The sequence below is a fragment of the Dasypus novemcinctus genome, chromosome 2, assembly GCF_030445035.2.
Source record: "Dasypus novemcinctus isolate mDasNov1 chromosome 2, mDasNov1.1.hap2, whole genome shotgun sequence".
In the NCBI taxonomy this organism is placed as follows: Eukaryota; Metazoa; Chordata; class Mammalia; order Cingulata; family Dasypodidae; genus Dasypus; species Dasypus novemcinctus.
Genome location: NC_080674.1, coordinates 44298599 through 44370687, shown reverse-complemented (window position 1 = coordinate 44370687; position 72089 = coordinate 44298599). Strand labels below are relative to the sequence as shown.

At 39.6% G+C, this 72089-nt stretch overlaps 2 pseudogenes; both read right to left on the bottom strand.

Moving 5' to 3' along the window:
* Positions 1-18454: 18454 nt before the first annotated feature.
* Positions 18455-41533, bottom strand: LOC139439939 (caspase recruitment domain-containing protein 6 pseudogene; annotated as a pseudogene).
* Positions 41534-53201: 11668 nt separating this feature from the next.
* Positions 53202-55934, bottom strand: LOC101433196 (caspase recruitment domain-containing protein 6-like; annotated as a pseudogene).
* Between the last annotated feature and the right edge of the window lie 16155 nt (positions 55935-72089).

Genomic DNA, 72089 nt, shown 5'->3' with positions numbered 1-72089 from the left:
TTGTTCATTCGTTCATATGTTTGAAGAAACGTGAATATAATGTAAGGATACATGTAGCAGTTTGGTATTATTTATGAATTCCAAAAATAGATATTGGATTATGTTTGTAAACTGGTCTGTTCCTCTGTGTGTATAGATTATATTAAATTCAGTGGTTTCACTTTTACTTAATTAAATAATAATTAACGCTTTGATTGGGCCATGTCAGTAGGATGTTGAGTCCCCACCCCCTTGGTCGATGGGGCTCACAGAGAAAACTACACAGCAGAGGAATTAGTTGGAGTTTTGATGCTGGAGCCCCAGGAAGTAAACACACAGGAGAAGAATACAGAGGAATAGAGACAGCTCCATAAACATAGCAGAGGCCCCGGGAAGAGAGAGAGCCTGAGAGTCTACAGCTAACCTGTGGAGAGACCAGAGCAGCTGAGCCAGTACTAGAAATCTGTTGGCTTTTAAAAGGGTATTTATTTGGGGTAAAAGCTTACAATTATAAGGCCCTGCAGAGTCCAACTAAAGGTTCTTCCTCACCAAACTCTGTTGCCATGTATGAAGCAAGATGGCAGGTAACGTCTGCAAGAGTCAGCATTCCTCTTCCCTCTGAAGGTTCCGTGGGTCTAGCTTCTTCTGATCTCAGCTGTAGGCTGGCATAGGACTTGTCTCTCTTCCCAGGGCTCGTTACTTTCTGAGCTCAGCCGCTCAGGTCTCTTCACAAGATCAGCTGTAAACTACCAGGCGAATGGCTCATCTCTCCTCCTGGGACCTCTTCTCTGTCTCTGGAGGTGTCTCTCTTCCTGTGTGTATCTTTTCTGTGTATCTACTTCTGTGTAAGAGTCTGTTTCATCAGCCCACCAGAGGCGTGGAGACTCAATCTTGCATACACTAGTGACATGGACAAATCAAAGCCCTAATCTTGATTTAATCAAGTAAACAGTCTCTTTAAAACAATCTAGGCCTTTTCCATCAAACATTTCACAATCCCACCAAAAAACACCCCTACCCATTTATAAAACCATTTCAGCATTTTGGTTATTGCAAAGGCACGAACACTCTCTCTGGTACCAAATTCTATTAGTCAGCCAAAAGGGGTGCTAATGCAAAGTACCAGAAATCCGTTGACTTTTTAAAAGGTTAATTATTTGGGGTAGATGCTTACAGATTCAAGACCCTAAAGAGTACAACTCAAGGTTTCTTCCTCAGCAAACTGTTGCCACATGTTGAACCAAGATGGCAAGTGACATCTGTGAGGGTTCCATCTTCCTCTTCTTCTTAAAGCTCCATGGGTCCATCTTCTTCTGATCTCAACTGGCATAGGGCTCTTCTCTCTTCCTGAGGCTTGTTTCTTTCTGGGCACAGCTGCTCTGTTCTCTTCACAGGGTCATCTGTAGCCTATCAGGCTCATCTCTCTCCCAGGACCTCTGCTATGTCTAATGAGCTGTCTCTCTTCCACTGTGTTCCTCTTCTCTGTGTATTTACTTCTATGTGAAAGTCTTTTATCAGCCCACCAAGAAGGGCAGGACTCAATGCTGAGTCATGCTTTAATAACATGGTTGAATCTAAGCCCTAATCTTAACATAATTTAATCAGACATCTCAGCCAGATCTAATACAATCAAAGGGTTATCACACCCAGAGGAACAGACCAGGTTACAAACATAAGCTATGTCTCTTTTTGGAATTCATAAATATCATCAAATTGCCACAATGGGTTATCCTTTTTGCCTCAATTTTATTACATAAAATAGGGGTAATGAAACCTTAGTTATAGGGTTAATGAGATTCAAAATATAAAATGCACACTGCAGCATCTTACAAGCCCCATGAATGAATTAAATATTTTCACATATATACATGTACATATATACACTTCTGTATTCACATACATGCATAGACAAACACATATCTGTGTAAGCAAATATGAGCCAAAGAAAATTTTTATAGAACAGTTTATCCAAAGATATTCCTTCATGACACACAATTTGGGTACCAGACTTCCTGAGAACAATCTAATCAACTTATAAATATGCATTCCACAAGGGCCCCATTTAGTAATTTCCAACTATATGGCATTAGATTCTCTTTTTCTTGCCTTTATTTATTTTTTTAATATTACATTAAAAAAAATATGAAGTCCCCATATACCCACCACCCCCCTCATCCCACTCCTCCCCCCATAGCAACAATCTCCTCCATCATCATGAGACATTCATGGCATTTGGTGGGTACATCTCTGAGCACTGCTGCACATCATGGTCAATGGTCCACATCATAGCCCATACTCTCCCACGTTCCACCCAGTGGGCCATGAGAGGTCATACAATGTCCAGTAACTGCCCCTGCAGCATCACCCAGGACAACTCCAAGTCCCGAAAATGCCTCCACATCTCATCTCTTCCTCCCATTCCCCACGCCCAGCAGCCACCATGACCACTTTCTCCACACCAATGCCACATTTTCTTCGATTACTAATAACAATAGTTCATGAATAGAATATCAGTAAGTCCACTCTAATCCATATTCTATTCCTCCATCCTGTGGACCTTGGAATGGTTGTGTCCACTTCACATCTATATCAAGAGGTAGCTTAGATTCCACATGAATGCAGGATGCAATCCTCCTGCTTTCAGTTGTAGGCACTCTTGGCTCCATGGTGTGGTGGTTGACCTTCTTCAACTTCATGTTAGCTGAGTGGGGTAAGTCCAATAAATCAGAGTGTAGGAGCTGAAGTCTGTTGAGGCTCAGGGCCTGGCTATCATATCGTCAGTCCAGAGATTCAGGTCCCCTGGGTATATTTTAAACCCCAGCACCAACTATAGTTCTGGTAAAAGTAACAGGAGAGGCTTGTGAACAAAGATCACATCTGAGTCCAGCTCCATCACAAAGAAACACAACCTCCAAGTAGGGCCAACTGACATGGTACTGAACTCCATCTGCCATGACCATAGAACGTGTGGGTCTCTGTAGCCCTCAGAAGAACCAATACCCGGGGTTGTATCTACTTTATCTGTCTCTGGGACTCTGCTGAGGTGTGCATAAGGGCAACCCTTCTGATAACCTCCTGGCACTTTTTGGAGACTCATGGCCATATAAACTCATTTGTCCTTTCCATTTCCCCCTTGATCCAGGTTAAAAAGCATTTTTAACTCCTGGTATTATATGTTGACTGAGATATTCTGCTGGTCCAAGTTGACCCTTTTATTCAAGGTCAACATTAGATTCTTACAGTTTTGTGAACATAGTCATTGGGGTACCTAGGGATATTTTAAAATTTACATTATCTTTAATGAGACTGTACAGACTTATCAAAGTAGCCATATCTTTTTTTTAGATTGAAATTATATCAATTAACATTGCACTGCAATAGAGATATTACAGTTCCTACTATTTAGAAGCTCTAGTTGATAGTTGCATGCATTATATCTTTGATTAATGGAAAGGTGAAACTACATTATATTAATAAATACTATTATTGTTGCATAAGATCCAATGCAAGGTGAAATGGAGAGGGCACATTATTTGTGAAAAAGTCAAGAAGAACTCTGCAAAACATTTAGCATTAAATGTAGAGACAATAGAGGCTAGTGGCTTCCTCTTCTTTCAGTAAGACGAAAATGGGGAAACATCATAATGGGAAGCAGATTTTCAAAACTTTCTAAGCACAGGAAGTAACCTCTCTTCACGGGGACATTAAGCAACACGCTTGGATTATGTAAAACAGACCCATGGAAATGGATTTTCTTTTTGATATTTAAACTGTGTCTAAAGCAGTCCTTTGCCATAGAATTAGATCCTCTAGCAATTTCATTAATTAATAATTATAAACTACCTTTGTTGCCAGGGAGATTACATGTGTATAAACATATATTATACACATAGACACACACACACACCATGGTAACATTGTTATAGGTAAGTATTAAAAATGTTTTTGAATTTTGGACTATATTTTCAACACTTAGTTTCCTTCAAATTCTTCCTTGAACTGACACATTGATCTATTTATTAACCTAAAAACATATATTGAGTACCTTCCATGTAATTTTATGCTGATTACTGGGCATAAAAAGATTAATATGACAAATCAGGTTGAGGAATTTATATTCTAATGGAATAGCGTGTGATAAGACACCACTGAATCATTTTTTAATTTTCCCTCCTCCTCACTGGCCTCCACACCCAGTCAACAGAGTCTGAGAAGTCTATGTCTGATTTCTGTGCCCTTCCATTCTGTCCTATTGTCATTGTCCCTTCCAGGCCTTCCATGTCTTTTACTCTGCTATATCCTATCTGGTATTTATTTATTTTTATTGAAATATAGTTCACTTAACATGACATTCACCCTTTTAAAATGCACAATACAATGGCTTTTCATATTTTCTCAAGGTTGTGCCGTCATCATCATTATCTGATTTCTGAACATTTTCATCATCCCGCAAAGAAATCCGTTATACATTAGCAGTCGCTTCCCACCCCAGCCCTTACCCCCAGACCTTGGAAAACAGTAATCTACTCTGTCTCTATGGTTTTGCCCATTCTGGACATTTCATATAAATGGAGTCATACTGTGCTTCAATCCTTTTTATGACTTTTTATGGCTAAAAATATTCCACTGTTTGCATATAACACATTTTGTTAACCATTTATCAGTTGGTGGACATTTGGGGTGTTTCTACATATTGGCCATTATGAATAATGCTGCTCTGAATATTGAGTACAAGTTTCTGTGTGGACATATCTCTTTAACTCACTTGGGTATATATCTAGGAGTAGAATTGCTTAGTAATATGGCAAGTCTATGCTTATCATTTTCAGGAAATACCAAACTGTTTTTCCAATGTGGCTGAGCATTTTACATTTCCATTAGCAGTGTATCAAGTTTCCATTTTCTTCATATCTTGCCAACACTTCTTATTGTCTGTCTTTTTGTTATTATTTTTTAATTATTATTCTAGTGGGTGTGATGTGTTATCTCATTGTAGTTTTGATTTGTATTTCTCTAATGACTAATAAGGTTAAACATCTTTTCATGTATTATTGGCCATTTGTATATCTCCTTTGGAGAAAAGTCTATTCAGAATCCTTTTTCATTTTTTAATTGGGCTACTAGTCTTTTCTTTTGAATTGTAAGAATTATTTATGTATTCAGGATCCTAGATCCTATCAGATACATGTTTGGCAAGTGTTTTCTCCCATTCTGATAGCTATCTTTCATTTTCTTGATATTATCTTTTGAAGCGCAAAACATTTTTTTTTATTTTAAATATTCAATTTATCTATTTTTGTTTTTGCTCTAAGTGTCATAGCTAGGAAAATGCCAAAAATGTACACCTATAATTTCTTCTGAACTGTATAGTTTAATGCTACCATTTAGGTCTTTGAGTGATTTTGAGTTAATTTTTGTATATGGTATGAGATAGAAGACAACTTCATTCTTTTGCATTTGGATATCCAGTTGTCCCAGTATTGTTTGTTGAAAAAACTTTGAATTATCATGGCATCCTTGTCAAAAATCAGTTGCCCATACATGAACAGACATCTACACACTGATGTTCATAATAGCATTGCTCACAATTGACAAAAGACAAAAACAACTCGGGTGTCCATCAGTGGACAAATGGATAAATAAATCGTGGTGTATGCACGTGAATGGATATTATTCAGCTGTAAGAAGAAATGAAGCCATGAAGAACATTACAACATGGCTCCACGTGAAGGACATTATGTTGTGTGATGCAAACCAGGCACAAAAGGACAAATATTATATGATTTCACTATTATGAGTTAAATATAATGCACAAGTCCATGGAGTTAATAACTAAAATATAGGCATCAAAAAATAGGAGATGATAGGGAAACGGACTTTGGCCCAGTGGTTAGGGCGTCCGTCCCCCACATGGGAGGCCCGCGGTTCAAACCCCAGGCCTACTTGACCCGTGTGGAGCTGGCCCATGAGCAGTGCTGATGCGCACAAGGAGTGCCCTGCCACGCAGGGGTGTCCCCCGCGAAGGGGAGCCCCACGCACAAGGAGTGCACCCGTAAGGAGAGCCGCCCAGTACGAAAGAAAGTGCAGCCTGCCGAGGAATGGCGCCGCCCACACTTCCTGTGCCGCTGACCACAACAGAAGTGGACATAGAAACAAGATGCAGCAAAAAGACACAGAAAACAGACAACCGGGGGAGGGGAGAGGAATTAAATAAATAAATAAATAAATCTTTAAAAAAAAAATAGGAAATTATAGAATGGAAAGCTGAGGTTTAGTCTGTGCAGAATTGGTAAAATGGGTTGTAAATATTTAAAAATGACTAGACATGGTGAAAGCACATCATAGGGTATGTAATTAGCATCACTAATATATGGGTATGATAGTGGCTGAAAAGGAAATTCTAAGGTCATGTATATCACTATAAGGAAAGCTAAAAAATTAAACATGGGACTACATAGCGCAGTGAACACACTTGTAAAAAATCTGTATGGTTAATAGTGCATATATAATAATGTCTTTCTCTGAAACAGAACAAATGTACATGAAACTTATAAGATATTAATATCAGGGTGATATCTGGGCAAAATATAACCAAATCAAACTATGGACAGTAATGTACAGTAAAAATTAATAATCTATCAGTGGTGAAAAAAAAAGTGTTCTAAGTAACACAAAGTAGACAAAAAGTACTACATATTGTTTGACTACATTTATACAAAATGCAAATACAAATAAATTAGAGAGACAGAAATAGATTAGCAGTTATGTATGACAGAGGAAGGATAGAGAGATTGAGAGGTAGCTACTAATGTATTGGCTTCTTTGTTTGCTTTTGTTATTCATTTTTTGTTTTTTGGAGTAATGAAAATGCTGATATTGATTGAAGTGATGATGCACAACTCTGTGATTATACCAAAGGCTATAAGTTGTACACTTTAGATGGACTGTATGGTTTATGAATACATTTTAATAAAATGATTGTAATTTTTAAAAATCAATTGCTCATAAATGTATGGGTTTATATCTGGACTTTCAATTCTGTTCCATTGATCTATATGTCTAGTCTTATACCAGCACTGCACTCTCTTGACTATTTTAGCTTTTTTAGTAAGTTTTGAAATTGAAAAGTGTGAGTCCTCCAACCTTGTTCTTTTCTCAAGATTGTTTTGGCTATTATGATTCTCTTGCATTTCCAATGAATTATAGGATCATCTTATTAACCTCTGCAAAAAAAAAGGTCAGTTGGGATTTTGATGGAGATTGTATTGAATCTATAGATCAATAAATGTAGCATAGCCATCAACAATATTTTCTTCCAATCCCTTTTTTTCCAAAAGTATTTTGCTGGATATAGAATTCCTCATTGACATATTTTTCCCTTTTAGCACTTTGAATGTGTCACTCACTACCATGTGATCACCATGGTTTCTAATAAGAAATCAGTTGTTATTATTGGCATTCCTTTGTATGTGATGTGTCATTTCTCTCTTCCTGATTTCAAGAATCTCTCTTTGTCGCAATTTTTTGTAGTTAGGTTATTATGTGTCTAATAAGGTATAAGTCTTTCAGTTTATCTTACTTGAAGTTCACTGAGCTTCTTAAATGTATGGATTAATATCTTCCATCAATTTAGGGAAAGTTTCAGTCATTATTCTTTAAATATTCTTTTGACCTCCTTTTCTCTCTTCTCTTTTTCTGAGACTCCCAGTTTCCATTATTTGGTATGCTCTTCGGTCTTCCACAAGTCTTTCAGACTCTATTCATTTTTCTTCATTCTTTTTCCTTTCTCTTTCTCAGACCAGATCATTTCAATTGATCTACCTTCAAGTTCGTTGATTGTATCTTCTGCCTGTTCAAATCTACTTTGAGCATATCTAGTGAACTTTTCATTTCAATTACTATATTTTTCAACTCCAGAATTTCTATTTGGTTATTTTTTTATGACATTTATATCTTTATTTATATTCACTATTTGATAAGGCATTGTTCTCATACTTTCCTTTAGTTCTTTAGACATGGTTTACTTTAGTTCTTAAAGCATAATTAAGTTACATAGAATAACCAATTTAAAGTTCTTATCTATTAAGCCCAACATCTGGGCTTTCTCAGAGATGGTTTCTGTTAATTGCTCTTTTCTTCTGTGCATGGGCATATGTTCTTGTTTCTTTGCATGTTTCCTATTTGCTTTTCAAAACTGGACATATTAATAATATAATATGGCAAATCTGGAAATTAGATTCTCCCCATTCTGCAGGATTTGTTGTTTTGCTGCTCTTTGATATTGCTGTTGTTGTTTGCTTGTTTAGTGACTTTTCTGAACTAAATCTGTAAAGTCTGTGTTCTGTCATGTATGACCACTGAAGTCTCTGCTTAGTTAGCTCATTGTTTGGCTAGTAATGGCACAGAGATGTCCTTATCCACCTAGTACAATAAGTCTCCAAGTCTTTGCCTAGAAGCTCTGGGTGAGTGTTGGGGCAGAGCCTTCAACATTCATTCATGCAGTTGATAACTACCTGAACCTTCATTTCCTGCTAGTACAGAAGCTCAAGCTCATCCAGAATTGAGAGCTTAGGCTTCTCAGATCTTTCCTGTGCATGTGCCCAACCTTAAGTGTGTGCACAATTCTACACAGGCACATGGCCTTCTAAATTCCTAAGAATAAGTCATAGCTTTTAAAACCCCTATGTACATCACATTCCCAAGCTTTTACTTTTGAGCATTTTGGTTAGCATATTGTTTGCCCCAACTCTGATCCACTGCCTCAGGCAGTGAGAAGTTAAATAATTGCCTCTAAATGTTTCCAGCAAATGCTCTCTGGTAAAAGACATCAAAAGATGAGACCAATAACAGGTAAAATAAAGACAACTTTGGAAGAGGGGTCTTCCAAACCACGAAACAGATAAAATAATGATAATTCTCTGGATATGGTCTTTGAAGGAGCAGCAACCCTGTTCTGTCCCCTCCAGTGGCTGCCAGGCTGAAAGTTTTCACTATGATTATGAACTGTTGATTTTCAAGGCCACCAAAGAACTAGAAAGAGAGGGGATGAACTAGTAGGGCAGCTAAAAATTCACAGATCTCACTGTTCTTACTGAGACTGAGATGTTTATCTTGAATAAATGCTCCCCAGATTTCTGCAAGCTTTTGGTTAATTTCCAGAGTTCTGGAAAAGCTGATTTGGACCATTTCTGCTATTGTTCTCACTTTTTTTAGGAGCAGAGAATTTTTGGAGATCCTTTCTAAACCATTTTTGCTGATATAACTTTAACTGGTTTTATGTTGTGAAAAGGAATTTGCGAATCATCATGTAATTCAAAAAAGAAAAATTGTATTATTTAAAATGTATACACTGATTAAGAGAAAAAAGACAAGCCACAGACTGGGAGAAAATGTTTGCAAAAAATGATGAAGGACTTGTATCCAAACTATACAAAGACCTCTTAATACTCAATAATAAGAAAATAACCATCCAATTTAAAAATAGGTAAAATATTTGAACAAATTCCAAACTAAAGAAGATACACACATATGATCAAAAAGCATATGAAGGTAGCAAATGTGGCTCAAATGGTTGAGCACCTGCTTCCCATATGGAAATCCTGGGTTCCATCTCCAGTGCCCCCTAAAAAACAAAAATAAACAAACAACAAGCAAAGTAAATGCAAAAACCAACTCAGGAGAGCCAAAGTGACTCAGTGATTGAGCACCAGCTTCCCATGTATGAGATGTAGGGCTCATTCCCCAGCCCCGGTACCACCAAGAAAAAAAATAAGTTAAAGAATTACAAATTAAAACAAAAATGGCTTACTACTACACACCTACTAGAATGGTTTTTTAAAAAATGACAACTGCAAATCATGGTGAAGATATTGAGCAACAGGAACCTCTCAGTTATTGATGATAGGTATGAAAAACGGTACAACCACTTTGAAAGACAGTTTGGCAGTGTCTTACAAATATAAATGTAGTCTTACCATATGTATTAGTCTTCCAAAAGGGTGCCAATGCAAAGTACCAGAAGTCTGTTGGCTTTTATAATAGGAATTTATTTAGGGTAAAAGTTTACAGTGCCAAGGCCATCAAAAGTCCAACTCAAAGCACCATAAGAGGTGCTTTCTCACCACAGTCCTGGTTGCCACATGTTGAAGCACAATGGCCACCGATATCTGGCTGGTCTCTGCCTTCCCCTCCGGGTTTACCCTTTTCTCTTGAGCTCTGTGGGTCCAGCCTCTTGAGGCTTCATGCTTAAGTGATCCTCTAGTCCTCTTTCTCCTGGCATGGTCTTGTTTCTTTTCCTGCCTCCTATATCAGTCTCAGCTGTTCTGCTTTCTTCCCAGTTTCAGCTGTATGCTGTCAGGTGAATGGCTCATCTTTCCCTGGGGCCTCGGCTATTTGAATCTTCTTCTTTCTGTCACATGACAGGATAAAAAATGACAGCGCTCTCTCTTCCCATGTCTGTCTGTGTGAGTGCCCGTTTATATCAGAACCAGCAAGGGGATGGGGACTCAACCTGAATCACACCTACTGACGTGGTCAAATCAAAGCCCTAAATCTAGATTACCTTAACAGGCAATCTAATCAAAGGACCTTCAACTGAGTTTAATACAATACAAAATAACCCAGAAGAATAGATTAGTTTATAAACATTATCTTTTTCTTTTTAGGATTCATAAAATAATCTCAAACTGCCACAAAGACATGATGGGAACTTAAATCCCTGTTGCTAAGTGAAAGAGGCCAGTCTGAAAAGCCTACATATTGTATTATCCCAACTATATGACATTCTGGAAAAGGCAAAAGTGTTGAAACAGTTGAAAGATAGACAGTTGCTAGGGTTTGGCAATGGGAGGGATGAATAGGTGGAACACAGGAGATTTTTAGGGTGGTGAAACTATTCTGTATAATACCAGAATGGTGGTAATATGACATTCTACATTTGCCAAAACTCAGAGGATGGATCATATGGTTTATAAACATGTTTCAATAAAGTTGATTTAAAAACAAACAATTCATAGAACACCACACAAGAATAAACTCCAATATAAACTACGAACTTCAGTTAACTAACAATGCATCTGTTGGTGCCCCTCCCCAGGCTTGCCCTAATGAAAGCCCTGGACCTGGAACAATTCCTTATTTGGAGGTGAGCACGTGCTTGGCCCAGGTCCTTCTTCCTTATAAGGTGATGTTCCTGTCACAGTGAACAACTTCTTCTTACTGCCTAAGCGTGTGCATCATATGGCACCTGGCCAACCCCACTAGTATATCTGTTCCCAGATGAGGGAGAACTGGGTCTCTCACTTTATCAAGGGGGGCATGCACAAACATTGCCCTCATACTGTCTGGGGGACCCACCAGCTGTGGGAGACCAGTGTCCACTACTGAACCTGAACCAGGTTTGTCTCATCTCTATGTGAGGAAAAGCATTGTTCCAAACCATGTCTTTGTGTCTTGTGTCTTCCTTGATGATGACGATACCATGACGATACCTTGGAGCGGGCAATGCTCCCACTGACCAGCATTTCTTTGCTGGCCTCCTCCCCTAGTGGTAGCCCAGCCCTCCCTCAACAGTATCAGTACCAGTTCAGCAGTTAGAATGTTCTGCACTAATGCAAGCTTTTAACAATAGGGGAAATTGTGTACAGATTAGAGGAGATAATTGGGTACTCTCCGTACCCAATCTGCTCAATTTTTCTGTAAACCTAAAACCCCTCTTAAAAATGAAGAGTACTAATTTTTAAAACAATATACATTGAAAAATCCAAAGAAAAAGGAAAAAAAAAGAAAAAGAAAACAAAGAACAAAAACAAAAGAAAAAATAAAACAAAAAATAATAATAGAAATATATGTGTATTTACGAGAAGTTTCTCTATGACTCTGTCTCAAACCACCTCTTCTTCCTATCTCTCATTTGTAACCATTTGTAAAAGTAACCATTTATGTTACTTTTGGGGTATCTTTCTGGTAATTTCTCTCATGCAAATATAAGAAAATACAAATATATATTCTATATTTCCCTTTTCTTGCACCGAATTTCAAGATATATATATATATGTAAAATTGTGTGTGTGTGTATGTGTGTGTGTGTGTGTAGGGGAAGAGAGAGAGAGAGAGAGAAAATGTGTTGGAGGCATGAGACGAGAGAAATGTGGAATACTGTAGTTATCCACCAGTCTTACAAGGGAATAATTCTTGGATTATTTCAGTATAAAGTACACTTGTCAGTTCTTCCCATTCCACCCCCCTCTTATCCATAGAATATACACATATATGCCTGTTGTGTGAATATACACATACATGCCTGTTGTGTCTATACACATATAATTCGCTTGTCAAAATCACAACCTTAATGAAATTCAATCCACCTATTCTATGCTGGTATGCTATGATTGGTTTCACTTTAGATTCATAACTCAAGTGGGCCCTTAAGTGGTAATCACACTACTTTGCCTAGTCCACTCAGTCTTTCCCTATAGTCTTCTAAACTTCCTCCAACAACCTCTCTCTTAGGTAATAACCTTCTTCTCTACTTCCCTGAGAAAACTGAACCGAGAGAGAGAACTTCCCACATACTCTCACTGAACCAGTGCCCTCAGCCTTCCCTCCTGTACAGTAGATTGCCTTATTATGCTCCTAACTCAGTAGCTAGAAATTCTACTTCAGGTTTCTCTACTTGAGTCCTTGGAGGGAAGGACGACAACTTTGGATTCATAATGAGTCTCTTCAATCTCCAGAATCCCTTGACTGCCTGTCAGACAAAACTGGTTTAGAATACTCTCAAGCAGACATTCTTGATAGGGAAGGAGCTTCTGCCCCAGCCCCCACCCCCAAACCTAAGGCTGCTGTTTTGGGGGTACTGGAATAGACATGAAGATGGAAAAGCTTACTCTACCAAGATATTCAGTGACGGGAACAGAACTGCTCCTCAGCCCCGTGAGACTTAGTAGTAGCTCTACTGGGCTTAAGCATTGTTTGTCTTACTTGTCTGTCCCTTATGACATTGCTCTCTCATTGATTTCTGTTTAATAGGAACCATCCTTCATTGGTTCCTATTTAATATTGAAAATTGAGGTACTAGGTAAAGGGATTTAATGGGGGAAAACTTGAGCGTAACGATTTCATGCTTCACCTTTCTCCTCATACCTCCAGCATCTGCTGTCACACCTTCATCCTTAACCATTGACTTTCTTATTTCATTGATAAAATGGAATCCATTGCAAGAGGACATCCACACACTCCCATCATCCATCCACCCGTCTACCAGAGTCTGTGCCCAACTAGTCCACCTTTCCTTTTGCTACTATAGATGAATTTCATGTGCTTCTCCATTTGTCCACCAGCTCCCATCTTGTCCACTCACAATTACATCCTGAAAAGCCATTCTTCATTCTCTTTCTTAACTCTTTAAGAGTCAGAACTCCACTTAGGAACAATCCTGTGCCCAGGGAGAATTCATCTCCACTATCTTTGCTATCCAGCATTGCATTTGGGGATTTTTTTAACCCTTGTTCTAGCAGAGATAGTTAGGTGTTTTCCCAAACAAGTGGTAATAATATCTAACAATGCTCTAGTTTGGATGCATAGTAGGTGCTCAGAGCATTTTACAGAATGAATGTTATTGGTAGATACCACCAAATCCCAGGGCTGCAACTCCAGTCAGTTTCTAACTTTCTCAAGAAAATCTTGGCCTACTGTTTGATCCATTAGTGATGAATGCCCCTGGTAAAGTACTATAAAGTATATTGATTAGGCTCATTTCAAGAAAGAAAGTATATTATACTTTATAATCCAATAGGTTTCCCACATCTTATGCTGAGGGAATATTTTTTCAGTCTCATATCATCTAAGTGCTCTGCTGAGTGATTGCCTATGTGACCTTCTGGTACAAAAATTTTAAATTGACCCTCTGTTTATCCTAAGTCCCTTTGGCAAGAATATAAAAATATGATACTGGCCATAATTGAATCGGGTTCCTAAAGTATTTTATATTCAAGATGAGAGCAGCCTTCAAAAATGTATATATGGAAAGACTGCCACTGATGAATTAAGCTCCCAGGTAGTGAAAGGAACTATTGAGTGATTCTTCTAGAATAGATATACTATATTAAACCATATTTCTCATAATTTAGTGGCACTGCAATAGTGCATTGCAAATATTTTTCCAAGTGCCCTAGTCACTGTCTTCGACTCTCTTTTTACTTCTCTTTCAATCAAAACATGCCAATTTTCATGCACTTTTTCAGGGCAAATTTTTAAGATATCCCTCCATCCAAATAATCCTCTCTCTCTCTCATGAAGCCTGAAATTATAGCTTTTAACCATTTATTCTTTGTTTCAAACAATCTTTCTCCAGGTTGAGTAACTGAAGACTACTGAGCATATGGAGGAAAGAGAGAAGAAGGGAAGTAAAAGATACAAGAATGAAATTAAACAGCATGTTAGCCTTTCTATCCCATTTGAGGCAGGGCCAGGTAAGCTATGCCACCTCTCCTGGCTCTCCACACTCCAACTATGGCCTTGCTTTATCCTTCACCCCACTCTGCTGCCATGACTGAACAGGTCTTCAAATATACAGAGGGCTTCTTGGCTGTGGCATCACCACTTTCATCTCCAAGGCTGTCGTGGACAATCAAGTGGGTTAAACTGATGTGGCAGGTGCACCATGATATAATAGTAAGCAAGTTGCTGGTGACTAACAGTGAAGAGGCATAGTGGATTGTATAATCTGTATTCCTAAGGAGAAGGGGGCTTCTCCTTCTGGAAGGGCAATGTGTCAAGTGTCAACAGATATTTCCCAGCTCAAACCCTTCACTTTGCCTTTAAGGATAAGAATGAGCATGTGTTCTTAGGAGGTGTGAACAAGCACATACAGGTCCAGAAGTAGTTAGCTGGCAAACGGTGTCTGGTGGAGCAGCTGCAGCTACTTCTCTCTCCTTTGCCTACCCATTACATTTTCCAAGAACCCATTGGGCAGCTATAGTGAGCTCCAATTTCAGAGTTGAGCAAGAAAAAGATTTACCACTAGATGGCAGTAAGACACAAGCTATCTACTGGGGCTGTGGGTCTGACAGGGTTGTATGCAAGGGACAGACTTTCGCAGGCCACCATAGAGGGAGCAGGGGAAGGGAAAATTCCTCAACTCTTTGGGGAGAGGAGAAAAGAAGGAAGAGTAGGTAGGCTTTTGTGTCCAAGTGAACCAGAGTCAGCACAGCAGGGAGTCTCTTAGCCAAGAAGGTCGCAGAGGCTGAAGCAAGATGGGGCATTATAGGTGTAGGATCTTATCTAATCAACCAAGAATAAATTCTGGACAAAGCTGGGTGATGGTTCATGGGGTATGAAAAGCAGGTTAACTCCAAAAATGTTTTAAAGTTGCTTACATGGGCTATTTTTAAATAAGTGGATGTGTAGGAATTTGAATTTGATGCTGACAGATTTTTCTAATGAGCGCAGGCTGTTGTGAAGAGGTGAACAACACACAAGGCCACCATGTAGAGTCCATCTTTGGCTCATTTATATAACAGCAGCCAGCACTGGGAAATCTAGCAAATAAATAGAATTTAGGGGACTGGGAGACTACTTTGTGAAAATCAGCCAATTCAGCGATTTTGGAGTCTGAGGGCATTATTGTCAATAGAGTACCTTACTTTGGAGTGTAAGATATAGCAAATGATAAGTTCTTAGGTGAGATCTCTCAGAGATCTTGACCAGGTCTTGACCAGGGCAGTCCCCTAGTCCCTTAATTGTGAGAACCACTGGATGATGTTGCAACATGAGCACAAAGGAGCTGACATCATGTCCACAGCTGTGGACTGAATCGTGTCTTCCACAAAGACTCCGTCCTGTGGATGTGAACCCATTCGTAAAAAGGATCTTTGAAGATCTTATTAGGATTAGGCCAAACTGAATCAGGATGGGCCTTACTTCAATATGACTGGAGTCCCTAGAAACAGGAAATTTGGAGGTAGTCAGTAGAAGGAGAAGATGGGAAGAGACAGATGGCCTTGTGGCTGGGCAGGGATTGAGGTGTGAAATGCTAGCGAGCCGAGCCAGAACGCTACAGACCTCAGAGTAAACCTGGCCATCTAACACCTTGATTTTGGACTTCTAGCCTCCAAAACCGTGACAATATATAAATTCCTATTATTTTAGCTGACCAGTCTGTGGTATTTGGTACAGTAGCCTTGGCAAATTAAGACAACTGGAATCCTCAACTGCTGGAGGAAGATTTTCAAAGAAGCAGGTGGCAGAGCGTTTCTCCAGGAACACATGGTCCACAATTCTCAAAGTCTGTGTGGTCTCCTTGTGCTTTTCCTGTATGGTGAATTAAAGAAAGTTATCTAAGTGGAGTCTAACTGGAAATGGGAGCCAAGGAAATCACATAGCATGCTCACCCTACTTACCATCATGTACAACTGGTGTTTGAGAAATGCCTGGTGTGTTTCTATCCAGACCAGTCAAGTTTGTACAATTCAAGGGAAAGCTCTAGAAAAAGGGACTCCTTTGATTGTATCCAACCATCGGTCCAGATGCATTCATGTATTGATAATTTAGGGTTGAACAAGGAAAGAATGATGTTTATTTTGGGGCCAGGGATGAGGCAGCTCAACCAAACAGATTTTGAAAATACCTAGTAGAATCCCAAATTGTGTTCAGTATTTATTTTAACAAATCACATTCCTAAGCCCTAAATACATAGCCAAATATTGGCAATGATGTCCATTGTTGGGCATGCTGCTGTAAAAAAAAAAAGAATCATAGAATAGACTTTAAAAACGAAAAGACCTATTGAAAGGGAAAACAAGAGTTATGAGAAAAAGACTGCCTTCCTAACTATTTGGCTCATGGTTGGCCATGAATGACAACTCATCCTTCTCATCTCCCTTGCCCCATACAAATGAGAAAAAAACGTGAAAATGTCTGTATTAGTTTCCTGTGGCTTCTGCAACAAACTAATACAGAAATTTATTCTCTGTCAGTATCACAGCCTAAAGTAAATATCGGCAGAGCCGTGCTCCCTCAGGAGGCTCTAGAAGGGAATCCGTTCCTTACCTCTTTCAGCCTTTCGTAGCTGCAAGCCTCATAACTCCAACCACTGCCTCTGGGACAGTGCTGTCTTCTTTTTTGTCTGTTAAATTCCCTCTTGCCTCTCTCTTGTAAGGAGTCTTATGATTACATTTACCCCACCCACACCTGGGTAGACTCCCCATCTCAAGACTCAACTTCATCACAACTAAAAAGAACTTTTTCCACGTAAGTTACACTTCAAGGTTTCAGGTATTAGAACTGAAACCTTTGAGTGCCATAGTCAGCCCACTGCAGTGTCTAATCAAATGTCTGACACAGCCAGAACTAAATGCTACCTTCCTTTTCTTTTCCATTTAAGCCTCACCTCCCATATCCCCCTAGTTATCATGGAATATATTAAAACCTATTATAGGGAACCAAAATAGCAAACAGCAAGGCTATTTGGAACATAGAAGGAGGAATTGTAATAGTAGTAAAGCCATACAGAGATGACTTGAAATAATGACTGTTAAACCCTGAGTTTCTATTTAATAACTAGGTAAGAGACTGGTTTTTGTCCTCTTATATATCCCCTTCTTAGATAGGAATAAAACCCCTACGTTAAGCTAGGCCCATGATAACCTGGCATATGGACCATAGGTTATAACTCCCTTATAGTTAGGTGTGGCCTTATGGTTAAGTTCTGGCCAAGGGAATATCAGGAAAGTAATGTGTGCAACAACCCGGAAGTGACCGTAACTAGAGAGACGTGCTCTTTTTCTTTCCTTTTCTCCTTCATGCTGGCAAAAAGGTTGAGATGATATCCACTGTTGGAGGCGCCATCTTGGACCATGAGGCAGAAGCCATGTATTGAGAAGAAAATAAAAGAAGCCTGATTGATTACGCCCTGGACTGCACATTTTTTCTTAGAGAAGAAACTTTTATCTAATTTAAGGCAAAAGTGTTTTTGGGGGGTTTAGGGGTCACTCAAAGACAAACCTTATCTTAGCTAAAACATGTAGCTAAGCATGATGACGAGTAGGCAATCAATATATTTTTGGTCTCTTGCTTTAAAAAAAAAAAGGTCCACAAGCGATGGGCCTCAGAATCACGTTGGATGTTAAACATTCAGCTTTCTCAGTCCTGTGCCAGACCCGTGGTGGACCCCTGGGCCACATTAGGACTTATGGGCCCTTGGCACTTTTGCTTTCATGGACCCTTTAATTAACAAGCTGATTCCTTTTCTTTGATGTTTGATGCCAGCTTTTAAACCCCTCCGTGCCTCTTCCTCTTCTCCCCTACATCTGGGCAAGCTGACAAGGAGGCCCGGGGGCTCCCCACGTTGACACGGGAACACTCACCCTGGCCTCTCCTCTAACTCAATAAGCGCGCAAGCCTGTCTCTCCCTGCTCTCCCAAGGCATTTTCAGGCCAGCCCGGAAAGCCTGCCCTGCTCTGCCAAGGCGGCCTCTTCATGTAAATAGAACTTTTTCACACTCTCTTGGTATGTCCGTGGCATCATCAGTCTGGCCATCCAAACCACCTCTGGCGTGGGGCCCGTTCTGTTGCTGCAGGGCGGTTACAACAGGCCCTTCCTCCATTAATACATATACAAACATATATGCATTCAAAGTCATATTCACGACTGTTGGTATAAAGATGAATATAACCCATTTTTTTTCTTCTGACAAAAAAATTGAAACATTTTCATGGGCTTTTAAAAGTATTGTGGGCCCTGGGCACCCTGTCTTCTGTGCCTAAATGATACGTCAGCCCTGGCAGGGGCGCCTGGTATCTACACTTAAGGGAGTGCCCAGCAGGTTTCATAAACTCTACAACTTGAGAAGTTCTATTCTAAAGCATAGAAATTACACAGAAGAGTAGGTCAATACTTGGTCAATAGATGTCACAGTCAAAAGCAAGAAAAAAAGAACAGTAAAATCTTATGTTTTCTCAACCCAGGTGCCATAGTACACCCACTATGAGCAAGGCTGTCTTCTAGGCCTGTAGAATATTGCAATGAGCAAAATGAAGTTCCTGTCCTCAGGGACTTTTCTGCTGCGTGGTAGTGTGAAAACATGATTATTTACTTAAAACTTTTCGGCAGAAGGGTTAACTGGAAAGGAAGCTTGTCAATGTCACCCTGAAATCAACCTCACTTACTCCCTCTCAGTATAACAATAACAATAATAATGACAATAACAACAATTAAACTCAAAATATTTTGAGTACTTACTGTGTGCCAGGCAGCGTGCTAGACATTCTTTATTCATGGCAAGGCATTCTAACATAAGCAATTGCACCAAGATTTTTTTTTCCTTTTGACCCATTTGGGTATAGTAGAGCACTGCACAGGAAATCAGAATATAGAAACACAAAATCTGATCTGAACATTTGCTAGATGTATGATCTTTAGTAAATCACTTAACTTCCCTTACCTCAGTTTCATTAAATAGGAATATTGTCCTTACACTGTCTTTCCAGAATGGTGGTGAGGATCAGCTGACTTAATACACGTTGAGCAACTAGAACCGTACTTGGCACAGTCATCATTATTACAACTATTTAATATTTTATTATTAAATGATGAACTTAAGTGTATTAGGGTTCTCCAAAGAAACAAAACTGACAGATTTTATATGTGTGTGTGTTTGTATAAATATTAAGAGATTTATTACAGGAACTGGCTCATGCAACTGTGAGGGCTTGCACGTCAGAATTCCGTATGGCAGGCCACAAGTTGGAAACTCAATGAAAATGAAATTGAGTTCCCCAGGAGAAGGTGCAAGTTGGAAACTCCTGGGAAGGTGAAATTGAATTCCCCAGGAGAAGCTGAATGGCTGAAGCAGAGATAGAAATTCTTTCTGACAGCTGAAATCCTTAGTGCTTGCTTTGAGGCCTCCAGCTGATTGGATGAGAAGACCTTCATTGCTGAAGGCACGCTCCCTTGTCCATAATAGACATAATCAGCTGTAGAAGCAATCGATTGACTAATGATTTAAAGTCATCTGTAAAATACCCTCACAGTAACAATCAGGCCAGTGCTTCCTTGACCAACCAACTGGACACCATACCCTAGACAATTTGACACATGAAGTTAACCATCACAGTATGTAAGAAGACATTGTTTAACCTTATAGTATAGATTTCAAAGAGCAGGAAGTTTTTCTTTATGTTACTTTAAATTTTCCTTGAGTAGAAGCCATGCATATTATTTATATCAAATTATTTTTCTTATTCTATCACAGATTAGATTATGGAGCTTAGATTATATTTTATTGCCTAAGTGTTTCATTCTTCCAGCAGCAGAAATCCATAAATATCTACTAGTAAAAATGTGAAACAGGTACTTATGATGCATAATATCTTCCAGTTCTAGGTCAAAAAAATCTAAAATATATTTTTAAATGTTTATAATATCAGATGATATTAACAGCAGATTTAGAATTACATCGTTCCTTTTTTAACCAACTGGATAGAATTACATTGTATGGATATAGCACTGTAATTTACTTAAACTTCCTGGGGTTTTCTAGTCTTTTATAAACAATGTAAGATAGTATATCCATTGGATGGATGTGTATATATATTTGCATATATTAGCAAAAAAAACAGGTAATATAAATTCATCAAGTAAATTTGCTGAGTCAAAGGGTACATAAATTTTGCTTTTATTTTTTATAGATGAAGTCAAATTGCCTTCCCAAACGATTGTAGTAATTTACATTCTCACCAGCAGTGGAAATGCTTGCTTACCCAGCATCTCTATTAACATTAATCTTAAAGACTATAACTGGAAGAGACTGAAGTTAATGGCAAAAAAAATGGTTACTGAATTGCCTGTAAATTTTAACTATGTTTTTCTCATCCTCTACCAAAAAAAAAATTAATAATATAACTGACCTGTATTTAGAGGTCACACTTGGTATGTATTGAGTTATAAAAGAACTTCATCAATTAAAAAAATATTTTTATTAGCTTCTAAAAGGAGGCATTATTTAAGCTCTAAAGAAGACAATATACACAAAGTGTAATACATTAAGTCCAGATTAGAAAGGGATGGACAGGCCTGGTTTTAAATACCTCGTTTGTCGTTGATGTGTAATCATTCAAAAGATCCAGAAGATGGCAGTATGGTGATAGTTTTCCTAAGTTTAAGACCTGAAATTTGGAGTTGGAAAACCTGAAAATATTTAGTCTGCTCTCATTTTTAAAATTTTCTATGTTCTTAAAATGATACGCAAAGCACTAAAGAAAGAAGGGGGGACCTCCTCTCACTCTAGGAGAGTGGAGCTGTGACTGAGTAGAAAGCACACTGAACTGGCAATTAGAGGACGTGCTTCAAATTTAGCCCCTTGGGCAACTAAGTCTCTGCCCTCTCCTAGGGGAAACCATCCCGTGATGTCCACTCCACAAGACCATTGTGGAGATTAATGCCATAAATAGATGGATGTTTGCAGCACACTAAGACCACTAAGGATATAGCCACTATTATTTGATGCAACTCTGTAGGGAGCTACTCAAAGACTTGGAATGAAATTCTTAATTTACCAAAAATAAGTAAAAATTTTTACACCTATTGCACAAAAGGCCTGGGCTATGTCCTAGAGGGGGTTATAAAGACAGCTAGGTGGATGCCATCCTCTCAAGAAGTGGGGAAATAATTACCTAAACAGATAACCAACAGTGCAAGGTCCTGAAGAAAAAAGAGATCCTTGCCAGGTATGTCCTGAGAAGTCTTCATTTAAAATAGAAGGAACCCGTTGGGTGCCCGCCTACCATACGGGAGGTTCCGGGCTCAGGTCCCAGTGCCTCCTAAAAGAAGAGCAAACACCACCTCCCACCACCACAAGCAGATGCCATAAGCCAGCAGATGCCATGGCCCACCGCGAGGAGATGTGGCCCAGGCAGCTGGGCTCTCCCCTCTCACGTGGGAGGTCCCAGGTTCAGTTCCCGTGCCTCCTGGATAAGACAAACAAACAATGAGCAACAGACCAGAGAACCATATGGGCAAGGGGAGATAAATATAGAAAAATAAATAAATCTTAAAATAAATATATATATAAGGAATGAGTCTGATATATAGAGGGGAGAGAAAAGGGCATTCCAGTCAGTCATAAAAGTGTCAAAGCTCTAGGTATGTTTGGAAAGGGTCAATGAACAATTTGGCTTAGCTGAAAATAAGATAAACTGGAGCTGCAATGTGCAAGGCAGAGATTGGCGATAAAAATTACTGACTATATGCCAGTGCTTCTCAAACTAATGTGTATATGGGTCACCTGAGGATTTAGTTCAAATACAGATTTCTATTTAGCAGTTGCTAAGTAGCTCCCTGGGGTTCTGGACTTCTAAAAGGCTATGCCCAGGAGATGTTGATGCCTCTGGACTGGGACCACACTTCCAGTAACAAGGCTATAAATGGAAAGATCCTAAATGTTTTGAAGAAGACATAAAAAATCTGAAGCTGAGAGCAATTGATTCGGGTTGTATTGAAATAAGGAGTATGGAGTTCAAACCAGAGGTAAATGTTTGCATGTTCGGATGCTATGTATCACCAAACATCTTATTATTAAGGTTACTGCTAATAAAAGTATTATTAGGGAGAGGATGTGGTTCAAGCAGTTTAGCGCCTGCTTCCCATATGGAGGTCCTGGGTTGGATTCCCAGTACATCCTAACAAACAACAAACAAACAAACAAAAAACCAACTCAGAGTTGCCGATGTGGCTCAGTGGTTGAGCGCTGGCTTCCTGCTTACGAGGTTCTGGGTTGAATCCCCAGCCCCAGTACCTGAAAAATAAAATAAATAAATAGAAGACAAGGAGGGAATCATGTGCCCAAATCTGCTTGCAATCTTTAAGAAAAAGCCCTATTAGTGACAAAATTACACATCTCTATCCTATTCAGTATCTCTACCAAGGATGCCTTCCTGTCTGCCTTTGATCCCATAGATTTCCTTAAACTTTCATTTTTAAAAACTTCTTTAACTTTGCTAGAGTCCAATGTTACTTCTATTGACCACCTCATCTCACCTCTGCCCTTTTATTTCCTAAAGAATTTCTTCTTCAACTTCCTTACTCCACACTTTCTCTCTTGGCAAATCCATCCTCTTTCTGGAACAATGCTATATTTCAGATCTTCTCCAAAGCACCTCCACATGGATGACCCAGAGCACCCCAAACTCCATATGCTGAAAAGCTATTCAATATTCCACAATAGTCAATATTCCACAACTAGCAGCAGTTTGATGCCTTGCTGAAAATGTGGGAACTCTCAAAGCAACCCATCCTTGCCAATGTTAGGAATCTAGGAAAACACCCAGTCATGGCTGTGTAATAAAAATAAACAGACTCACTGAATTGCCAGAGCCCTCTGTTTTCTCATCCTACTGTTGAGTCCCTCCCAATTCATTCTGCTATGTCTTCAGGAGCTTAATTCCATATATATACATATATAGGTATAGATATATATTTGTGTGTATGTATATATGTATACATTTAGTGTTTCCTCCTTTTAACTGAAGTTTGAATTTCCTCTTAATACATCAACTTCCCTTACAGCCCTTCTTGGGCTGCTCTTCTCCTATCCCACCACATACCACAAAACCAGAAGAAGGACTCAGAATTCTCTTGACCTCACACTTTACAACCATTACTTCTCCACTTTATATAAAACCTCTTCTTTTCAATAACATGAGACTTCCCATGCTTTACCTTCTTTGCAACTGTTATCCATTATCCTCAAAATTATCTTCCCACTTGTACTAAAGACTTTGATACTTACTCCTGTGATCATTCTGAATGGCCATCAAATTCCATAGCTTCATTATTCTTGAGTCTTTTCTACTCCAATTAGCTCCACTCAAAATTCACTTCAGCAGGCTCTACAATAGGTCAAAATCTCAAGAGTCAAATCCTCAAATCACTTGACCTCCCCTTTCCCTTTCAACTGGTCTTTCTTTCTTACTCATAGATCCATGCTTATCTGACCCACACAGTCAATGCCCTAAGCCTCTTAAACTTCAATAACACCTGCCATACAACTTCCAATCAGAGTCAAATGGCCCTTTTAGATCCTACACTCCAGCATCTGTGTGAACATTTCAAGATATAATCACACACCCAGCAGGCTGATGTCACTATAAACCCATAATTTCTACTCTCAGTTAGAGGCTTGGCATCACATTCAAAACTCTTATTTCCTTCCCCTATATCCCCAGGCATTTACTTCAAGTCTGTGTCTCTCTCCTTAGATATCCTAATCAACCTTGAGAGGGGAGTTAGGAGTGAGTGCTTTGGAATCCAAGTATACTGAATCTTCTTAGCTGTTCAACCTTGGTAATGTAATTTAGCCTTTTATTTAATCATTCCAAATGAGATTTATTGAGCACCTTCTGGGTCAAGCATTGTTCTAGATACTGGGAGAATAGTGGTGAGCAAGACAAAGCTGCAGATCCACCGACTGCATGGCTCTTACATTCTAATCTGCAATGGTGAAAGAGAAAAAGTCTAAGAAAATAAACAAACAAGAAGAAAGTGCTTTGCAGAGAATTAGAAGAAGGTGAAATATGGAGTGATGGGTTGATGCCTTGGACTGAGGGGCCAGGGAAGGCCTTTTTGAAATATGGCAATAGTCAATTGTACCAAGACACGGGTAGGGGAAACATTCCAGATGGGGAAAAAGGGGACAACAGAACTTCATTTTAGGAAAGGACAAAGGCCATGTGGCCAGATTCTATGGCCAAGTGGATAAGTGGAATGAAATGAGGTAGGAGAAATAATCAGCCCAGGTCATGTAGTACTTAGCAAGTTAAGTTAAAGAGCTGGCTTTTATTCTAAGAGCAATGAGTTGCCACTGGATTATTTTAACTGGCGAAGTTATAGGGTATGATCTAAAAGTTTTTAAATATCATTCTGACTTGAACACAATCATTCTTAACATCACTTGTGCCTCCTGATATGATACAATAGGAAGAATATAGAACCATCTATGAAGTATTATTGCCAAAAGAATTGAACCTGAATCTAATTAAGCCTCAAGATCCACCTAGCAGTTTATAGGAAATGAAGGGGTTCAAAAAATATGCTTAACAAGACTACTGGGATTTATCAGCTAAATAAAGAATTTGAAATAGTCTATATTTTTTCAGCAAACAAATGGCATGGATAAAAATATAAGTGCTGCTATAGTCTTACAAGAAAATAATGTATTAGGCATATCAAGCAGGTACTATGTGTTTGGATCTGACTTAAATAAACCAACTGCAAGAAACATTTTGAGACAAATGGGGACATATAAACACATTTAATGGTAATAATTAAATTATTAAACAATATTGAGAAATAATTGCTCATGTTTAGGTGTGATTATGGCATTCTGGTTATGCTTTTAAAGCCCTTATCTATTAATAATATATATATACTGAAATATATTAAAATGACATGATATCTTGGATTTGGCTTAAAATACTGAAAAAAAAAAAAGAAAATGTGAGTAGGTAAGAGAGATAAAACAAGATTGATAAAGTATTGATAACTTTTGGAGCTTCTGTGATGGGACTAACAGGGCTCATTACACTATTCTATCTTGTGTAGATTTTTAACTTCTATGAATGTAGACACATACCTCACTCTGGCTAAAATGAAGAGAATAGGTGGTAGAGAGGTGAAATAGAGTCAGGGAAGCCAGTTAGGAGACCTTTGAGTGGCTCACATAGGAAAGGGTGCTGATTTGCTTTGGTCTTGTGGTAATGGAGATGCTGGAGAAGTGGGTGGACTCAAAATACTATGCAGATCAAGTGACAAGATTGGGTGATTTGGGGAGAAGAGAGAAGAAGCACTACAGGATAGCTCCTGAGTTTGGGGCATTATGATTATCAGGTGGCAGTGCAATTTACTGAGATGGAAAGAAGAGAGTGGTGCAGGTTTGGGAAGAGATGGTGAAATTTAGAGTTCTCTTTTGTTCATATTAATTCTGAAATGACTATTAGGCACTGTTTAAGTCTGCTAAAAACTACCAAAAGCAATATACTTGTGGCAGTTTGAGACTATTTAAGAATCCCAAAAAGAGAAAGATTATGTTTGTAAACTGGTCTGTTTCTCTAGGTGTGATACCCTTTAACTATATTAAATTCAAAAGTTTTTAAGTTTACTTGATAAAATCAATTTAGGATTTTTGATTCAGCCAGGTGAGTAGAGCATGGCTCAAGGTGAGTCCCTGCCCTCTTGATGGGCTGATATAAATGGACACTCACTCAAGAAGAGAGAGACAGAGCTCTGTCATGTTTGAACCTGGGGCTCTGGAGAGAGCTGAGCCACTCACATGATAGTTTGCAGCTGAGCAGCCGAGAAAGACTGGAAAGAAATGAATCCTATGCCCAAGACTGATATAGGAAGCCCTGGGAGACAAGCCCTATGCCAGCCTTCACCTGATTTCAGAAGAAGCTGAGCCCACAGAGCCTTAAGAGGAAAAAGAAAGGAGAGACCAGGCAGAGATGACCCCTCATCTTGTTTCAACACATGCCATCTGACTTTGGTGAGAAAGTACCTCTTATGGTACCTTGAATTGGACTTTCCATGGCCTTGGGACTATAAGTTTTTACCCCAAATAGATACCCTTTATAAAAGCCAGCAGATTTCTGGTACTTGGCATCTGCATTCCTTTGGCTGACTAATACAATACTAGAAATGGGTTGACTTTTACAAAGGGGATTTTATTAGGTTGCAAGCTTACAGTTCTGGGACAAGAAAGTGTCCATATGAAGGCATCATCAGGCAGTACTTTCTTTCAAAGACAAGCACATGGAGACATCTGCTGGTCTCTCCCTTCTCTTCCAGGATTTGTTGCTTCAACATCTGGCTTCTTCTCTCCCCCATTCCCGTGACATCAGCTCCTTGCTCTCATGGAATTCTCTCTCTGCTACTGTGGCTTTTTTCTCTCAGCTTCTGTATTTTTCTCTCCATATTCATCCAATTTATAAAGGTCTCCAGTAAGAGGATTAAGACCCACCCTAAGCCAGGCCTTATTGAAGTAATCTAATGAAAATGCCCTTAACCAAAGTGACCTAATCAAAAGGTCCCATGTACAATAGGTTCGCCCCCACAGGAATGGGTTAGCTTTAAGAACATGATATTTTGGGGTCCACTCAGCTTCAAACTGTCACAGGTACCTTTAAAAAAATAGCAGATAAACAATTGGCTGGAGTTCCCAGCAGGTCAGAAAGAGAGGTAGATTTGGCCAGAGTCATGTGATAACATGGGACTGAGAGATGTCACTGAAGAAATGAAGAAATAGTGAAGGAACCTCAAGAAAGACATTTAGAGACTGAGCAAAGGAGAAGATAGCAGAACAGCAATGTCCCCATCTGTAGAAAAGCGTTGTGATGGGGCTATTGAAAGGACTATATATGTTTCATATTTACAGGTCTGTTTGGCACATTTTAATTGTTCAATAGCCATTATTCATCTTTTCCCCATTCACTTTCAGCAGATGACTTCTCCTCCTACTTCCCTGAGAAAAGCAGAAAATAAAATAACATGAGTTAGAAAATGGAAAACTGAAGGTTAACTTGTGAAGAATTGGTAAAAAAGGATGTGTATTAATCTTTGGAAATGAATAGAAAAGGTGAAAGCACAGCATAATGTTTGTAACAACTAGTACTATTATGTGGGTATGACAGTGGTTTAAAGGGAAAGTCTAAGATCATGTATACTAATAAAAGCAAAGCTAAAAAAATGTAACATGGGAATGTTTAGCATATTAATACCACATGTGAAGTATGAATATGGGTAAAATTGCATATATAAGACCATTTTTCTTTGAAATTGTACTAATATACGTTAATAGTACAAGATGTTAGTATCAGACCAAAAAAATATGCTAAGTGAAAGAAACCAGATACAAAGTACTATATATTGTATGATTCCATTTATATAAAATGTAAATACAAGTCAATTTATAAAGATGAAATTAGATTAGTGGTCATGTAAGACTGGGAAAGAATAGAAGGATTAAAAGATGACTCCTAAGAGGTGTGGAGTTTTCTTTTTGGAATAATAAAATTATTCTAAAATGTTTTGTGGTGATGAATGCACAACTATGCGATTATACCAAATACCATTGATTGTACACTTGGGATGAATCATATGCTCTATTAACATGTATCAATAAAATTGATCTGTTTTTAAAAAAATGCTATTAGGAGGCAACTGCATCAACTTCCTGCTCCCCACTCTCTACCCTGCTTATAAGTCTATCATCGATTTCCTCCTCCATCGTGGGTCAGAAGAAGACAAATTCCCCTTCCTCTTCAATGTTCACCTTGAGTCTATATTCCCATGACTTCCCAGACATGGCCCTACCAATTATGACATTCTGTCTTATACTTTTGGTTTTCCACCCCGACCCCTGCACTTTTTTGCTTCTTTCTTTCTCTAAGCCTATTAACATGAGTTCATGCTATCTTTTTTTTAAGTCTTCTTTATTGCTTACAATGATTATTCTCTAAAAAGTACCTCTCAAACTTTAGTCTGTCTATGAAATAACAAAATGTCTTATTAAATTGCAGATTCTCATTGAGTAGGTAAAGGGGGTTGCAGGGCTGAGATTCTCCTGAGAGCTGATGCTGATGCTCCCGGTCCTCAGAACCCACTTTTACTTTGAATAGGAAATCCCTGGAGCAGGGGTTCTCAACCTTGACTGCGTACTGGAGTCAGCTCCAGCGCTTTAAGGATAGCTGATGTCTGGGTGCCATCCCAGAGACTCTGAGGTGTTCGTTATCGGCTGTGGGTGGGGCATCCTGGTTTGTTTGTTTTGTTGTTGTTTTTTTTCCACAGCATATCTCTCTATTTTTTTTTAAAATGTTACAATCAAAATATATAAGAGGTCCCATATGCTCCCCCACCCCACTCCTCCCACATCAACAACCTCTTTCATCACCGTGGCACATTCATTGCATTTGGCGAAAACATTTTGGAGCACTGCTGCACCACATGGATAATGGTTTACATTGTAGTTTACACTCTCCCCCCAGTCTACCCAGCGGGCCATAGCAGGACATACAGTGTCTATCATCTGTCCCTGCAGTACCACCTAGGACAATTCCAAGCCCTGAAAATGCCTCCACATCATATCTCTTCTTCCCTCTCCCTACCCTCAGCAGCTACCGTGGCTACTTTATCCACATCAGTGCTACAATTTCTTCCATTACTAATCACAATGGTTCCATAGAAGAATATCAGTAAGTCCACTCTAATCCATATTCTATTCCTCTAGCCCGTGGACCCTGGGATGGTTATGTCCACTCCACCTCTATATTGAGAAGGGGCTTAGATTCCACATGGATGATGGATGCAGTTCTCCTGCTTGCAGTTGTAGGCACTCTTGGCTCCCTGGTGTGGTGATTGACCTTCTTCACCCCCGTTAGCTGGGTGGAGTAAATCCAATAAACCAGAGGGTAGGAGTTGCAAGTCTGTTGAGGCTCAAGGCCTGGCTGTCACATGGACAGTCCAGAGATTCAGGTCTCCTGAGTATACACCAACCCCAGCAACAACCACAGGTCCAGTGGTGACAAAGTGACAAAAGAGGCATGTGTAGAAAGGTCACTTCTGAGTCCAACTGCATCACATTCAAGAACACAAACTCCAGAGTAGGGCCAACTAACCTGGCACTGAAATCCAGAGCCATCTGCCATGACCGTAGAAACTGTGGGTCTCTATAGCCCTCAGGAGAACCAGTACCTGGGGTTGTAACTACTTTGGCTGTCTCTGGTACCCTGCTGAGCTGTGCATAAGCATTACCCCATTATATGGAATGTGAATAAAATCATTAAAGAAAAAAAACTCAATTGTACAAGTTAAATTAGAATCATGGGGCTAATATTTAGATTCTGTAGTAAGTCAAATTTTCTTAAAATGTTACAACTTTTTAAAATATGAACTACACAATGAACATCCCTAAAAATAATATAAAATAATTAATTTTATTGGTTTTTAGTTCATTTTATACACATATATGTAAAGGTCCAATGAGAGAATTTTATCACCCAAGCAAATTGGGGTTACTATCGCAAGCAAGTTGATTTAACTACCCCAAATACATAGACTTATCGCTAAGCAAGCTGACACTGGACCAGAATTTTTTTTTTACTTGGGTGCCTCTGGAGCAGCAAATCTCTAAAGCAATTTTTCTTGCAACACAGAGAGGATCTGAGTCCCATTTTTTGGTCACTGTGCAATTACAGACTCCAAATCCATTCTCCTCCAACTGGGATTGTTTCACAGCCCCCAGTCCCTGGATTCCAGTTACATATTACTTAATTCCTTAAGGCTAGATCTAATTAGTGTATTTACTGATTGATTCTAGTCTTAATTCTTTACATATTTTTCCTCTCAATTAGGAACACAACTCTTATAGACATATGTGCGTATCTTTTTGTGGCAGTAGTCTTTTCCATCACTGCAACTCTTCTGGTTACTATGTGATAAGAATGACCTGGGTAAAGGATATATTTTATAGGTCCCTGGAGTAAGCACTTTAATGCTTCCCTACACTCTTGGGCCCTGCTCTTGAGTTGTACACCTTGGCCTGTGAAGGTCTGGTCTTGGATGGCTTAAATTGAGAGGATCTGGACTGAATGAGCCCAGATTGAGAGGGCTTAGAGTGATTGGGTTTGGAATGGGAGGATTTAGGTTGGGAGGGTTTGGGCTAAATGGTTTTATTAGAGTGGGTTTAGGTTGAGATGGCACAGGTTGGCAGGGTTTAGGCTGGGGATGCTTGACCTAACATGGATTGGGTAGAGTGGGTAATATTTTGCTGTTAGTCAGGGGACAGTGTCCTATTTGGAAAGCTGGATTGAAAGTCTCAGCCTGTGTTTTCAGCTGAGCTCCTTGTCGAGAGGCAGGTCTTAAGGGCTTTCCTATGACCGTTGTTTGATGATAGGGAACTTTTGTATGGGATGTTGTTCTGGTAAATTTTCCAGTTGCTTCAGCTGGCTGTGTTCCCAGGCCATAGGTTTTTCTAGGCTGTTACTTCCCAACTGTTCCAGCTGGCCATGAGCCCAGGAATTGGAAGTGACCTACCTGGGAGACCAGTAACCCAGACCTTTCAGGAACTCCCATTGTTTGTGATCTCTCAGGCCAAGCCCATAAATGCTGAAAAATAATTCTTGGTGGTCTTGCAAGTATTCCATTTCTGTGATGTGCCTGAGCAGATATTGAAAATTTCATGACTCTTTCAACTAAAAATCTCCGGGGTTGGGAATATTGAAAACCAAAATTTTTATGTCCACCATGGGCCTTTGTAATCTGAAAGTCCAAAGGGTGGAACTACTTAGACCTCTGCTAGTAGTTTGACCAAAAATGGGATCCCATAAACCAAGGGGTATGTGGGGATACCTGGTTAAAGTTATCTCCAATTCTGGTCAGTAAATGCCAGAAGTTTTGTGCATAAGACATGAATATTGGGGTGGGGTAGAAATTCTGAAGATTCTCACTGATCCCTCATCTAATCCTAGCCTCTCCTAAAGATATCTGAGCTGGAGGAGAGGGTAAGATGGCAGCAGAGTAAAGAGCTTCAAGAGTCGGCTGGTTCTACAGGGCAGTTAGTAATCATACAGTGCTATCTAAAGCACCTGTTTGGGGGACCCAGGAGATCAGAAGATCATCCTGAAACATCCTTGAAAGAATGGAAGTAGGAGACTGCCCATATGCAGGGAAGATTTGTGAGTGCTTCACTCCACACTTCAGAGGCAATTGTCCAACCTCCACTGGTGGTGCAAGCCTCTTAGGAGCTGTTCCATGGCTGGAGTTGGAAGCTACATTTCCCAAAATAATGGGAGGGGAGGAAAATATGGTCAGGCACTGATAAGCCACTGATTAGTAAATTCAGCTGACTAAAGAATAATCCTAAGAACAGCTGAAATTTGAACCTGTCCAAGTCAGAAAGAGGCCAGTAGCTACCATTTTAACTCTGCCCCATGCTTGAGGGGAAGCATGGCTGATTGAAACTCACAGTGATGATAGGGACTGGCTTCTTTCCACCCAGATTGGACTGCAGGCCTAGCTGAGGCCCAGCCCCACCTCTGGCAGGGAAGAAGTTGGCAGGACCCAAACTAGCTTCTCTGGGCAATTGCAGGTGCTCTCAATCTATTCAGACTGGATAGTCAGACGCCTAGGGCGCCTTTTTATCCCCACACCACAATTGAATAGGAGGGGAGCTGTGTTTCCTCAGCCTGTCTAGGCATCTGTAGGTGCTTTGGGCTAACACAGACTGTATGGTCAGACACGTGGGGCTCTATCCCTTCCCGAAAGGATAGGATGGAGTTAGTGTTTCCTCAGCCTCCCTGGGCAACTGTAGGCACTTTTGGCCTGCACAAACTGAACTGTTGGACACCCATGGCTCCACCCTCAACACCAACAGGACAAGAGAGAGACAGTGCTTCCCCAGCCTCTCTGGGTAACTAAAGGTATTTCAGCCTCCATGGACTGATTTGTTGGGCACCTTCTATTCCACAGGATAGGAGGCAACTAATGATTCCCAGCCTCTCTGGGTAACTGCTGGTGTTTTTGACCTGCATGAACTGGTTTGTTGAGCACCTGGAACTCCACCCACCTCATAGGATAGGAGGGAGCTAGTGTTTCCCCAGCCTCTCTGGGCAACTTCAGATGCTTTCGGTCTGTACAGACTGGATACTCAGACACCTTTAGCTCCATCCCTACTCCCCAATAGGATAGGAGGGGTTCTGTAGGGGTTCTGTCTTTCCTCAGCTTCCCTGGGCAACTGTAGATGCTTTTAGCCCAAACAAATTAGATTGTTGGCAAACTGGAGGGTCCATCCCCACCCCTGGCAGGGAAAGAGAAGGGCCAGAGATACATTAATATACTTGGTCAGTTTTGACTTGCATGGCATAATTTGCTGCCCACACCTGCAGCTCCATCCCTGCCCAGGCAGGAGAGGAAGGGGTGTAAAGCTTCATCAGGCTCTCTGAGCAACTACAGATGGCCCTGCCGTGCACAGCTTGGATTACACACACAGCTGCAGCTCTTTCCCTACCCCTGGCAGAGGAGATGTGTAGAAGAAACTTCACTGGTTTGTGGAGCAACATGGGTAGATTCAGCCTTCACAGTTTACGGTGCCAAATACTTTGGCTCCCACTACACAGCCAGCATGGGAGAAAGGGCAAGCAAATCCTAACCTAAAGAGAGAAACTGTGCCCAGAACAAATACATTTAGTAAGCCAGATGCCAAGACACCACAAAAATTTAGTCCATATCAAGAATCAGGAAGATATGTCCCAGACAAAGGAACAAGACAAGCCTCCAGAAGACATAAAGGAGTTGAGACAACTAATATCAACTAATAGATGTTTAAACAAATCTCCTTAATAAATTCAATGAAATGGAAAAAAAGATTAAGGATATTAAGAAGACACTGGGTGAGCACCAAGAAGAATTAAAGCATACACAGAAAAATAGCAGATCTTATGGGAATGCAAGGTACAATAAATGTAATTAAAAATACAATGGAAGCATAACACAACAGATTTGTGCCGCCTCTAGCTGAGGCTCCAACAGTAGCTAAGCAAGATGGCTGTGGATGCTAGAAAGATTGCTAGCCAGCTGCTCCAACTGCCACAGGCTCAGGAAGGATCCATGACGATGAATGTGAAGTTGGAGGAGGACCACCCCAGGAATCAGGTTCTCAGTTTTCCAGAGAACGAATCCCCTGCCTGGGAAATCTTCAGGTAGCAGTTCAGACACTTCTGCTACCAGGATTCCCTGAAGCCCTGCCTGGCCCTGAACCATCCTCAGAAACTCTGCCATTAGTGGCTCAGGCCAGAGACCCACACCAAGGAGCAGATCCTGGAGCTTCTGGTGATGGATCAGCTCCTGGCCATCCTTCCAGGGCACCTCCTGGGTGTGGGAGCATCTCTAGAAAGTGGGGAGGAGATGCTGACCATGCTGGAGGATCTGAAAAGGAAGATGCTGCTTGTCTCCAGGTCATAGCCTGTATTCTTGAACAGAAAGTCCTTTTGCAGACAGTGACAACTCACACATCAAATAAAGAATCTTCTCACACCTGGGTTCAGCTCCCAGAAACTCAGTTCAAGGGAAAAGGACCTGAACCCCAATCTTCAGAAGAAAGAGATGATGATATGAGACCTGAAAACACAATGTCACACACAAAGCAGGAACTCTGTGAAGAATTGGAACTATCTAAGGAGGAGTGCAATGAACATCATAAGACTAAGTCTCAGAGTGCCTAGTACAGTGAACACTGAGCTTAATGGCAGTTTGGAATGCAGGATTGAGATGCCACAATTGAAACAATATATAAATGTGATGAGTATGAGAAAACCTTCCCTGGATAAGGGGCCTTCAGCTGTATTGGAGGATTCCACTGGGGAGAAGCCATACCCATGTTCAGAATGTGAGAAGGCCATCATCAGAAGAGCAGAAATTACACAGGGGCTTCACAGCAAGGAAAAGTCCTATCAGTGTGAAGACTGTGGCAAAGGCTTCAGTAAGAAGACAGGCCTCTTCCAACATCTCAGAATCCATACTGGAGAAAAGCCCCATCAGTGCAGTAAATGTGGCAGATGTTTCCATTGGAGATCAGTTCTGATAAAGCCTCCACACTAAGAAGTAGCCTTTTGAATGTTTGGATTGTGGAAAAGCCTTCTGCGTAATTCTGACCTCACTGAACACATATGCTTCCACAAGAAAGAGAAACTTTATGAGTGTAATGAATGTGGGAAAGTCTTCAGATGCATTCAAACCTCATCGAGCATCAGCAAATTCACAGTGAAGAAAGACCCTATCAATGTAATGTGTGTGGAAAAGCCTTCATTCAGCATGCAGAACTTAATCAACACCAGAAAATCCACACTGGAGAGAAACCTTTTGAATGTCTCATATGTGGACATGCCTTTAGCAGGAGCTCAGAACTCATAATATATTAGAGTCTACTCAGGGGGAAAACCTTGTGAATGTGCCAAGTGTGGAAAAACCTTTAGTGTGAGCTCAACCCTGATCACACATCAGAGAAGTCACACTGGAGAGAATCCCTATAAATGTGACAAATGTGGTGAAACCTTCGGTCAATGTTCAGGCCTTTATAAACACAAGTTAGGAGGGAAGCATGGAAAGGCTCCTGAGTCAAGAAAATATAAGTGTGATGAATGTGGGAAAACTTTCACCAGGTCAACTGGCCTGAGGAACTACACAAGAATCCACACTGGGGATAAGACCTACCAATTTCCTGAGTGTGGGAAGACTTTCACAAGGGGAGAGCATCTTGTTGAGCATCAGGGGTTTCACAAATAAAGTGAAATCCTATCAGTGAAAAGAATGTGGCAAAGCCTTTAGTCAGAAGACAGGTCTTAGTCACCATCTCAGAATCCACAAAGGAGAGAAAACTTTTGAGTGTTATGAATATGGGTGAGCATTCAGCAGAAGAAGTCAGATCTCAATAAACATAAGAGCATCCACTCCGAGGAAAAACCCTGTACATGTGAAGAGTGTGTGAAGGCCTACGGGCAGGGAGAAATGCTGATCCAACATCAGAGAAGTCACATTGTCCTAAGCCCTGGGAGTGGAGTGGGTGGGAAGAAGCTTGTGGTGGAAGCTCAGGTATGATTAGGGTTACAGGTACAAGTCTTTTTCCACAGGACCAGATCCTTTGCCAGGAGGCCATAACAGATGATCAGGCTATGCACGTAGCCTAAGGAAGCACTGTGAAAGTTCATTGCTGGCCTTCTCACAGGAAGGTAAATGCAGGCTGGCTTGACTTGTCTAAGGAGATTTTTTTTAAAGCTTTGGCAAGATCTAAAACAAAGTGATAGTGACATAACTGGGTACTAACTTCTTGTAATAAACCAGCCATATTTGGGACTGCTACATTCAGCGTGGTGTTACTTTAATGTATGATAATCTACTGTTATGCACCACCCCTGGCAGCCTCCAATGGCCTTTAACCTTTAACTTAGGCCTAGGTCACACAGGCACCTATGTGCTGAGGACTTAGGGCCCCCTCACACCTACAAAACTCATTCTATAATGCCAATATCACCCTAAAACCAAAGCCAGATAAAAATATTATGAAAAAAGAAAATTACAAACCCATTTCCCTAATGAATGTGGATGCAAAAATCCTCAACAAAATACTTGCTAATTCAATCCAACAGCACATTAAAAGAATTATTCATCAAGATCAAGTGGGTTTTATACCAGGTATGCAAGGATGGTTCAACACAACAAAACCCATCAGCACAAAATACCACATTAATAAATCAAAGAAGAAAAATCACATGATCATGTCCATTGATGCAGAAAGGCATTTGACAAAATACAGTAGCCTTTCTTGATAAAAATACTACAAAGATAGTAATTGAAGGGCATTTTCTCAACATAATAAATGTCATATATGAAAAGCCCAGAGCTAACATTGTACTTAGTGCTGAAAGCCTGAAAACTTTCTGTTTGTGATCAGGAACAAGACAAGGATGCCCACTGACACCACTATTGTTCAATATACTGCTAGAAGTTCTAGGTAGAGCAATCAAGCAAGGAAAAGAAATAAAAGGCATCCAAATTGCAAAGGAAGAAGTTAAACTTTCATTATAGGCAGATGATATGATCCTATACCTAGAAACTCCCAAAACATCTGCAACAAAGTTGCTAGAGCTAATAAATTGTTTCAGCAGAATGGCACGATACAAGATTAATGTGCAAAAATCAATAGTGTTTCTATACACTTTTTTTTTCAAGATTTATTATTTTTATTTATTTCTCTCCCCTCCCCCCCCCCCCCACCCCAGTTGTCTGTTCTCTGTGTCCATTTGCTGTGTGTTCTTCTGTGTCCGCTTCTATTCTTGTCAGCAGCCCCGGGAATCTGTGTCTCTTTTTGTTGTGTCATCTTGCTGCGTTAGCTCTCCATGTGTGCAGTGCCACTTCTGGGCAGGCTGAACTTTCTTTCATGCTGGTCGCCTCTCCTTACAGAGCGCACTGCTAGCGCATGGGGCTCCCCTACGTGGGGGACACCCCTGTATGGCAGGGCACTCCTTGGGCACATCAGCACTGTGTGTGGGCCAGCTCCACATGGGTCAAGGAGGCCCTGGGTTTGAACTGTGGACCTCCCATGTGGTAGGCAGATGCTATAACCATTGAGCCAAGTCCACTTCCCTCTATACACTTATAATGCACAATCTGAGAAGGAAGTCAGGGGAAAAAATCCATTTACAATAATGACTAAAATAATCAAATATTTAGGAATAAACCTAACCAAGGCCATAAAACACTGTATTCAGAAAACTATAATGCATTGCTAAATGAAATTTTAAAAGACCTATATAAATGGAAGGACATTCCATGAACACTAAATATCAGTAAGATGTCAATCCTACCCAAATAGATATACAGATTCAATACAATCCTGATAAAAATTCCACCAGCATTTTTAAAAGAATTGGAGGGCACAATTATCATATTTATTTGGAAGGATAAGTGGTTTGAATAGTCAGAAACATCTTAAAATGGAAGAACAAAGTTGGACTTAAAATCATATTACCTAGGTACAGTGGTAAAAACAGCATGGTACTGGCATAAAGATAGACACATAGACCAAGGGAACCAAATTTATGGTTCAGAAACAGAACCTCACAACTATGGTCCTCACAACTATAGTCAAATGATTTCTGACAAGGCTGTGAAGTCACCCAGCTGGAGCAGAAGAGTCTATTCAGTAAATGGTGCTGGGAGAACTGGATATCCATATCCAAAAGAAGGAAAGAAAGAAGACTCCTATCTCATACCTTACACAAAAATTAACTCAGAATGCATGAAAGACCTAAATATAAAAGCCAGAACTATAAAGCTTCTAGATGAAAATGTAAGGAAACATCTTCAAGACCTGGTGGTAGGTGGTTGATTCTCAAACCTTACTCAGAAAGCACAAGCAATGAAAGAAAATATGGATAAATGGGACCTCCTCAAATTTAAACACCTTTGTGATTCAAAGGACTTCATCAAGGTAGCCCACTCAAAGGGGGAAATTATTTGGAAATCGCATATCCAAACAGGGTTTGATTTCCATTCTATATAAAGAGATCATACAAAACAATAATAAAAGATCAAGCAAGCCAATTTAAAAATGGTCAATGAATGCACAATATTGTGATTATACTAATAGTCATTGATTACATCCTTTGAATAGAGCATATTGTATGTGAATATATCTCAGTAAGATTGTTTAATAAATTGTGCAAAAATAGCCAGAAATAGTAGCCAAGTACACCAAGGGAAACAGAGAGAGATTGAGAGCTGAAAACTTTTCTTGTTTGTCTGTTTATTGTTTATTATTATTGAAATAATGAATATGTTCTTTAATGATTGAAGGGATGAATACACAACTATACGATTATAGCAGTTATCATTGGTAGTACACTTTGGATGAAATGTACGTTTTATTAATATGTAGCAATAAAATTAATTTGTTTAAATTTAAAAAATGGTCAAAAGACTTAAAATGGCATTTCCCAAAAGAGGAAATACAAATGGCCAAAAAGCACAAGAAAAAATGTTCATTATTACTAGCTATTAGGGAAATGCAAATCAAAATGACAATAAAATATCACCTCACAGCATGAAAAAAAAAAAACAGAAGATAGTAAGGGTTAGAGAGGATGTGGAGAAATAGGAACAGTTTTCACTGTTGGTGGGACTACAGAAGGGTGCAGCTTCTGTGGAAGACAGTTTGGTGGTTCCTCAGGAAGTTTAATATAGAACTGCCACATGATCCAGCAATTCCTCTACTAGGTATTCCTAGTATCCTTCAGTATCCTAAAGAACTGAGAACAGTGATGTGAATAGACATTCACACATCAATGTTCATAATGGCATTATTAACAATTGCCAGAAGATGGAAACAACCATAAGTGTCTATTGACTGATGAATGGATAAATAAAATGTGGTGTATGTATGATGGAATACTATGCTGCTGTAAGAAGAAATGAAATTGGGATGCATATGATAATGGATGAATCTTGAAGACATTATGCTAAATGAAATAAGCCAGACACTAAAGAACAAAAGCATAGTCTCACTAATATGAACTAAATATGAAGAATAAATGCATGGAGTTAAAATCTAAAGAATAAGTTATTAGTATGTAAGAGGAGAGCTGAGAAGGGGGACTGAGGTTTTAATTAACTTGACTGTAAAAATGTGGAAATAGAGTTGATGATAATATCTTATATAACTTTGTACTACTCACCTTATAGTGAGTAGATTTAATGCTACTGATTTAAAAATGGAATTGTGGCTGGAAAGGGTACTATAGGGATGTAAATATCAATTGAATAATCTAGGGATTGAATAATTTAGTGAACACAGAGGTGGATGAGAATTGTGGTTAATACAAATGGCAGGCGGAAACAGATGTGGCTCAAGCAGTTGGGCTCCCATTTACCATTTGGAGGTACAAGGTTCAATTCCCGGGCCTCCTGGTGAAGGCAAGCTGGCCCACATAGTGAGCTGGCCCACACAGAGTGCTGGCCCATGCGGGAGTGACCCCCACGCAGGAGTGCTACCCAACACACAGAGCTGGCACAGCAAGATGATGCAACAAGAGACACAGAGGAGAGACAATAAGAGATGTAGCAGAAAAGGGAACTGAGGTGGCACAAGAGAATGATCACCTCTCTCCCACTCCGGAAGGTCCCAGGATCAGTTTCTGGAGCTGCCTAATGAGAATACAACAGACACAGAAGAACATGCATTGAATGGACACAGAGAGAAGACAATGGGGATGGGGGGTGGGGGAGAAAATAAATAATCTTTTTTAAAAAATTCAAATGCAGGGATGTGCTTCTGTAAACTAGAACAGATGTACATCACTATTGCAGGGTGGTGGGAATGTGGAGAAGCATGGGAAAAATACAATTAATGTAACCTACGGACTAGAGTCAACAGGAAAACTGTAATATTCTTACATCAATGCCAAAGATGTACTGTGTTAATAATAGGGGGGTATGGAAAAAATATACCAAAGATACATTATCGACATAGTAAGTGGTAATAGTCCGATGATATTATTTCATAATTTGTAACAAATGTTCCACAACAATGTAGTGTCTTGGTGGAGGTGTGTTATATAGGCATTCCACACATGTGCACAAGTGTTTTGTAAGTTCACTTCACAATTATACTATATTAAATAAATAATTAATTAATTAATTTGAAAAAAAAACAAAAGAAACAAACATCTGAACTGGGATATTGGAAGGGTTTTTGGCTGACTCTGTCTTTGTTGTCCCTCACATTTAGTTATTCCAGCCATGTTTTCACTAGGGGGAAGCTGAATACCTTCAGCATTCTCATAGTCTTCACTCACCTGGATTCCCAATTCCCTGGCCAGGAAAGCCATGTTCTCCACAGACACACACTTGAGTGAAGAGCTCATCACTTCCTGAAGGGCTGCTTGAAGTCCTTCCATGTTCTTCCCTCTATCTCCAGCTTCCTCCACCTCCAAAAACAGTAGCTGCGGTGGCTTCAGTTTCATTATCTTCTGGAAAATCTGAACCTCCTCACTCCCCCTGGCCTGAGTACTGAGGACAAAGTAGCATCTTTCAATGGTAGTTTCTCCTAAAAACATTAGCAGGTTCCATTCCTTCTTCCCTGGTAGTCAGTGAAAAAAACACGGCTGAGGAAATTTCCAACCAAAAGCCAAACTGTGTCCAGAAGCTTTCTAAATTTCCTCGAAGGTTGGCAACTGCAACAGGTTTTTGAAAAAAAAAACTGGGGTTTTCCTTTAGATGATCGCTATCAGAAAAACACCAAGTTATCTCAACCAGGCCATCGGAGATTTGCCGGGGAAGAACCAAATGGACGAATCCTGATGGAGAAAGATTTTGCGTGGTTTCAGCGGGGCAGGGCAGAGCAGTGTGTTGAGAATTCTGGATTTGGAGAAGCTACAGCATCCTAGATGCACAAAAGTGATGACAGGCATCTTCATGAGAATCAGAAAGTTTTCTGTATCCCTTGCAGAGTCTCCTGAGGACTGTGTGGGCTGCTTCTTCACAATGTCCTTCAAGGCCCCCGGAGGTATTAAGATGCTTTTGTTATTTTCTGAATCTGTCAGGAGCAGGGGAAGAGCAAATTGGCATCGATACATGTTTGGCATGACTTCACGTTGCAAAGAGCTGTCTGAACACAGCATGGATGCACACAGGACATCAAGGGGATTAATGGTCTCTATGTCTTCAAGTTCCAAATTCTCTATTCCAGTCAGCAATTCCCCTTTGCTAGCCTCAGCCAGAATCCTGTGCCTGAGGATCGACTCTCTAACTGGGACATTCAGTGTTTGAACTTTCATCAGGAATTCCAGGTTAAGTCTCCTGAAGTCTCAGGTGTCCACTTAAAGCCATGGTCTAAGGTAAATTGATTAACAAACTCTGGCAGAAGCTTTCTGCTCCTATCCATGTTCAAATGTGACAGGACATCTTCAAACACCTTTTTCTTTTCCCTGTAGGAAAAAAACTGCTCAGTAAATGCCATGTTCCAAGTCTAAGCTCTCACCACTGACTTTTAAAATTAGGTAAGGAAATGACATTCTCACAAAAGTCTGCTTTCACCACCCTGCCATTTGCATTTCCCTTCTAAGAGATATGTCAATAAGGTATGTTTGATTCTCATCCTTTTTCTAAACAATTTTCAACATTTGCATGCACACTGTATTACTCAGGGTTCTCTAGGGAACAGAATCAACAAGAGATATCTGTCAATAGTAAGAAATTTTATCAGAGTGTCTCACATGACCATGGGGATGCATAAGGACAAGTTCCACAGGCAGGCTGCAACCAGGGCTCCAATGAAAGTCCAGTGAAGGTTCTTGATGAGTTCTGAGAGATGTTGCCTGTCCAAAGACGAGCTGAGAAATTCTCACTCAATGCTGGAATCACTTCCCCTTTTAAGGCATTCAACTGATTGGATAAAGCATCACTCATTGCTGATGGCAATCTCCCTGATTGATGTAATTGTAATCAGCTACCTATGATTTACCACTGCAGTAAAGTCACTGGTGACTAAAGTCCATAAATGCCCTTGTATTACAGCTAGTCCAGTGCTTGCTTGACCAAACAACTGGGCCCATTACCTGGCCGAGTTTACACAATAGCCTAACCATCACACACATATAGAAATAGTTTTAATGGATACTTTTTTTTACATAAGTGATAATGTTCTAAACAAATGATTTTTCAAACACATTTCACTTAGTAGTATTTCTAGCAAATTCCTCCCAGTCACTGTGTATAGGTAGAAAGGTAGACAGATCTACCTAATGTATTTTAGCCACTACATTGTATTCCATGGTTTGGATGGACCATGATTTATTTAACCATTCTCTATTGATGATCCTTTAAAGTTTTTAGAGTATTCCTTTTTTTTTTTTTTTTGCTAGTGTTTGGACATAGCAATGAAAAACCTTTCCAATGTTTTTTTGTACACATGTGTGAGAAATTCTCTAGGTTTATACTGACTGCTTTTTAAAATTTATCTCTTTTTAAAGTTTGGAAAAACTGGAAGATTTGATTTTCATGAAAGTTGTCTCAGAATTTACAGACTGCCCCTAAGTTCTCCTGTTCTATACCCATTTTCCAAAATATCTCCTAGTCACTTCTTGGAAATACAGAGGTAGTTCTTAGCACAGAATGAAGATGAGAGTGAATTTTCTCTTCCTGACTGATGCCACACTAGCATGAATGGCTTGGATCCCCATCTAAAGGTAGCCTAGAAGAAATTATAAAAATGAGGGACTACGTGTGCAGCTGGCCCATGCGCAGTGCTGATGCGTGCAAGGAGTGCCATGCCACACAGGGGTGTCCCCCACGTAGGGGAGCCCCATGTGCAAGGAGTGCACCCCATAAGGAGAGTCGCCCAGCATGAAAGAAAGTGCAGCCTGCCCAGGAATGGTGCCGCACTCACGGAGAGATGACACAACAAGATGACGCAGCAAAAAGAAACACAGATTTCTGTACTGCTGACAACAACAGAAGCAGACAAAGAAGAACACACAGCAAATAGACACAGAGAACAGACAACTGGGGTGCGGGGGGAAGGGGAGAGAAATAAAATAAATAAAACTTTTTTTTAAAAAATGAAAAATATTTTTAAATCTTTTTTGACGTTTTTCCTTTCATCAATGTAATATCTGTTTTTCTGTAAGTACAGTGATATTTTCTTCAATTTCTTCCCCAGTGTCTTATTTTTTTTTCATTTTGTCTTCAAAGAAGTTTTAGGTCACAGTAAAGTCACATACAGAATATAGGAGTAACACATATACACAACTTCCTCCCCGTTTTCCCCCTTCCCATATTAATAACTGTTTTTTATGTGGATGGTACATTTGTTACAACTGATGTACAGATATTGAAACATAGCCACTAACCATGATCAATGTTTTACATTATGGTTTACCTTTTAGATCATACACTCTTATAAATTTTGGATGAAATTTAACATGACATGTATCCATCATTGCAAGACCATGCAGCCCCCTAAAACCCTTTCTTCAGTCTGTTCTGTTCTTCCCTCCCCCTCCCTTCAGGCCCCATGGCAACCACCAGGCTTACTCCTAGAAGGACAAGATTCATAGTTACTTGCAACAACACTGATGGCTTGACACATTGGTCTGTCCTCCCCTGTTAAGAACTGCCCATGCTCTCAAGAGACACCAACCCCACTGTTTGAGAACATATTGGGCCTCCCCAGGATGAGAGTCCAAATCCTTCCTGCTCATTTTGTAGGTCTCCACCCACTGATACAACATGCTATGACAAAATGATCACTCGCGCATTTTCTAGAAGACTGCTCCAGGTATGCCCTGTGCTGAATATCCCCTGCATCCAACACCCTAAACCAGTGATCTCTCCTTGTCATATTGCCAAAAGAGTTTTCCCAACATAGAAGTTTTGACCACAAACCCGCCAATCCCCAGTGTTCAACTGCTCCTTCCCCCAAGTTCCATGAACCTTCTGACCCATGCTCCCGCTGCTACCCTCTGTCAAACTTACACGATGCAACCCAATAGTATCCCTATACCCCTGTCATATCCCTTCACTGCACATATACTGACTTCCACCTTATCATAGATTTCGCCCATATGGGTATTGGTTCACAACTTTCTTCTCACTTTCTGTTTCTTGTAAACCTGTTTTCCAGACACTAGCTCTCTGAATCTGCTCAATTTGTAAATTCCTAAAACTGAGGTCATGCCCTTCATTACCTGGCTTGCTTCACTCAACATTGGGTCCTCAAGATTCATCCATGTTATCTCAATGTGTTAGAACTGTATTCCCTCTTATAGTTGAGTAATATTACATTGTATGTATATACAACATTTTGTTTAGCCTTTCATATGTTGAAGAGCATTTGGGTTAATTCCAACTTTGGGCTACAGTGAAAAATGCCACTATGAACATTGGTGTGCGTGTATCTGTTAGTGTCCTTGCTTTCAGTTCTTCTGGGTGTATACTCAGCAGTGGGATTCCTGGAACATACGGCAGATTTACAGTTAGTTTTTTGAGGAACTGCCAAACAAACTGTCCTCCACAAGAGCTGGACCATTCTACATTCCCACCAGCAGTGGATGATGGTTCCCATTCCTCCATATCCTCTACAACACTTGTGGTAGTAAGTTTTTATAATGGCTGCCAGAGAATGTGACAGAGCTCCCCAGGATGGGAATTCTTATTGCAGTTTTGGTTTGCATTTCCCTAATAGCTAGTGACGTTGAGCATCTTTTCATATGCTTTTTAGCCATTTGTTTTTCTTCTTTGGAGAAGTGTCTGTTCAAATTACTTGCCTATTTTTTAAGTGGGTTGTTTTTCTTTTTATTTCGGAGACACAGGATTTCTATATAAACTGGAAATTAGGCTCCTATCAGATATATGGTTACCAAATATTTTCTTCCATCAGTAGGCTATCTTTTCACTTTCTTTATAAACTCCTTTCAGGTACAAAAGGTTTTAATTTATTCCATTTATCCATTTGTTTCTTTGGCTGCTTATGCTTTGTGTGTAAAGTTCATGAAAGTATTTCCTATTACAAGGTCCTTTAGATGCTTCCCTACATTATATTCCAAGGTCTTTATTGTCCTGGCTCTTACATTTAGATCTTTGATCCATCTTGAGTTGATTTTTGTATAACATGTGAGATGGTGCTCCTCTCTCATTCCTTTGAATATGGATATCCAGTTCTCTGAGCACCATTTGTTGAGGACACCATTCTCTCCCAGTTAGGTGGGCTTGGTGGCCTTCTCAAATATCAGTTGACTGTATACATGAGGACCTATATCGGAACTCTCAATTTGGTTCAATTGGTCAGTATGTCTATCCTTGTGCCAATACCATGCTGTTAAAATTTTGTGTTTTTGTTTTGTTTTGTTTTTTGTTTTTTCCAAATTATATTTTATTTTATTTTATTTTTTAAATTTCTCTCCCCTTTCTTCCCCACACTGGTTGTCTGTTCTCTGTATCTATTGGCTGTGTGTTCTTTGTCCACTCCTGTTGTTGTCAGTGGCATGGGAATCTGTGTTTCTTTTTGTTGCATCATCTTGTTGTGTCAGCTCTCCATGTGTGCAGCACCATTCTTGGGCAGGCTGCACTTTCTTTTGTGCTGGGCAGCTCTCCTTACGGGGTGCACTCCTTGTGCGTGGGGGTCCCCTACGTGGGGGACATCCCTGCATGGCACGGCACTCCTTGCACGCATCAGCACTGAGCATGGGTCAGCTCCACATGGGTCAAGGAGGCCCGGGGTTTGAATCGTGGACCTCCCATGTGGTAGACAGATGCCCTAACCACTGGGTCAAGTCTGCTTCCCTACCATGCTGTTTTGACCACTGTAGTTTTGTAGTATGTTTTAAAGTCAAGTAGTGTGATTCCACCTATTTCATTTTTCTTTTTCAATATGTCTTTGGCCATTTGAGGCCTCCTGCCCTTCCAAATAAATTTCATACTTACTTTTTCCAATTCAGTAAAAAAATGCTGTGTTGATTTTTTGGGGATTGCCTTAAGTCTGTAAATCAGTTTGAGTAGGATATACATAAACAGGGAATATTCTTCCATTTATTTAAGTCTTCTTCGATTTCCTTTAGCAGTGTTGTGTAGTTTTCTGTGCATAAGTCATTTACATCTTTAGTTAAATTTATTCCTAAGTATTTTATTCTTTTAGTTGCCATTGTAAATGGGATTTTTTCTTGATTTCCTCCTCCAATTGCTCATTATAAGTGTCCAGAAATGCTACTGATTTTTATGCATTATCTTATAACCTGTGACTTTACTGAACTCATTTGTAAGCTCTAGAAGCTTTTTTTGTAGATTTCTCAGGGATTTCTATGTATAGGATCATGTCATCTGCAAAGAGTGAAATTTTGACTTCTTCCTTTCCAATTTGGTTGCCTTTTGCAACTTTTTCTTGCCTAAGACTTGAGCAAGTACTGCTAACACAATGTTAAATAGTAGTGGTGATAGTGGGCATCCTTATCTTGTTCCCAATCCTAGAGGGAAGCTTTTAGGATTTCACAGTTGTATCTGATATTAGCTGTGAGTTTTTCATATATATCCTTTATCATCTTGAGGAAATTTCTTTCTATTCCTATCCTTTGCAGTGTTTTTATCAGGAAAGTGTGCTGTATTTTGTTGAGTGCTTTTTCTGCATCTATAGAGATGATCATGTGGTTTTTTCCTTTCTTTTTTTTTTTTTTTAAGATTTATTTTTATTTATTTAATTCCCTTCCCCTCCCCCGGTTGTCTGTTTTCTGTGTCTTTTTGCTGCGTCTTGTTTCTCTGTCCGCTTCTGTTGTCGTCAGCGGCACGGGAAGTGTGGGCGGTGCCATTCCTCCGCAGGCTGCTCCCTCCTTCGCGCTGGGTGGCTCTCCTTACGGGTGCACTCCTTGCGTGTGGGGCTCCCCTACGCGGGGGACACCCCTGTGTGGCACAGCACTCCTTGCGCGCATCAGCACTGCGCATGGGCCAGCTCCACACGGGTCAAGGAGGCCCGGGGCTTGAACCGTGGGCCTCCCATGTGGTAGACGGACGCCCTAACCACTGGGCCAAAGTCCGTTTCCTGGTTTTTTCCTTTCGATCTCTTTATGTGGTGTATTACACTGATTGATTTTCTTATGTTGAGCCATCCTTGCATACCAGTGATGAAACCCACTTGGTCATGGTGTATAATTCATTTGATGTGTTGTTGAATATGATTAGCAAGTATTTTATTGAACATTTTAGCATCTTGAATCATTAGAGAGATTGGTCTGTCATTTTCCTTTCTTGTGGTGTCTTTTTTTTACTTTGGTAGTAGGGTGATGTTGGCATCAGAGAATAGGCAATGTTTCTTCTACCTCTGTTTTTGGAAGAATTTAAGCAGGATTGGCATTAGTTCTTTCCATAATGTTTTGTAGAATTCACCTGCAAAGTCATCTGGTCTTGGACTCTCCTTAGTTGGGTGTTTTTTGATGGCTAAATCAATCTTGTTACTTATGACTGGTCTGTTCTGTTCATCAATTTCTTCTTTCATCAATGTAGGCTGTTTGTGTGTTTCTAGGAATTTGTCCCTTTTCTCTAAATTATCCTTCTTGTTGGCATATAATTTTTCAAAGTTTTCTCTAATAATACTCTTTATTTCTGTGGGGTCAGTGGTGGTATACTCTTCCTCATTTCTTATTTTATGCTTGCATCTTCTCTCTTTTTTTCTTTGTTATTCTAGGTAAGGGTTTGTCAATTTTATTCATCTTCTTCAAGAACCAGTATCTGAATTTGTTCATTTTTTCTAGCACTTTTTTATTTTCTATTTCATTTAATTCTACTCTGATCTTTGTAATTTCCTTATTTCTGCTTCTTTTGGGATTTGTTGTTCTTTTTCTAACTCCACTAGGTATGCAATTAGGTCTTCCTTTTAGCTCTTTCTTCATTTTTGATATATGCGTTTATGGCTATGATTTCCCTCTCAGAACAGCTTTTGATGCATCCCATAGGTGTTGATATGTTGTGCTGTCATTTTCATTCATTTCAATGTACGTAGTCACTGATTTCTTTTGTTAAGTTCCTCCTTGACCTACTGTTTGTCTAAGAGTATGTTGCTTAACTTCCATATCTTTGTGCCTAATCTGGTTTTCTGGCCCTTATTGGTTTCCAACTTCATTTCATGTAGTAAGAGAAATTACTTTATATAATTTTGATCTTTCTGAATTCATGGAGAGCTGTTCTGTGGTCTAGTGTAGTCTATCTTGGAGAATGATCCGTGTGCACTTGAGAAGACAGTATATCCTGCTGTATTTGGGTGTAGTATTCTGAACATGTCTATTAGGCCAGATTCTCTAATATATTATCCAAAGTCTTTGTTACTTTATTGATTCTCTGTCAAGATGTTCTGTCTAATGGCAATAATGGTATATTAAAGTCCCCCACTATAATTTTAGAGGCACATATTAATACACTTAGTTTTTCCAGTGTTTGCCTCATGTATTTTGAGGCACCCTGATTAGGTGTTTAAATGTTTATGAATGATCTTTCTTCTTGAAAGATTACCCCTTTTACTAAAATATACTGTCCATCTTTGTCTCTTAAAATAGTTTTGCATTTAAAGTCTATTTTGTCCAATATTAGTATAACTACTCCTGCTCTTTTTTGTTCTTGTTTGCTTGTAAAATTGTTTTCCAGCCATTCACTTTCAGCCCCTTGAATCTCTGGATCTAATGTGGGTTTATTGTAGTCAGCATATAGATGGGTCATATTCTTATTCATTCTGCCAATCTTCATCTCTTGATTGGAGAGTTTAACCATTAACATTCAGTGTTATTACTGTGAAGTAGCAACTCACATTAGCCATATTTTCTTTGGGTTTATATATGTCATATGCTGCTTTTATTTCTCTTTTTTTTTCTGACTCTCACCTACATCTCTCTCTTTCCTGGTTGCCCCTGTCAACCAGCAGCCCTCCTTTTAGTATTTCTTGAAAGGCAGATTTCTTATTGACATACTCTTACTTTCTGTTTGTGAATATTTTGAATTCTCCATTATTTTTGATTGTCAGATTTGCTGGATCGAGAATTCTTGGCTGGAAGGTTTTTGTTTGTTTGTTTCAGCAGGTAAACTCTGTCATACCACTACCTTCTTGCCTCCTTGCTTTCGGTATTTAATCCTATTGAGCTTCCGTTGTATGTGATGGTTCTATTTTCTCTTGCTGCTTTTAGTATTCTCTCTTTGTTTTGAGCATTGGACAATTTGACAAGTATGTCTTATAGTAGGACTGTTGGAATTTATACTGTTTGGGGTGCACTGCAGTTCCTGGACACGTACCTCTCTCTCCCTCAATAGGATTGGGGAGTTTTCAGCTATTATTTCCTCCAACACTCCTTCTGTCCCCTTTTCCTTCTCTTCTCCCTCTGGGATGCCTTTAATGCTTATGGTTGTGCATTTTGTGTTGTCGTTCAGATCCCTAAATTACTGCTGGGTTTTTTCTATCTTTTTGTCTATCTGTTCTACTATCTGTTTGATTTCAGATGTACTTTCTTCCACATTGCTAACTTTTTCTTCTGCCTGTTTAAATCTGCTTCCAGTGTATTTTTGATTTCTTGGATTGTGTTTTTCATCACCTTCATATCCATTATCTTTTTATGTATGTTTACAATTTCTTCAGTATGTTCTCCCAGTGGCTTCCTAATATCCTTAATATCCCTTCACTTCATTAAATTGGTTCATGATATTTGTTAGAACAGCTTCCATGTTCTGCATTTCCTCTTGATTTTTAGTTTGTTCATGGGACTGTGCCATGCCTTCCTGTTTCTTAGTATGGTTTATACTTTTCTGTTGATGTTTAGGCATCTCTTTATCTTGATGAGTTTACTCAGTTGATTAGTTTCTCTCTCTACTCTAGGGTTTTATTTAGTTGCTGTTTTTGTGTTGTGGTAAGTTTCTTAGACACTTTGTTCCTCTTATTCTATTTCTTTGCTCTTTTCTATGTTCCCTTGAAAGAAAAATGTTAGGACCAAAGAAAGGGAAAGAGGAAGAAGAGAAAAGGGATAGTAGTAATAATAATAGTAAAAGGTAGAAAAGGAACTGTATAAGACCTGGGGAAATGAATAATTAACTCATGTAAGAAGTACATAGGAGTGAGAATAAGAAAGTGGGGTACAAGCAATGAAATGAAAAGCCGAATAAGAAAAATTATCTAGAATTAGTTAAAAGGCCAGAATGACAGGAAGAGAGAGAAAGAGAAAAGACAATAAGGAAAAAAAGTTTAAAAAGAAAGAAAACAGAGAATAGAGGGGATAGAAATAAAAATAAAAATTGAAGACTACACAAAGGAAGGTGAAGTATAAGAACAAAAACAAAGCAGAAGATAGGAAGATGAAGGAAAGAGAAGAAACAGTAGTGGTAGACAAAACTGGTATACAAAAAAAGGGGTAAACAAAGTAAGGGGGAAATTCAGCAAACAAGCAATAAGACAGGCGCAGCACGGCGTGAGCGGGGCCTTCCGGGCTGGCTGTGGAGGTCGCCAGAGCCTTCGCCCTATGCAGAGCCGGCGGGACTCTGGGTTCCCCCATGGCTGGAGTGGGGTTCCGAGTCTCCGTAAGTGCCTACCGCTTCAACCGTCCCGGTGTGGCCGGGTTGCTCTGCTGTGATTCATCACCTTCTAAAGATGCATCCTGACTTACCTCCGCACTTGCACACTGAAGAATGCAACATCTTGATTAACTTGCTAAAGGAATGGCACAAAAATGCAGCTCCGGGAAACCATCCTGGGACGTTCCAGAGAGGGAGAGAGGTGATCATTCTCTTGCTCCACCTCAGTTCCCTAGTTCACTGCATCTCATATTGTCTCTTTGTATCTCTTTTTTGTTGCCTCATCTTGCTGTGTCAGCTCTCCATGTGGGTGGCTCCATTCCTGGGGGGTCTGCCCTGCTGTGCAGGGCTGCACTCTTCTGCGGGGGCCACTCCCGGAGTGGGGGGCACCCCTGTGCAGGATGACACGCCTTGCATGAGGCAGCACTCCACGTGGGCCAGCTTGCCACATGGGCCAGGAGGCCCTGGGTATGGCACCCTGGACCTCCTGTATGGTAGGCAGAAACTCTGTCCATCAAGCCATATCCACTTCCCCATATTTATTTCTAAGGTCATTAAAATTAAGGCAAGGGCCAGAGTTTTTCAATCCTTCCTTTTTTTTTTTTAACAAATTAATTTTATTGATTGATACATAGTGATAAAGCATACAATTCATCCAAAGTGTACCATTGGTGGTGTTTGGTAGAATCACATAATTGTGCATTCATCACTTCAATCATCAGAGCATTTTCATTATTTCTATAATAATAATAAAAACTAGGCAAACAAGAAAATTCTTCACCTCTCAATCTATCTCTGTTTCCCCTGCTGTACATAGCTGCTATTTCTGGCTATTTTTGCACAATTATCTATTTATTTATTAAGCAGATTCTCAATCCTTCCTTTTAAGTAATCTTTGTTATACGTTTATATTTGCATATTCCCTTTTGGTCCATGACTATTTTAAAATTGGAATCAAACATTTTCCCCCTTTATGAAAAGGATTTCTTACAAAAAAGCAGCAACTCACTGGAACTACAGTTCGACTTTTAAAAAATTTAACTTTAGGGAGCAGATGTGGTTCAAGTGATAGAGCTTCTGCCTACATAAGGGAGGACCTGGGTTCAATCCCTGGGGCCCCCTGCTGAAAAAGAAAAAGAGAAAGCGTGCCCGTGCGGCAAGCCAGTGCCCGTGCGAGTGCCCTCATTGAGGGCCCACATGGTGAGCCAGTGCCCTGCGCCAGTGGGTCACACAACAGGATGATGAAGCATCAAAAGAGAAACAACGTTAGAGTCAAGGTGAAGCACAGCAGAGACCAGGAACTGAGGTGGCACAATTGACAGGGAAGCTCTCTCCCCATTGGAGATGTCCAGGGCCGAATCCCAGTGAATCCTAGAGGAGAGCAAATGAGAAGACAACACAGACAGCAAAAACAGCAGGGCAGGAGGAGGGAAGAGGGGGAAATAAATAAATACATCTTTTTTAAAAAATATTTTAACTTTATTGAAGTATAATTTATATACAATAAATGGACCTATTTTAAGTATACAATTTGATGAGTTTTGATGAATGTAAACACTCACATAGCCACCATCACAGTCAAAATATAAAACATTTCCCTTACATGCGAAAGTTCTCTTGTGCTTATTTGTAGTCATCCCTAACTCCCACCCTGACTGTTTAAGCACTGAACTACTTTTTGTCATTTTAGGTTAGTTTTGTCTGTTGTAGAATTTTTTTTTTTTTTTTTAGCCAGAATGTTTATTGCACAACTAATCAGTGAAATCCTCAAGATGAACTGGATGCTGCAAAAGCTGCCCTCTTGGATTTAGGTGTAGTTCCTTCATGGAATCCATGCCTAAATCTGCAGTATGCAATTCTTAGGTGCCTCATTTGACCTGTACTAGTGGTATTTCGTCTTTTAGCTTTGGCACTCCAGTTATACCTTCTCTTGAGCTCGGCAGGGTAGCCACATTTGCCACAGGTTGACTTCTGAAGGTGGCAGGCCTTAGAGCCACAGCAGCGGCACAAGGTGTGTGTCTTATTGTGATGTTTTCCAAACGATGACATTCTCTTCTTCATCTCGTTTCTGTGACCAGGACCGAAGAGGAATTTATTATAAATGGAATCTACAGTGTAAACTCTTGCACAGTGTAGTTTTTTAAATTTGAGTCATATTCCATTGTATGCATATAACAATTTTGTGTGTGTGGTGTTTTTTCTTTTTTCTTTTTTGCCTACTGATCACTATTTAGATTGTATGCAGTTTTGATTGAATAAAGCTGTTATGAGCATTCAAAAAAAAAGAAAGAAAGAAGACAGCAGCACCTAATTTTTAAAAAATGGCAGGGGGTGGACAGAAAGGAAAAAAAGAAAAAGAAAAAAAAAAACCTTTAAGCAAGCAATCAAACAAATTCTTAGGAAAAAACAGCCTTCCCTCTTAAACCCGTGAGGAGCGTCTCAGGCTGCTGGTGTTCATCAATCAATTACCCTGCAGCCTGCCCTTTGCAGGTATTGAATCAGGTTTTAGTGAGTAACCTCAGTTAAAAATTTTTTTAAAGGAAACTTTTTAAAGAAAAATAGAGATCCAAGAGAAGCTAATCCAAAAATAACGTCTACCTGTTCTCTGTCCTAAAGTATCAGCGGTGTTTGATAACCCACTGGATCACTACTCTAAGGAGAGCCACGAATCCAACCAGGGACCTCACATATTCAAAGCAGAGACTCCTCCATTGAGCTAAACTTTCTCCTCGTGTTTATTAGCTAGAAAGCTATCTACTCACTTTCCCTAGGGCAGGTTGGGTAGATTGCTGCTGATTAGGAGTCTGTCTGTCCCTGCCCCCTTTCTATTCTTATTGCTTTCTCTCCCAGGGCAGCAGAATTCAATAGCCTGTGTGATCAGATACCCCCTCGCCTTTCCAGGTCAGGTTGGGTTCCCTTCTGAAATTCAAATGGGACCCTGGTATTAGATCTCACTGCAGAGAAATGACTCTCAACCCTCTTCCAGACCTCCCCCTCCTCCCAGGGACACTAAATAGTCCCTTGGAAGGTTATTAAGCACTTCCTACTGCCCACCTCTCTTTGGGAGATGGAATTTTGAGTTTTCAAGACTAGACTAGTCAATTACCCTCTTCCAACCCAAAGGAATTTTGAGTTTTCAACACTGGACTAGTCAATTACCCTCTTCCAGCCCAAGTTCCTCTCTTCCAGCTTGGCTGGGTAAATCAGGCTGCCTGAGCAGATTCACCTCTTCCCAGTAAGCTCCCTAAAGTTCAAAGAGGGTGCAGGTAACCAAACCCACAGAAAGGAAACTCTCCTCCTCCCTTCACCAGAATCCTTTTACTTCCGGAGAACACCGCCTCCTGCTGGGTGACTGGTTGGAGTCAGTGGGTTCACAGTAGCTTTTTGTCTTGGGGGGTGGGGCTTAGCTACCTGCCATTTCCTGCCACCAGGGCCAGAAACTCACAGTTTTCCTTTGGGCTTTTTATCTCTTTGTCCAGGTCCCTCCAGATCGGTGCCCTAAAACCTCCTGCTCTTTGAGTTCCCAAAACAGCTCACTCAAGCAGGATCTTGCCCCCCATCTCAGCTGTTTCATCTGAGAGAGGTGGTGAGTGCCCAGTTAAACTGATGCCATCTTGCTGGATCTCCAGAATGTGATTTTTGGTGTGATGTATTCCTTCTCATTCTTCTCCCTTGAGGTCTGGGCAGTCTCCCTATCTCTAGTTTTCTTGTCCCTGAAAGATTCAGAGCTTTCCCAATCCAATTGTCTTTTCTCTCTGAAAGACACTGTGGTCTCAGGATTCTCAGGTTGTTTATTTTCAGAGAAAAAAAGCATCTTCTGAATTCTTGCCTCTACCCATAGATGGAGGGAATTCTACATTCTCAAGTTTTTAAAAAATCTGAAAAGAAAAAAAAGGTTCTACTTTTTAGTTTCATTTGTTTTGTTTTTCAAATTAACAAAGGAATAGTATAATAACTTAAGTTTCAGAGACCTCAAAATATCATCCCTCTTCTTCATTTCATTAGAAATATCCACCATCTCCTAAATAACATGAATGACAACCAATCAACTGTCAAAACTTTCTTTCTCCCACTGAGGAAATTCAGATTCCTCCCTTGACTCCCTCTCCAAACCCCACTATTCCAGAAGGAGCTCAAAGTTTGAGTCTTTCATAGCAACCTCAAAGAACAAAGGAGTGAACCTGAAAGTTTAGCCCTATGAACAGGGTTTACCGGTTGAATTTACTGTGATTCACAACCAGCGCAATTTCCTAGCACCATTGTTAATAGATTCTAATCAGGAAATAAATTGCTCTAATTTTCAAATATAGAATCCTAGAAATACTAAAACTGATTTTTCTAAGCCTACATTAGGAAGCATCAACATTGTTGACATTCACCTTCCTATCCCAGCCCCTTTCTCTCTAACATCCTCTCTTAAAATAATCCTGAATATTTGTTTAGATTCCTAGAAAAGGAGCTACAAAGGACTCTAGTGGTAACCTACAGAAGTGACAAAAATTAGTTAAAAAAAACTTTCCCTTTCCCTGAATTAGTTGATATATCACCAGCCATTCATTTCATCCTCAAAATTTTTTTTAAAAAGTGAATATTTAACCATTGAATCGCAGAATTATCAGAAATTCAGGGTTCTGCTGGCATGCCTACCAAAGAGAAAATGAAATTACTAATCCACCATCTATGTGCATTTTCAAACTGGCTGTTCTAAGTGAAAGATGCAACAGGTGGTCTTGGAGCTGTCAAGGTCTGTGAACTCACTTCCTTGGTAAAGAAACCCGGAATACTGTCATCACTAAGACTTTCCTTTCCATCCTTTCCAGGATGCCACTGTTTGTATAGCACATATTTATGATAGCACTAAAACACTGCAAGTTTAGGGTATATTATGAACAGCAAATTATCAACCCACTAAACCAGATATATTGCTCCCTGATTTTAAGTTTGGGCACTTTTCGCCTCTATCATATTTCACTGGAAATTTATCTTAGGGATAAACAAAAATTTAAGGAAATAATTTTCTTTTTTCAGAAAATCTGTCCCTTTGCTTTACCCTAAAAAATGTAAAAATCCAACTTCCCATGCTTTAAAGCTCCAAATATTAGCTGAGCATGGAAAAATACTGAAAAAAAGAAACACTTCAGAAAATGCTGACAGCTCACCTCTCCCTTTTCTTGTACCAAAATTAACAGTTTTCTACTTTTCTTCAGGGGTTTTGCAACATTCTCCAGGGTCTCATATTCTTCCTCAGAAATCACCCTTTGAGAGATTAAAATTTCTAAGATAGAATCAGGATCTTACTCAAGGATTTCAAGCAACTTGTTTTGTTCCCCTTTTATGATATTGGAGGAACGGTGTCAGTGGATGTTGTTGCGGTTTTCGCTAGACCAGGAAATGGATTGAGAAATCTTTCTCTTACATGCTGGTGGGAAAAAAGCAAGAAGTACTTCTACTTGGCAAATATTCAAGATGTCAGTAATACCCAGTGGAGAAGCAGCCCTGAGCACTTTCTGCCTCAGCTCCCTAGGGATTGGCTGTTCCTTTGATCATAACTCACAGGTCACCTCCTCCAGGAAGATCTGGAACTTCAGGATGCTCTAGGTATTGTGGGCATTACACCCTGATGATAAGAATGTAAACTGATTAACCCTTTTTTTGGAGGACAATCTGGAATCATCCAGTAATAAATGAATAAACTGATATGTAAAATTTCAAATCTTTCACTCTGTAAATAACACTTCTAGGAAATAATTCTAAGGAAATAACCAGAAAAATGCCCAAAGATGTAGGTGCAAGAAGGTACATGGTGACGTTGTTTATAATAGCAGAAAACTGAAAGCAACCAAAATGTCTATCACCTGGGGATTGGTAGAAATGTCCATCACCTGGGGATTGGTAGAAAAAAAAATTATTATACCTCAATAGTGAAACAGCAAAAAGTTGTTAAAAAGGATGACATTGATTTATGTGTGTTGATGAGGAACTAAAACGATGATATACAGCTATGGAAAAAAAGCTGTAGATCTCATTTTTGTTTTAAAAATTAATATTTGTATAGTGTATGCATATAATATGTACATGTAAATGTACATTTTATTTAAAAGAAAAAAGTCAGGAAAAAGCCTAGACTTATTATCTCTGAGGATATGATTAAAAGGAGATTTGCATTTTCCATTTAAACATTACTATTTAATACTTCACATGTTTTTCATTATTTTTTGTTTGTTTTCTTTATCCTTTCTCCAATTCTGTTAAAAATAATACTTGCAGAGGGTAAATAAGCAACCTACTCAATGGGAGAAAATATTCTGAAATCACACACCCAACAGGGGTCTCATATCCATGATATAGAACTCAACAGTAAAAAGACAAATGACCTGATTTAAAAATGGGCAAAAATGTAGCTCAGTGGTTGAGCACCTGCTTCCCAAAATGAGATACTGGGTTCAATCCCCAGTATCTCCTACAAAAAAAGGGAAGGGGGGTGAAAGACCTAAATAGACATTTTTCTAAGCAGAAATACAAATGGTGAAGAAGCCCATGAAAAAAATGATCCACATCACTGACTTTTAGGGAAATGCAAATTAAAAATACAATGAGATATCATTTCAAACCTACCTGAATGGCCAATACTAATAAAACAGAAAATTGAAAGTATCAAAGAGGATGTGGGGAGATAGGAAAACTAATTGACTGTTGATGGGGATGTAGAATGGTACAGCCACTGTAGAAGTTTGTTTGGAGATTCCTAAGAATATAGATCTACCATGTAACCCAGCAATACTGCTACTAATGTATATCAAGAAGAACTGAGAGCAGTGACATGAACAGATATCTGAACACCAATGCTCATCGCAACATTATTCACAAAAAACAAAAGAATCAAACAACCCAGATGTTCATCAACTGATGAATGGGGTAAACAAACTGTGGTATATACACATGAAGGAATGCTATTCAGCTGCAAGAAGAAATGAAGTTGTGAAGCATATGATACCATGGATGAAACTGGAGGACATTACGTTGAGTGAAGCAAGCCAGACAAAAAAGGACATATATTGTATGACTTTGCTGATATAAACTAAATATAATGAGCAATCTCATGGAGTTAATGGTTAGAATATAAGTCACTAGAGAATAGAATGTGGTTAGAGAATGCAAAGCCAATGTTTAATCTGTGCAGAATTCGTAAAAATTTGTTTGGAAATGAATAGAAATGGTGAAAGCGCATCATAGGATTTATATTACTAGCATTAACATACAGGTATGATAGTGGCTTGTTTTTTGTTGTGTTTTTTTCTTTCTTTTTTTTTGGAGTAATGAAAATGCTCCAGTATTGATTAAAGTGATGAATGCAAACTGTGATTACATCAAATACCATGATTATGTGCTTTAGGTAAATTATATGGTTTATAAAAAAATTTTTTTTAATTACGGCGAGTTTGGGGAAAAATAAACCAAATATAAGATATGGATTATAGTGAGTTGTAATACTTTGATGATGCTCCTTCATAATTTGCTACAAATATTTCACAACAATGCAAGTTATTGGAAGTAGAATGATATAAGGAAGTGCTGTATAATGTTATGCATATTTGTCTTGAAGGTTCACAACTTTTACTATACACTTATTGTTTATATCTGTTCATGTATGAATGATATACTTCAATAATTTTTAATGAAAAGTAGAAAATACTTGTCCAGAGAATACTGAGCCCAGTAAAAACGAGCTGGTGCAGAAGGACAAACTGGCTAAGCAGGTTGAGCAATATGATGACCGTGCAGCCTGCATCAAGTACATAATTGAGCAAGGAGTTGAAATATCCAATGAGGAGAGAATCTTCTCTCAGTTTCTTATAAAAATGTTGTAGAAACTCATAGGTTATCTTGATAGGTCATCTCAAGTATTGAGCAAAAGACAGAAAACGTTGAGAGAAATCAGCAGATGGCTCAAGAATCCAGAGACAAAATTGAGACCAAACAAAGAGATATCTGCAATGATATACCGTGTCTTTTGGGAAAGTTCTTGATCCCCAGTGCCTCACAAAGAGAGAGCAAAGTCTTCTATCTGAAAATGAAAGGAGCTATTAAAGATACTAAGCCAAGGTTGCTACTGGTGATGACAAGAAAGGGATTGTGGATCAGTCACAACAATCATACCAATAAACATTTGAAATAAGCAAAAAGGAAATACAAACAATACATCCTACAAGATTAGGTCTACCCTGACCTTTCATGTGCTCTATTAGGAGAAAGTCTGCTCTCTTGCAAAGAAAGCATTTGATGAAGCCATTGATGAGCTTGATACATTAAGTGAAGAGTCATACGAAGATAGTCAGCTAATGATGCAATTACTGATACTCAGTCATGGGATACCCAAGGAGGTGAAGCCAAAGCAGGAGGAGGGGGAAATTAACTGGCTTTCCAACTTTAGTCTCCTTTATTCTAAAATTTACACAGTCTACAATATGTCATCCATGCTGACCCACAAATAGTTTTTTGTTTGCAATTTATGAGAGGTTTATGTTATTTCTATATGAATTTCTGTATTTTCCATGTGATTTTTATGTTTAATGTTAGGGGAGTAGAGCCAGGTAACATTTAGGAAGTTATCTATTTTCATCTTGAGGTGGCCAATATGGGGATGTGGAATTTTTACAAAAGTTAAAAATGTTTGGCATAGTATTACTTTGAGTACTTGTGGTTTCACATAGGTCAGGGTTAAAATTTCTTCTGTGTCTAAGTAAAGAAAACTGCCTACATATTGGTTTGTCCTGATGGGGGATAAAAGGGATAATTGGTTCCGGTCACAAGTGTAGTTATGATGGGTACTTTAAGGTTTGGAGCACTTTCAAGGCTGTGGTAGAAATAGATACCCCAAGGATATTACATATTGAACTATGTGTATCTACAGAATACACAATCTCAATGTGCACTCCTTTGACTACAGTGGCAGAAGTGTTCCTTTTAGAAAAAGTTGTGACTCAATTTACTCTGAAGAAGGGAGAAACGATTCATATTCCATTAATTGTAAACGTACCTGCTGTTTGGTTCATTATTTTTGCTACTCATTTTATTTGTATTTAAATGTGTTAAGGAACCTAAGAACCAATGTACAAGTAACGATGCAATTAAAGTGAGTTACTTGACTTCCATTACTTCATGTATGTCAAGACAGCAGTAAAACAAACAAACAAAAAAATGTGAACTTAACTTTTTTTCAGGTTTCCTGCCTGTGATTTTTTTTTAGATACTTACCTAACATGCATGTGCTTCAAAAACTGTTAACTGGGAAATAACTTGATGACAGCTTGCTTTGTTTAATGTTTTATGAAATTTGCATAAAGAATCCAAGAATAATTGTTAAGAACATATGTAGAGGTGGGGCAAGATGGTGTCTGAATAAGTGCACCCACATCATCTTTCCTACAAAGAAAACGACTGAGCAGGGACAAAATCCTGCCTGAGTGAGTTGTTTTGGGAACCCACAAAACAGGAGGCTTCTGACATCAATCTGGAGAGAGTATGACAAAGAGTGATTGCTGGAGGTGGGGCAAGATGGCGTCTGAGAAAGTATACCGTCATCATCTCTCTTACAAAAGACCAGATGTTTGGTGACAGACCCACCAGAGCTGGCTGTTTCAGGAAACTGCAGGGCGGGAGGTGTCTGGACATTGATCTGGAGTGACTGCAGCAGAATTGGTGTTTGCTCAAGGGAGAACTTCGGGTTTCTAAGACTGAACACGGAAGCTGTGGGAAGGTAAATCCCTCCCCCCTAGGGCTAAGAGCCGCGGCATTCACAGAACTGCCGGTCGTGGGGCAGAGTTTCCAAGCCATGTGTCCCCCAAATGCATGAACCCCCATGGCCCACGTTAAATACCGTGAGTCCACATTCTCCCAGGCCTCTGTTTCCCAAGCCCAGCACTCCCAGAAATCCGGCATTGCCCTTCCCTTCCAAGCGCGGACTAATTCCGGAAGTGGGAGAGTTTAGGTGGGAAGTGCAGAGGGAGAGTTTAGGAGGGAAGTGCAGGTTCAATTTTCTGGTCCCCCCCCCCCTTTTATTGAATTTGAAGGACATATCAGCCAACTTGGGGAGAGTATAGGAATAGAGAAGAGGTAAATCTGGTGAGAGCGCCCAATTTACCTAATTGCCCTGGGATAGGAAACTTGGTCTGGGAGGTGGAGTCAGAAAATTAACCAGCCCCCTTGTAGCACACCTAAGGGAGAGGGACAGTAGGATGTGCTTTACAGGCTTCCAATAGCATATTTAGAGTTCCTGGCAAGGGGTGGGTTCTCTCTCAAGAAATTAAGAGTCATTATTTTCTCAGAGGAGTTGGTTCACCAGGGACCCATTTGAATTTCCTACAGGAGCCCTCACACAGCCTTCCTGCTGCCTTAGGAGAGAAGGAAGGGAGAAAAGGGGAAGGTCAGGTTCCTAAGCAGTTTATTCAATTGCAAAGAGGATTCTTTGCCTGGGGCCTTGTCTGGTCTTTTTTATTGGTCTGTTTTCTTGTTTTTTCTTCCTCTTTATCCCCCCCACCAATCTTTGTTTCTTTTTTCTTTTTCTTTTTTCTCCCCTCTCTCTGCTTTTTTTTCCTTCTCTCTTTCTTTCTCCTTTTTTTCCCCTTTTTTCTTTTTTTATATTAGTGCTGCAGGCAACATTTCTTATTTGCTGTGCTTCCTCATCCTCAATTTTCTCTTTTCTGGGTGTACTAATTTTGGCTACCAATGCTATACCCTTTCCTTTACATCATTCTCTCCTCCATCATTTATTGTTTCTCTTACATTCCACCTCTCTCTGTTTAGCCCCCAATATTCCTGACTTTTTATCTCTAATACCTCCAATCTGTTTTCTACCATTTATTCACTCTTTATGTTATTGTCCTCTCTTTCCTTTTTCCCTCTCTCCTGACCACACTGACCTTTTAATTCATAGTATATTCCTCCCCATATTCAGTTTAATATCTCATTATAGGGACTCCACTTTTTTACAGTTATAACTATACACAGCTTCCATGAGTTATATATACATTCTCCTAGATCTCACATGGTTCTTCTGCTAACACTCACTATCAATACTACTATTATATTTTTCTTTTCTTACCCCTTTTGAATTCTCTGGATCTAATATTTTCCTTCAAGGGAACTTAGCCAACAACAAGGAAATAGAATAAAAAGAAAAAAGTGACAAAGAGAAGACTTAACATGCACACAAAAACAACAACTAATTAAACCCCAAGGCTAGAATAAGAAGATAATCAACAGAATAAATGCAACAAGATAAAATGATGACCAGACAGCAACAAAAAACTACAGACTATACCAATAATCAGGAAAACATGACCCAATACAATGAACAAACTAAAAACTAGGAAGAGAAGTGGAACACTGAACAAGTAATTAAAGCTGTCAAAACATGTATCATGGACCAATTAAATGAAGTGAAGGAAGAGATTAAACATATTAAGAAAGCACTTGGAGAGAATACAGAAGAAATTGTGATCATGCACAAAAAGATCACAGAGATGATGGGGATCCATAGCACAGTCCAAGAAATCAAAAATACACTCTCAGCAAATAACAGCAGATTTGAAGAGGCAGAGGAAAGAATTAGTGATGTGGAAGTCAGTACATCTGAAATCAAACAGATAGTAGAACTAATTGATAAAAAGATAGAAAAAATTCAGCAGGGACTTAGGGACCTGAATGACATCGCAAAATGCACAAACATACGTATTATAGGCATCCCAGAAGAAGAGAAGGGAAAGGGGACAGAAAAGGTGTTGGAGGAAATAATGGCTGAAAACTTCCCAAACCTATTGAGGGAGATGGATATACATGTCCAGGAAGCACAATGCACCCCAAACAGCATAAATCCCAACAGGCCTACCCCAAGACATATACTTGTCAAATTATCCAATGCTCAAGACAACGAGAAAATACTGAAAGCAGCAAGAGAAAAGAGAACCAGCACATACAAGGGAGGCTCCATATGATTAAGTGCTGATCTGCCATCTGAAACCATGGAGGCAAGAAGGCAGTGGTATGACATAGTCAAGGTACTAAAAGAAAAGAATTCCCAACCATGAAAACTCTATCCAGCTAAGCTAGCATTCAAAAATGATGGAGAGTTCAAAATATTCACAGAGAAACAGAAACTAAGGGAGTATGCCAACAAGAATCCAGCCCTTCAAGAAATACTAAAGGGAGTTCTGCAGGAAGAAAGAAACAAACAGGAGAGACAGAGTTGGAAGAGAGTGTAAGAGCAACTAAAAAGACAAAAACAGAAAAAAGAAAATCAAACAGAATATGACAAACACAAATCCAAAGAAAATATGGCTAATATAAGTAATTCCTTGAAAGTAATAACACTGAATGTCAGTGGATTAAACTCACGTGTCAAGAGTCTCAGAGTAGAAGATTGGATAAGGAAATATGACCCATCTTTATGCTGTCTACAAGAAACTCATCTTAGACCCAGAGATTCAAGGAGGTTGAAAGTGAGTGGCTGGGAAATCTTACAAGCAAACAATAACCAAAAAAGGGCAGGAGTAACTATATTAATTTTGAACAAAATAGACTTTAAATGCAAAATGATTGTGAGAGACAAAGATGGACACTACATATTAGTGAAAGGGATAATCTTTCAGAAGAATGAACAATCATAAACATTTATGCTCCCAATACGTGAGGCAAACACTGGGAAAAAAAAGTGAAAGATTAGATGCCTCTACAATTATAGTGGGGGACTTTAATACACCACTGTCAACTTTGGACAGAACATCTCAAAAGAGAATCAATAAAGAAATAAAAACTTTGAACAATATATTAGAGGAGCTGGACCTAATAGATATATAACATTACACCCAAATACAGCAGGATATACATTTTTCACAAGTGCACATGGATCATTCTCCAAGATAGAGCACATGCTGGGCCACAAAGAAAGTCTCAACAGATTCAGAAAGATCAAAATCATACAAAATAATTTCTCTGACCACAGTGGAGTGAACCTGGAAACCTGCCAGGGCCAGAGGCCCAGGTTTCACAACAAGGTATGGAAATTAAACAGCCCACTCTTAGAAAAACAGTGGGTGAAGGAGAAAATCTCAAAAGAAATTAATAACTATCTTGAAACTAATGAAAATGATAACACAACATACCAAAACTTATGGGATGCAGCAAAAGCAGTAATGAGAGGGAAATTTATAGCCATAAATTCATACATCTAAAAAGAAGAGCTAAAATTGAAGAACTAACTGCAAACTTGGAGGAATTAGTAAAAAAACAACAACAAAGTATCCCCAAAGGAAGAAGAAAGAAAGAAAGAAAGAACAAAGATAAGAGCAGAACTAAATGAAATAGAAAATAAGAAAGCACTTGAAAAGATTAAAAAAAAACAAGAGCTGGTTCTTTGAGAAGATCAATAAAAATGACAAACCCTTAGCTAGATTAACAAAGGAAAAAAAGAGAGAAGATGCAAATACACAAAATAAGAAATGAGAAAGGAGATATCACCATGACCCCACAGAAATAAAGACTATCATGAGGATACTTTGAAAAACTATATTCCAACAAAAACAACAATTTAGAGGAAATGGACAAATTCCTAGAAACACATAAGCAGCCTACATTGATAAAAGAGGAAATTGATTATCTCAACAAACCAATCACAAGTAAAGAGACAGAATCAATCATTAAAAACTTCCCAACTGAGAAGAGCCCTGGGCCAGAAGGGTTCACAGGTGAATTGTACAAAACATTCCAGAAAAAACTAACACCAATCTTGCTTAAACTCTTCCAAAAAAATTGAAACAGAAGGAAGATTGCCTAACTCATTCTATGATGCAAGTATTACCCTAATATCAATGTCAAACAAAGACACCACAAGAAAGGAAAATTATAGACCAACCTCTCTAATGAACCTCTATGCTAAAATCCTCAACAAAATACTTCTGGTCATATTCAACAACACATTAAATGAATTATACACCATGACGAAGTGGGATTCATCCCTGGTATGCAAGGATGGATAAACATAAGAAAATCTTTCAATGGAATATACCACATAAACAGATTGAAGGGAAAAATTCACATGATCATCTCTATAGATGCAGAAAAAGCATTTGACAAAATGCAGCACCCTTTCCTGATAAATACACTACAAAAGATAGGAATAAAGGAAACTTCCTTAACATAATAAAGGGTATATTTGAAAAACCACAACCAACATCATTACAATGGTGAAATCCTAAAATCTTTCCCTGTAAGATCAGGAACAAGACAAGGATGCCCACTCTCATCCCTCCTATTTAACATTGTGTTAGAAGTACTTGTTCCAGCAATGAGGCAAGAAAAAGATATAAAAGGCATCCAAATTGGAAAGGAAGAAGTAAAAATGTCCCTATTTGCAGACAACATGATCCTATACTTAGAAAACCCTGAGAAATCTACAACTAAGCTTCTAGAACATATAAATGAGTTTAGTAAATTCACAGGTTATAAGATCAATGTGCAAAAATCTATAGCATTTCTGTCACCAATAATGAGCAATCAAGGGAAGAAATCAGGAAAAATTACTATTTACAATAGTAAATTAAAAAATCAAATACCTAGGCATAAATTTAACTGAAGATGTAAAAGACTTATACATAGAAAACTACACAACACTGTTAAAGGAAAGCAAAGAAGACCTAAATAAATGGAAGAATATTCCCTATTCATTGATAGGAAGACTAAATATCATTAAGATGTCTATCTTACCCAAACTGATCTATAGGTTCAATGCAATCCAAATAAAAATCAACGCAGCATTTTTTAATGAACTGGAAAAACTAACCGTGAAATTTATTTGGAAGGGAAAGAGGCCTTGAATAGCCAAAGATATATTGAAAAAGAAAAATGAAATTGGAGGAATCACACTACCTGACTTTAAAACATACTACAAAGGATTAGTGGTCAGAACATCATGGTATTGGCACAAGGATGGACATACTGATCAATCAAACTGAATTGAGAGTTCTGATATAGATCCTCATATATACACTCACCTGATATTCAACAAGGCCACCAAGCCCACTCAACTAGGAGAGAATGACCTCTTCAATAAATGGTGCTTGGAGAACTGGATATCCATATGCAAAAGAATAAGAGAGAATTACCACCTCACACCTTATAAAAAATAACTCAAGATGGATCAAGTCAAGACCATAAAGACCTTGGAAGACAATGTAGGGAAGCATCTACAGGACCTTGTAATAGGAAATGGCTTCAAGAACTTCACAACCAAAGCATAAGCAGCAAAAGAAAAAATAGATAAATGGGACCTCCTCAAAATTAAAGCCTTTTGCACCTCAGAAGAGTTTATCAAGAAAGTGAAAAGAGAGCCTACCCATTGGGAGGAAATATCTGGTAAACATGTATCTGATAGGAGCCTAATATCCAGCTTATATAAAGAAATCCTTTATCTCAAAAATAAAAAGTCAAACAACCCATTTGAAAAGTGGGTAAGAGATTTGAACAGATGCTTCTCCAAAGAAGAAAAACAAATGACTAAAAAGCACATGAAAAGATGCTCAACATCAATAGCTATTAGGGAAATGCAAATCAAAACTACAATAAGATACCATCTTATACCCATTAGACTGGCAGCTATTAAAAAGCAGAGGACTATAAGTGTTGGAGAAGATTGTGGAGGAATGGGAACCCTCATCCACTGCTGGTGAGAATGTAGAAGGACCCAGCCATTGTGGAGGACAGTTTGGTGGTTCCTCAAGAAACTAGCTATAGACTTTCCATATGATCCAGCAATTCCACTGCTGGGTATATACCCAGAAGAACTGAAAACCAGGACACGAACCAATATATGCACACTAATGTTCATTGTGGCATTATTCACTATTGCCAAAAGTTGGAATCAACCCAAATGCCCATCAACAGATGAATGGAAAAACAAAATGTGGTATATACACACAATGGAATACAACTCAGCTTTAAGAAGGAATATAGTACTAACACATGGGATAACATGAATGAAGCTTTAGGACTTTATGTTGAGTGAAATAAGCCAGGCATTGAAGGACAAATACTACATGACCTCTCTGATATGAATTAAGCAAATCAGGCTGTCTCAGAGAGCTAGAGACTAGAAGATAGACTTACAGGAAATGGGATGGGGAGAGGAAGGTTGTGAACCCATGCCCACACTGGTGAAATCTATGATAAAGTGGAGGTATGTAGTTCTACAGTGAAGGCATAAAATGGGGGCATACATATGCTATTGGGTTGGGTTCTGCAGGTTTGAGGGGGGCTAGGGTTGGAAGGAAGGGTCAGATGGTCCATGGAATTGGGGTAAGGGTGGGAGGGAACAAGTGAACACAGGAGGTTGTCAGGTATGTGGTTCAAACTGTAATGTTGAGAAAACTCTTTAGAAAATATAATAAGGAAGGATTACTTGTATAAGGTGTTTGACAGGAGGCATTTGGCACAGGGTGCACTTGGGGCAGGCTTTTAGGGAGTGTGTGAGTGACCATCATGTCATAGTATGTTGTGTCAGTGGGTGGAGACCCATACAATGAGTCTGGGGAGGCTTGATGTTCTCAAACAGAGTGGGGAGGTGTCTCTAGATAGCATGGATGGCTCCGAATGGGAGAGGACAAACTAGTGTTTCAAGCTTTCAACATTCTTACAAGTGTCTATGAATCTTGTCCTTCAAGCAGGGAAGTTTGGTTGTCACTGAGGGCCCCAAGGGGAGGGGGAGAGAGGTATTAAATAGTTAGAAGAGAGGGTAACTGGAGATCAATGGAAGTGTTCTGCATGATCCTGCAATGATGGATACAGGCCATATTAAATATCACTAAAAATTTATAAAGGTGTATAGTCTAAAATATGTAAACCATAATGTAATCAAAAACTTATAAAAGCATACAGTCTAAAATATAAACCATAATGTAAACCATAATGGAACCATGGTTAGTGGCAATGTTTCAATATGTGTACATCAGTTACAGCAAATGTAACATCCACATGTAAAAAGATCATTGTTGGGGAAGGGGGATAAGGGTTTGATGTTGGGTATCTGGGAGTTCCCTATATTCTATATGTGACTTTGCTATTACCTAAAACTTTTTTGAAGACACATAAAAAATAAAAAATAAGAAAGAAGGATGTAGACGGTGAGGAAGAAATGGAAAAAATTGCCTTGCCACTGTACATACAGGGCAACACCTATTACAGTCATGAAAGGCAAAATGTCAAAAAAATATTTTATGGTATTTTTCATTATTTTAATACCCCAATTGATTTTTTACATTACTATTTCATTTTCCTACTAATTGAATTTTGTAATATATTAGACTTCATTTTTGAAGAAGTTTTGGATCACAGAGGGGTTCGACTCTGGCAGGGGAGGAGCACTAATGTAGGATATCATTGATAGGGGATGCATGGGTGGGGGAGTTATCCAGGACATGCACGTAAGATATATAGATATGTTCATTGTTCGTTGGGTATTGACATAGGAGGTAGAGATTCACTTGACAACTGAGGGAATGCTGAGTTCCCATTCCAGGAAACTCTGTTGCACTCCCCAATGGAACAGCAACAATCCCCCAAGTACAAGAGCAAAGACCAATGAAGAAAGATGGCCCGATGTTGGACCCTTGATACTGACAACTATGCTTATGAGCCTGTGTGCTTGAAATTTCAACTAGGCCTAGAGCTGCAGGGTGCCTAAGAGCTAAGTCCTGAGGGCCTCCATGTTGCTCAAATATGGTCACTCTCTAAACTAAACTCAGCATGTAAATGCATTACCTTCCACCCAGCATGGGACATGACTCCCAAGGATGAGCTTCCCTGGCACCAAGGGGTTACTACCAATCACCTGCTGGTGATGCAATTAGAAAAAGACTTTGAATAAAAGGGGGAAATGGTTAAGACAAATGAGTTTATATAGCTAAGAGACTTCAAAATGAGTCAGGATCATCAAGATTGTGCTTACGCACAACTAGCAGGATCTCAGAGACAGCCAAAGTAGATACAACCCCAGGTATGGGTGTTCCTGAGGGCTACAGAGACACCCAGGTCCTATAGTTATGACAGATGGCTCTGGAGTTCTGGGTCTTTTCAGTGGGCCCTACTCTGGAATTTAGGCTCCTGAGTGTGATGGAGTTGGACTCAGATGTGACCTCTCTATGCATGCTTCTTCTGTCACTTTTACTGAACCTGTGGTTGTTCCTGGGGTTGGTGTATCTTCAGGAGACTTGAATCTCTGAATTGTCTATCTGCCAGCTGGGCCCTGAACCTAAGCAGAGTTGTAACATCTACTCTCCGGTTCATTGGACTTAGGAAGGTCAGCTAACAGGTAGGTGAGGATGGTCAACCACCACACCAGGGAACTGAGAGTCTACAGCGGCAAGTGAAGAATTCCATCCACCAGCCATGTGGAATCTAAGAGCCCTCTCAATTTAGAGGTGGAGTGGACATCACTATCCCAGGGTCCTCAGGATGGACGAATAAAATGTGGATTAGAGTGAGCTAACTTGTATTCCGCTATAGAATTATTGTGACTCTAGCAATGGAAGAAATTATATCATTGATGTGGAGACAGTGTCCATGGGAGTTGCTGAAGGAAGGGAGAGGGAAAAAGAAGAATGATATGGGGGCATTATCAGGACCTGGATTTGTCCTCAATGTTATTGCAGGGACACATGCAGGACATTACATATCCTGCCATAACCCACTGAATGGACTGGGAGAGAGTGTAAACTACAAAATAAACTATAATCCATGCTGTTTAGCAATGCCCCAAAATGTACTCATCAAATGCAATGAATGTACCACACTAATGAAAGAGTTGTCAATGTGGGAGGAGTGGGAGTGTAGGGAGTGGGGTACATGGGAACCTCATATTTTTTTAATGTAACATTTTGTGTGATCTATGTATCTTTAAAAATAAATAGATAGATAGATAGATAGATAGATAGATAGATAGATAGATAGATAGATAGATAGATAGATAGATAGATAGATAGATTTTTAATAAAGAACACATTTAAGTTCCTTGTTCAGTTCCTGGTAGCTCCTAAAAGAAGACAAATAAGACAGCAAGCTGACATGACGGGCCAGCACAGCAAGCTGATGCAACAAGCTAATGCAACAAGAAAACACAATGGGAGACTCAACAAGCAGAGAACAGATATGGTTCAAGCTATTGGGGAGAAGCTAAAATAGCTGCTTAAGACAAAGGGAAGTTATGGCAGGGGGGTAATGGGGAGGGATAAGGGAGACATGATTTATTCTTGGTATGAGCTTTCTGTGCTTTAGGAAGCTATGGGCCTGTTTGAGCAGAGTGTCCTTGAGGTCCCATTTGTACAGCAAGCAGAATGTTGATGTAAGGCTCTTGCTATCTGGTGAACATCAGCAGGCCTAGCTGGTGTCAGCTTAAACTCTGTTACAGTTCTTCATCCCAGGCTGTGACAGGGGGTTTTTTATCAGCACCACAAAGGATTATTTGCATGTCGACTTGCTTCACTTAACCTCCATTTTTTCTTTATAACTCCCTGGATAAAATGGAAGCTCAAACAAATCAAGATGGTTAGTAAACTTATATTTCATTCCAATTTCATATTCCCTCTTTTTGGTTGAAAGGAGTCTTATGACTCCCTGAAGACCAAGTATAGCAGTTTAATATGGTTATGAATTTCAAAAAGAGATAGTGGGGAAACGGACTTGGCCCAGTGGTTAGGGCATCCATCTACCACATGGGAGGTCTGCGGTTCAAACCCCGGGCCTCCTTGACCCGTGTGCAGCTGGCCCATGCACAGTGCTGATGCGCTCAAGGAGTGCCCTGCCACGCAGGGGTGTCCCCTGCGTAGGGGAGCCCCACGCGCAAGAAGTGCACCCCGTAAGGAGAGCCGCCCAGCGCGAAAGAAAGTGCAGCCTACCCAGGAATGGCGCCGCCCACACTTCCCGTGCCACTGACGGCAACAGAAGCGGACAAAGAAACAAGACACAGCAAATAGACACAGAGAACAGACAACCGGGAGAGGAGGGGGAATTAAATAAATAAATAAAATCTTTAAAAGAAAAAAAAAAGAGATAGTGGATTATGTTTGTAATCTGGTCTGTACCTGGGCATGGTTGAGCTATGATTGGGGCTTTGATCGGGCTACATCATTAAGGCGTTGAGTCCCCACCATTTGGTTGGTAGAGACTCACAGACATAAGGCATGGCAAAGGACAGAGTTGAGGGTTTTTGATGTTGGAGTTTTGATATTGGAGTTTGCTGCTGAAGCCTTATGCTGGAGCCCTGGGAAGTTAGCACACAGAGGAAAGAGAAGCCAGCCCCAGGAAGAGAGGAATGCTGAATGCAGGAAGAAGCAAGCCCTGGGAAGAAAGGAGACTTGAACCCAGAGAGAAACAAGACCCTGGAAGGGAGGAACTCAGGAAGCCTGAACCCTCACCGCTGTCACCAGCCATCTTGCTCCAACATATGAAAATAGACTTTGGTGAGGGAAGTAACTTATGGTTTATGGCCTGGTATCTGTAAGCTCCTACCCCAAATAAATAACCTTTATAAAAAGCAACCAGTTTCTGGTATTTTGCATCAGCACCCCTTTGGCTGACTAATACACCAAGTATGACTAGTTTGGGGCTCTATGAACTGATACTGCAGGGGACAGGAGAAAAAGTCTAATGACTTTGAGGTGCTGTGCAATGAAGTTGGTGATGATGCAGATGAAAACAGGTTCTAGGAGAAAGATGATAATTAGCATGATCAGCAGTAAGACTAGGGAATACAACCAAGAGGTGTTAGGCAGAAATCCCTTAACTGATTCCCATATGTCCCATGGTTGCAGGTTTATGCTGTGAACCCATTTGGCTTTTGAAGACTTTCTGGATATCGGTCTTAACTTGTCCAGTGATATTGATCCAAGTACAACAAGATGTGTTGGAAACAGTACAGATGTCTCTTCTTCTGCCAGTAGGAAATCTAAAGCTAACCAGTTATTCATGGTTATATCTGTGAGGGAATCGAGAGAGGTAGTTAGTCCTTGCAGGGCTTTCGCTGTTGGTTGACTTACAGCCTCAAGGATGAGGTTTTAGATGATGTGTTCTTGGTATCCAGGGAGCTAAAAGCCCTATTCTGACAGGAATTAAACTGATAGCCCTTTTATATGGTATAGGAGAGGAAAAGTACAAAGGTGGAAGTTGGGGTCTATTACAGAGCCAATTGTGAATTGTCCACTGGACTCTGGATCAGTGAGAAGGTAAGGAGACTCTACAGGCCCTAGAGTGGTATTGTATAGGAAGGTAAAACCTGAGGGGAAATGGAAAAGCCTTTGGTCCATGAGGGAATAGGCAAAAGAATAGCTGAAGGGTAATTTTGTTAGACAACAGGGCCTAGGGAAAACAATGTTTGGTTCTCAGCCAAGGGTCCATAGACCCCCAAGTAGTCCATTGAAAGATTTCAGGGGGTCTGTGAGCTTAAA